The 72,089-nt window shown below is 38.5% G+C and overlaps 1 pseudogene; it reads left to right on the top strand.

Annotated features, from left to right (window-relative positions):
* The first annotated feature begins 40,668 nt into the window (after positions 1-40,668).
* Positions 40,669-46,310, top strand: LOC121242273 (annotated as a pseudogene).
* Positions 46,311-72,089: the final 25,779 nt, after the last annotated feature.

Here is a 72,089-nt window from a genome sequence, read left to right as displayed (position 1 = left end):
AAATGCTCCAATATTCCCAAAAAGTACAAATCTATTTATTCAAACCAAAAATATATGTTCCTCTACCATTTAGAAATATTTAAAAACTCCAATACCTCAATTAGATAATTTAAAAACTCCATAAACATTTAGAAATATCTAGGACTCCAAATATCAAATAACATAAAATCATAAGACCTACAATAAAACACTCTCTAATAACTTGCTAAAAACACTCCATCGCACCTTGCTAAAACTTCTTATTCTTGATCTCCAGCTGAAACATCAAAATTATCTGAAAAATAGTTGGAGGTAAGGGGTGAGTTATCAACAACTCAGTAAGAAGAGAACATATACTAGTATGTAAACATGAGCATTTTCAGAATTCAGAATGCAAAACAAAATGTTTACCTTCAGATTGAAAAAAAAAGAAAGATTTACTTTCAGAATGCAAATATCAAAACTTGTTACAAAAATATCAAAGCGAAATTTCAAGAAAAAGATTTTTATTCAAAAATCCTTTGGCATATCAAATTCTAAGACCTCATCTTCATCAATCAGAGCATCAAGTCGGGACAGATACCATATTTAACCCTCGTGGTAGGGTTATAAACCACCATTATAACCTGTGGAAGGATCGTATCCACTATTATAACCCGTGGTTGGGCCGTATACCATGTTTAACTCTCGTGGTAGGGTTATAGACCACCATTATAACCCATGGAAGGGCCGTATCCACTATTATTACTCGTGGTTGGACCGTATACCATGTTTAACCCCCCCGTGGTAGGGTTATAAACCACTATTATAACCCGTGGAAGGGCCGTATCTACTGTTATAACCCGTGGTTGGGCCGGATGCCAGTATTATTACCCATGGTTGGGCCGTATCCACTAGTATCACCCGTGATTGGGCCTTATCAGAACATAACAGAACAATTAGAATCATACTTTAATTAGAATATAGAATCAGAATCTCATGCCAAGGTTTTCAGATGCTACATCATATCAAAACCAAATACTGAATAGCTTCAGATAATTTCACATGTTCGAAGTAAACAGAATCAAAACATTTTCATTTATTCACAACAAAAACTTTTAAATTTTCATATTCCCTCTTTTTGCATGATCAGAAACATAATGTACAAATTAGCTCATGTCTACACCAGTTATAAAAAAAAATACTTTCTTTTATACAGCTTTCATGCATATGTAGAACACATATCTGAGGTTGTTTTCTAATTTCTTTTCAAAACAAACATGCATATTTTCAAAAGCAACCTCATTTTATTTTATTTTATGCAAAGTCTAGTATAGGAATCCCGCTTACCTAGACTTATTAGCTTTTCAGAATTTTCCTCAAAAAATATCGAGTCAACTATAAATCGTCATCTTTAAAATAATCATGTAATTCTGTAAATTTTCAATCAATCACAAATTTAAACCATTTAAGCCTAGGCTCTAAAATAACCTATTTTAATTCCTCAAAACCTAAAATTCTTATAATCTCAAAATATATCATCATTTTCTAAAATCATCAATATACACATAAAAATCACTAGAATGGTTTCTAAAACATGTAGCCCGGCCCAAACTAATTTTAATACCCAAGTCCCAAATAAACCTAATCTCAGCCCACAAAGGGAAAACAACCCATGAAAGTGATCAGTTTTAAAATATAAAGTCCGAAATATATATTTAAGGGTAAAAACATAAATACCCAAAAAGTTGAGAATTTACCAAAGCTTTCCAATGCAAGGCTTTAAGGACATTTGTGTAAACCAATAAAAAGGTATGCTTTTTGGGAAAGGCGAAAACAAAATAAATAAAAGGATGTTCTTGACTTTACCAACCATTAGGAAAGTGACAATAGTTTCAGACATGACAAAAGCTGCCTAAGGACAAGACCGTAAATTACGAGCACAACCTAAAACTACAAGCATCTCATCGCAGAACACCTAAATCTAAAATCACAGAGTTGTGTGGCTGCGCTTACAATGAGGAAAAAGAAGATGTGCGACAATTTACCCAACGAGCACAGAAGAAAATGCGTACACCGTGCGGGATGAAGGTCATCGTGAGCCTGCTGTGGTGGTGATAGTTTATGGTGGAGGGAGTCAAGGTGGATGAGCTTACTGTTGCTTGGGCAGTTCTGTAACAACTGCTGCTCGGTGATGCAGAAACAAAGGTGGTACCAAACAGCTGAGCAAGTTGGGGTCATGACTGACTAGGTGGTGGGTTTGTATTGCTTACGATGAGGGGTGGGTGCTCTGTTCTGGGAAACAAAAACAGGGGATTCACACGGCTTGAGTTGGGTGGTTTGGCTGGGTCACACGGTGCCTGAGCAGAGGGGCTACGGGTTGTGTGAGTGAGGCGTTGGGCTTGTGGAGTTGATCAGCATGGCTTGCATAGTTGCGGTAGACCAACCTTTGGGCAATGGGTAGCGGTGACTTCTTTGAGACAAAAATGTGTATTTATATATGTGATTGAGGACCAAACGAAAACAGAAAAGAGACGTGCACGTGCGTGGGAGTAGAGTCGGGCTGGGTGGAGAAAACTGATCATAAACTGATAATTAGTTTTCATGGTTTAAAACAAACGAATTTTGGCCTTGGATTTTTGTTCGTACGAGGTTTGGGTTTTTTTTTTTCTTTTTTTTTTTTTTCAGTGAAATATAGGCTTCAATTCAATCTCTAAAAAATAATATTTGAAAAATTAACTGGCTTTTTCTACGTATAAATCCAAAAACAAAGATTTTAGTAAAACGGCTCGTTATTAGACTTGGGTGTTACATCATTCCCCCCTTAAAAAACAATTCGTCCTAGAAATTTGCAAGTACAACGAGCGAGGCCTAAATATTTATCCGCTACAACCTTTCCATGTCTACCACAATCGTCAATCATATTGTCGAAGCTAATTATTACGAAAATTTGTCGAACCTAATATTCCAAATTCTAACCCACCAATATTGTTGATCGTATTCTCTTATATTTTCCCTAGCCATACATGTTTGTGCACAATGCCATTTCAAGTCTAAAATATAAACCTCAATAATGTAATTAAAGACCATTTAATAATTTCAAATTCTCCAACTAACATAATCCCTCGATAAATAACGAAATAAACTGTCAAACTATCATATCACCAAAACCATGCTTCCGCTGCATACTCTAACAACTTGTAGTCCTAAACACATTGTATCTCGATCAAGTATATCTAAAAATAACTAACCTTTGCATGTAACCAGTCCATACATTTTTTTTTAATCACCAGATTTATTTCGCAAAATCCCCCAACATGTATGTAGCCTCTAATACATCAATATCACAAGTCTAAACCTCCAATTCCTAATCAAAATTCATTCCCCGAAGTCAACCTAAAATCTAAATTTTAAACTCTGTCAGAATTATTTCCTACAGGCCACAGAATACGCCTACCAGAATTAAAATATGAAATGTCATAAAAATTTGATTCTTAAAAACACGCAAAATCTAAAACCTCAGATTTTGTGGAACACATTCCGTAGGTCTGCAAGTGCTAAAACCATACATATCATAAAAACTCATATCCTGAAACCCGCAGAATAATACGATCTCAAATCTCTTCAAAATCATTTTTAAAGTATGTACCATCTCTAAACCTCAAACCTCCAAATATTCAGTCCATAAAATTTGAAGAATCTCAAATTTCCAAAGTTTCGAACTCGACGACGAGCAACCATCCTGAGATCTTAAACTCAGTTAAACGTTCTAGAGAAAGAAAACAAAATATGCATAGACAAAATATAAATACCAACTAAAATATTTAAAAACAAGTTAATAAATAAATAAATAAATAAATAAATAAATCAATAAATCAATAAATCAATAAAATCTTGAACTTGTTTTAACCATTCCTAGCCATTTCTTTAATCAACACATATAGTCTTTCCTACCATATAGAAATACTCATTTCTCCCCATAAAAAGGGGTTACGTATTAGAATCCAAACCTCATCAATCCAAACCTTAAATTAATCTTATAAAGATTATCTCCTCTAGTCCCCCAAAGTAGCTTGTCGGATCTGAAATCCCTAAACCTCAAAATCCCAAAACTTTATCATAAACTCTGCAAAATCTAAAACCTTAAATATCCGCATAATCATCCTTATAGTCCTCAAGTTCCTGTACCGAAATGTTTACATCCTATGAACCCACAGATACCTAAACCTCCAAGGTTTATAGTATGCAGAATTCAAACCTGTCTTTGATACCAACTGTAACGCCTCGTTTCCAGAGGTCCGGAGAGTTAGCTCTTAATACTTAAAGCCAACTTCCATAATATATTTAAATACTCCGATATTCCCAAAAAGGACAAATCTATTTATTCAAACCAAAAATATATGTTCCTCTACCAGGACACCAAATAAATACCTCAATGAGAGAGTTTAAAAACTCCAATAAAACATTTAGAAATATCTAGGACTCCAAACATCAAATAACATAAAATCATAAAACCAACAAAAAAAACACTCTCCAATAAAATTGTACCTTCAAGCACTTATTCTACTACGATCATCAAACCTTGCTAAAACTTCCTACTCTAGTTCTCTAGCTGAAACATCAAATTATCTGAAAAATATTTCGAGATAAGGGGTGAGTTATCAACAACTCAGTAAGCAGAGAACATATACTAGTATGTAAACATGAGAATTTTCAGAATTCAGAATACAAAACAAAATGTTTACCTTCAGAATGCAAAAAAACAGAAACATTTACTTTCAGAATGCAAATATCAAAACATGTTACAAAAATATCAGAGCGGAATTTCCAGAAAAACATTCTTATTCAAAAATCCTTTGGCATATCAAAATCTGAGATCTCATCTTCATCAATCAGAGCATCACGTCGGGACAAATATCATTTTTAACCCCCGTGGTAGGGTTATAAACCATCATTATTACCTGTGGAAGGGCCGTATCCACCATTATAACCTGTGGTTAGGCCGTATACCATATTTAACTCCCGTGGTAAGGTTATAAACCACCATTATAACCCGTGGAATGGCCGTATCTACTATTATAACCCGTGGTTGGGCCGTATGCCACTATTATTACCCATGACTGGGCCGTATCCACTATTATCACCCATAGTTGGGCCTTATCAAAGCATAACAAAACATCAGAATCAGACTTTAATCAAAATACAGAATCAGAATCTCATGCCAAGGTTTTCAGATGCCACATCATTTTAAAACCAAATACTGAATAGCTTCAGATAATTTCACATGTTCGAAGTAAATAGAATCAAAACATTTTCATTTATTCACAACAAAAACTTTTAGATTTTCATATTCGCTCTTTTTGCATGATCAGAAATAGAATGCACAGATTAGCTCATGTCTACACCAGTCATGACAAAAAAAAAATACTCTCTTATACATCTATCATGCATATGCAGAACACATATATGAGGTTGTTTTCTGATTTCTTTTCAAAACAAACATGCATATTTTCAAAAGTAACCTCATTTTATTTTATTTTATGCAAAGTCTAGCATAGGAACCCCGCTTGCCTAGACTTCATAGCTTTTCTGAATTTTCCTAAAAAAATGTCGAGTCAAATATAAAATAATCACGTAATTCCGTAAATTTTCAATCAATCACAAATTTAAACCATTTAAGCCTAAGCTCTAAAATAACCTATTTTAATTCCTCAAAACCAAAAATTCTCATAATCTCAAAATATATCATCATTTTTTAAAATCATCAATATCCACATAAAAATCACTAGAATAGTTTCTAAAACATGTAGCCCAGCCTAAACTAATTTTAATACCCAAGTCCCAAATAAACCTAATCTCAGCCCACAAAGAAAAAACAACGCATGAAAGTGATCAGTTTTAAAATATAAAGTTTGAAATAGACATTTAAGGGTAAAAATATAAATACCCAAAAAGTTGAGAATTTACCAAAGCTTTCCAATGCAAGCCTTTAAGGACATTTGTGTAAACCAATAAAAATGTATGCTTTTTGGGAAAGGCGAAAGCAAAATAAATAAAAAGATGTTCTTGACTTTACCAACCATCAGGAAAGTGACAATAGTTTCAGACTTGACAAAAGCTGCCTAAGGACAAGACCGTAAATAATAAGCACAACCTAAAACTACAAGCATCTCATCGCAGAACACCTAAATCTAAAATCACAGAGTTGTGCGGCTGCGCTTACAGTGAGGAAAAAGAAGATGTGCAACAACTTACCCAACGAGCACAGAAGAAAATGCGTACACCGTGCGGGATGAAGGTCACCGTGAGCCTGTTGTGGTGGTGACAGTTTACGGTGGAGGGAGTCACGGTGGATGAGCTTACGGTGGCTTGGGCAGTTCTGTAACAACTACTGCTCAGTGATGTAGAAACATAGGTGGTACCAAACAGCTGAGTAGGTTGGGGCTGTGACTGACTAGGTGGTGGGTTTGTATTGCTTACGATGAGGGGTGGGTGCTCTGTTCTGGGAAACAAAAACAGGGCATTCACATGGCCTGAGTTGGGTGGTTTGGCTGGGTCACATGGTTGCTGAGCAGTGGGGCTACGGGTTGTGTGAGTGAGGCGTTGGGCTTGTGGAGGTGATCAGCATGGCTTGCATAGGTGCGGTGGACTAACCTTTGGGCAATGGCTAGCGGCGACTTCTTTGAGAGAAAAATGTGTATTTATATATGTGATTGAGGACCAAACGAAAACGGAAAAGAGACGTGCACGTGCATGGGAGTAGAGTCGTGCAGGGTGGAGAAAACTGAACATAAACTGATAATTAGTTTTCATGGTTTAAAACAAACAGGTGTGGGCTTGGGTTTTTGTTAGTACGAGGTTTGGATTTTCTTTTTTTTTTTTTTTTTTTCTTCAGTGAAATATAGGCTTCAATTCCATCTCTAAAAAATAATGTTTGAAGAATTCACGAGCTCTTTCTCCGTATAAATCCAAAAACAAAAATTTTAGTAAAACGACTTGTTACTGGACTCGGGTGTTACTGGTTTTATCACACATTCAACTTCCATCTCTGTCAAACTACGTCAATGTGCCTAAATTTTGTCAACCATTTCCTCTCTATGATATTGGTGTTCCTTCTAGCAATCAAGGAACCACATGCTCTAGAGTTGCAAGCACCGAAGAATCCAATCAAGTTCTAAAAAAGCTCAAGAGAGGCAAAACCTAATTTGACAATTTCATTCTTTTCCTTTTCATTAACTTGTAATTGCTGGTTCATAAACTATATAATTCAGACGAAGGTTGATTGTACATGTAGTGTCTTTGAGCTAGATTGTCGGGATCTACGGATTTCCCTACAAAATAATATGTATTATTTTATCATCTATTTGTTGTCATCACAGAGGCTTCTATATAAACATTAAGAATCTGCTTTTTCAATGAAGGCTTCTGTAATACCCCGTATTTTAGTATATTTTTAATGAAGGATTATTTTTATTAATTCAAAATTTATTCTCTTATTTTATTCACTTATTTTAAAATTGTTGGATTTTTAGTGGGTATATTTTCATGATTTTTAAATTGTGAAAATTAAATTTGATATGTTTCATTTATATTAATTATTGTTATGCATTTAAAGTGTTATTTATTATAAAATAATTTATTGTGGGATTTAATTAATTTATCTTCATTTTATCATTACGATTAAATTATTTTAATTGATTTGCTGTTTTGAAATCTTTTTCGTTGAATCATTTTTGTAACCCAAGATGTGAGGATTGAACCTCATTTCTTTCACTCCATTTTTCCTTTTCCTTCTTCTTTTCTCCTTCTCTTTTCTTTCTTCTTCATTTTTCTTTTTCTCCTCTCTCTCTCCCGCTCGCGAAGGCCTGTCCTCCCTCTCTCCCTCTCTCCCAGCCAGCCGCCGCGCACCGCCGTGTCTGACACCGCCCCTCTCCTTCCCTTCCCCACCGGCCGGCGACCACCCCCCTCCGTTCCCAGCCCTCTCATGCCACCATTCTCCTCCATGCACGGCTTCAAGCCAACGCACTCCTTGTGTTTGCGTGCCGCCGTCACGCCGCCATTGGCCGCCATTTCTTCATCACTTCATTTTCGACCTCATAGCAACCTAATGCACCTATCCTCAGCCCCGATCTGCCATCGGTGAATCACTTTCATCAACATCTCCGTTTTGACATTTTAGCCTTCAACCACACTTTACGCCGCCACCCTTGGTTTACGACCACCACCATTGGTTTCATCGACATCCCTAAGCCATTCCCTATCAATCTCGGGTCTTGGTTTGTCCCTGTTCAAAAGTGGGTTTTTGAGACCCACGGCCTTGTGCATTCTCTCACTGTTACAATACTGTGCCGCCACTTCTTGCACCTCCGTGATCCTTTGAAAATTATATTATAGCACTGTAAGTATTTTTTCAAAGAACTATCGTGATTTAAATATATTTTTGCACTGACTCATTTATTGTGATCTGGTTGGTTATGCCGGGCTGAGTCCGAGGAGTACGAGGGTCAGATGGATTGAAGACGGAGTTGTTTGTGCGCTTGGTTTGTGTTGTGAGTTGTTCGTTGTTGGTTAAGGCGTCGTTTCATGTACATGGCATATTTGCACGCATGATCATGATTGTAAATGAAACTGGGTTTCCGTGTAATTGCATTCATGTTCATGTGTTTATTGAAAACTGGGTTTTCACGTGTTAAAGAATTTTTGGGTGCGTGTGTATCACGACCCCAAGCCGAGATGGGGCATTATCTCGGTGGAGCTCCACTGGTCACTCGTGAGCGGAATATAGTGAGTGATGTCCCCTGGGTTGTCGCTGGGCAACAACGGGATCAGAAGAGATGGTCTCGTGTCGACTTCGTGGCCCCTCTGCTGGCGGGGGCTAGAGGATGCTTGGCCACAAACGCACTGGGCGTGGAACTAGGCATCGCTCGTTGCGTAGAGGATGCTTGGCCATGAACGAGCTGGGCGCGGAACTGGGCATCGCTACGAAGTTAGGACGTGCGGATGGTCCCTAAGGGAGATCATGATGCATATGGTAAAATGGATCATAGCGTGTGTTGAATAAATGAATTTTTTATGTGATTCATTTTCTGGGAAAATGATGTTTTATTGATTTGGGTCATTTTTTGGGAAAGTGACGGATTATTATTTTTGGGCCAAAATGGGATTTTTGCGTGTGTTGGAAAATATCAATTTTTGGGAAAAATGATATTTTGGGTCTGTTGCATATTTCTTCATATGCATGCATGTTGGTTGCATTAATATGTTTTTATCTGGTGGTTATTTGGTTTATACTTATCTGCGGTACCATTTTATGGTAACGTAGATTTTGATGCAGAGGAGGATGAGGGTGAGCCTGAGGATTCGGCTCCGCCCGAGGAGTGATTGAGATCACTCGTAATTGGTTTGGGACTTGTATTATATTTTATTTGGGATGACTGTATAACTCTTTTAATCATTTTACTTATGTTAGTTTGTATAAAAAAATTCGGGTACTTAGTTGACTTATTTATATTTATCGGCTGCATTGTTTATTGTACGTTGTTGCATGTTACACACACTTGATCACTTATCGTTGGGATGCATAACCGTGTTGTCATCATCCCGGCATCTCGATTACCGTGTTTCCTTACATGGGGGTTGGGGACGCCACAGGTGATATCAGAGTAACTCGGCTCTAGGTAAAACCACATATCCCTTAGGTGAGGTACTAGAAATTTGAAAAGTATAAATTGAAATTATTTAATTTAAAGTATGTTGTTTTTCTTGGTTTTATTTATTTTATTGTATACTACTTTGTTGTTGATTTATTATATTGTATGTTATTTGATTTTATTTGTTTTATTATATGGTAGGTTATTTTATTGTATGTTACTTCAATTGTTTTACTTATTTTGTCGTATGTTATTTATTTATAGAATTCAATTTTGTTTTGTTTGTTTTGTTCGGACTTAAAAAGTGGGTTAATGGTTGTGCTATGGCAGGAAGATGGTACGACTGTAAATGTCATTGTTAGGCTTGAACATTTAGTGTAGTAGGCTTGAACTCATGGCGATTGGTTTGTTTTTAATATTGAGGCTTGAAGGGAACGGCATGGTCTGGGTGATCTCTTTGGGGATTAAGATAATTGAAGTTTTAGATCTCGTGGAGATATGACAGGAGGCTTTAGAATAAGAGGTTGTAAGTTCAACAAATTTCAAGGTTAGATTTATGAGAAGTTCATCTAAACTTTGTGGCTCTATAGTTTTGAAGAAATAAGTTATTGGATTTAACGTGATAGGTTCAACAAGCATTTGAAGGATTACTTAGATTAGAAGTTTTCGATCTTGCCGACTTTGATAAGCAGTTTGATAACATTTGGGACTTTTGAATTTTCAAGCTTTATAAGGTGAATGTTTTAGATTTATGGTCATCGATCTTGAGGATCTCAGGAAATGATTCTTATTTTGTTTATGGTTTTAGAATTGCAGAGTTGAAGGGCCGAATTATAATAGGATTTGAGTTCTTAGTTTGTAGACTTGGTACGCTAGCTTGGTTTATTCTAGCAATTGATTAGTTGGTAACCATTAAAATAGGATTGATCAGAGTTGAGTTACTGATATGAGAATCTTTTAGGCGAGAATTTCTTTGGAGATGGAAGGTAATGATCTAGTTTGTATTTTTTGAGGATTGAAGATGTTGATCTAGTTCGAAAAATGATTGTTTTTAGTTAGGAGTTACAGTGACAGGTTAAGGATTTAATCCATATCAATTTTAAGGATAATAGATAGTGCGGATTTAGGAAATGATTCTTGTTGATTTTGAGGATATAGGTCCAATTGATGGAAATGGTAGTGTTGGACCACTTGCACGTTTGGAGGATTATTGGTTTTGGCTAAGGGTGCATGAGATCGATGCGAAGTAGTGGTGAGTGTGTATGCATTTTGAAGAATAGAGGTCCTAGTCTCATTTTTTACTTGGAAGAAGTGGCTTGGGTAGGTGCTGAAGAGGAGTAAATACAATAGTATTAAATTAAAGGGATTTTGGCTTGGAGTTTTTTTTGGTGAGTCGTTCGTTGTGTGTAGTCGAAACGGATTACTCAATGGAATGATGGTTGGCAATAATTGTTGTGATTATCTACAGGAATTAATTGTGACATGAGGTTACTTAGGAATTTAAATTTTGAGGTTATACTTTCTTTTGGAGATTGAGTATCTAGTTGGTTGAATTAAGGACATTGTTATTTAACCTGAACAGAGATTGATGGGTCGTCATATTTGGTGTATGATAAGATCTTGGAAGTTGAAGCTTAGGTATCAGCGGAGGATAATATGATCAAGTATGTGAGTTAATTAAGCATTAGGATCCTTGGATGATTTGCATTGGCTTTTGGTGGATTGATGATTTGAGCAGTATGGCTTGTCTTGAGATTTAGTAGTGATGTGCTATTGAAAGAACTAGTCGTACTAATACTAGCTTATAGGAGTAGAAGTAGGTGGGCGAGTTACCAAGAAGGTTTTGATAATGTTTTGGTGAAGTCAATGATGGTTTGTAGTGAGTTTAGTCACCGCTAGATTAGATGTTATTCAGAATGTAGGTGGCGAGCTTTTGGTTTAGGTTGTTGGGTAGAAGTTTATAGGCGCTCTTATTGGTTGGCCGAGTTGGAATTGAGCCTTTTAGGGTATGTTCCTTATCTTAGATGAGACCGATGTATTTTGGGGTGATGTTACTTGTTTTCAATTTGGGATGTTGAGGTTGATTGATATTGGGTTCTGTCGATGTTAATGGATGTATTTTGTAGAATATTGATTTTGATCAAGGCAACGGGAGTTAATTAAGGAATATGAGAGATAACTCATGGTTTTGGGAAAGAGAGTATTTTCTACCAAAACGTGGTAAGAGTTTTCTGGTTAGTAGGTATGGAGCCACCTTGTACTCAATGGTGTTTTTTTTTTATGAGGACAAAGTTTATGCATGTGGCGAATTATCAGAGTGCGCAACATGAGTGTGATATTCTGGTTGTAATTATGAGTTCAAATTTTGTGTTGATTTTGAGGAATTAGTGGTGACTTTAATTTTTTGAGACGATACTTGTAGTTGGAGATTAATTACTCAGTTGGACCAATTATGCTATTGATGGTTAACTTTGGAAGTGGCCATTAGGTTACCAAAGGTAGAATTCAATGGAGGTTTGGAACTTATAGCATAGAAGTCGACTGAGGTTAGCACAGATTATTGTATGGAGCTTTAATCATTGGAATTTGCTGGATGTTGTATTAAGGTTCTTGTGGAAAAAGAGATTTTGGATAACATAGTCACCATAGGAATATTGGGCGTGATTGTGCCACTGGGGGACTAATGCGAGTATGATGGATATCGCCATGTTTTTTGAGAGTTGTGACGCAGGCTGTCAAGTTAAGATTGAGCATCAAAGACCTGTTGGTAAACTTCAACCTCTCCCTATTCCTGAGTGGAAGTGTAACACCCCGACCCCGAGGGTCCGGAGAGTTAACTCATAAAACCTGATAATCAGCTCTAACAAGGCTAGAGTACTTCCAAATTCAAGAATATATCCATTTTTCAAACCTCAAATCGAACGTAAATACTTCAATTAAATAAATCAAATAAACTCATTTATCCAATATTCAATCCAATAACCCAAAAAAATCAACTCTTCTTCATGTCTCAATTAACAACTAGAAATAAAAAAAACATTAACATAGTTTCCATAAACCGTCTAAATCTATTGAAGAAAACTTAAGAAAGATAATCAACCTCCAACACCAACACTAATATTATGAGATACCCAACAACAAATCAATGCTAATCTTCTCCATAGACTCTAATACTGATCTTTAGCTGAGCCATTGATGTCATCTGAAATATTATGAAGATTAACGGGGTGAGTTATCAACAACTCAGCAAGCAGAGAGCATATACTAGCATGTAAACATGAGCATTTATAACATTTGATAAGCCGAACAAAACATTTACTTTTAGAATGCAGAAACAAAACTTGTACAAAAACATTAGAGCGAAATTTATCAAAAAAATATACTTATTCCAAAAAGAGAATCCGTTGGCATTTCTAAACTGAAACATTATAACCTTATCATCGTTTAATATCAGATCGGGACAATACCATGTTTAACACCCGTGGTAGGGTTATAAACCACCATTATACCCGTGGCTGGGCCATTTTCCATGTTTCACCCCCGTGGTAGGGTTATAAACCACCATTATACCCGTAGTTGGGCTGTATACCATGTTTCACCCCCGTGGTAGGGTTATAAACCACCATTATACCCGTGGCTGGGCCTTAATAGAAACAGAACGGATTTCATCGAAAATCCGATTACAATCATATACAGAATCAGAACTTCATGCCAATGTTTTCAGATGACACATCACATCAAAACAAAACACTGAAAAACTTCAGATCATTTCACATGTTCGAGATAAACATAAACAAAACATTCTCATTTGTTCATAACAAAACTTTTAGAATTCCTTATTCGTCCTTTTACATAGTTCAGAAATAAAGTGTACAAAACTAGCTCATGTCTACACCAGTCATGACAGAAAAACACTTTCTCTTATGTAGAATTTATGCATATGCAGAATAAACATCTGAGGTTGTCTTCAGATCATCTATTTTCAAAAAAAAAAAAAATAAACACATTTATTCTCAAAGTCAACCTCATTTTATTTGTTTTATGCGAAACTAGTATATGAACCCCGCTTACCTGAACTTCTTAGCTTTTCAGAAATTTCTTCAAAAATGTCGAGTCGACTATAAATCGTCACCTATAAAAAATAATCCCACAATTTCCGTAGGTTTTCAATCAATCACGGATTTCTATATTTAAGCCTAAGCTTCTAAAATAATCTATCTTAATTTCTCAAAACTTAAAACCCTCATAATCCCAAAATATATCACCACTTCCTAAAAAAATACCAATATCCACCATGGCCAACGTCAAACTCAAAACACCAATATTTAAATCCGAAACAGCCAACAAATTTCATAGCATAAACCAATCACACAAACAACTCCATCATCCAATCCAACCGACCCCTTTACTCCTCGGACTCAGTCCGGCACAAACAATAAATTCACAGTAAATATAAATTAGCGCAAAAATACATTTAAATCTCAAAAGTTCTTCGAGAAAAGTACTTACAATGCTATAATATAATTTTTGAAAGATCACGGAGGTGCTAGAAGCGGCAACGCAGCAACAAAACAGTGCCAAATGCACTGTGGCCGTGGGTCTCAAAAACCCACTTTTGAACGGGTGCAAACGAAGACCCGAGATTGATAGGATAGGTCTTAGGGATGTCGGTGAAGCTAATGGTGGGGGTGGTTGGCCGTGGGTGGCGGCGCAAAAGGCGGTAGAAGACCAAAATACCCAAATCGGAAATGTTGATGAATGTGCTTCACCGGTGACGGATCGGAGGTGGGGTTGGGTCTAATGGGTTGGCAAGAGGTCGAGGATGATGCGGTGAGAAGATGGTGGCCGGAGGTGGCGCGACGGCGGCACGAAGGCGGCGCAGCGGCGCAAGGAGTGCCGCCGCTAGGTGTGGTGCGTGGGGGCTAACGGTGGCGCGAGGAGGGCTGAAATTGAAGGGGTGAGGTCGCCGGCCGGTGGGGAGCACGATGGAGTGGCCGGAGGCGGCGCGACGGCGGCGGGCTGGGTGAGGAACGGTTGCACGGCGAGAGAGAGAGAGAGAGAGAGAGAGAGACGTCCGCGCGGGAAAGAAACCATTGGAAAGAGAAAGGAAAGAAAAGAAGAAAAGGAAAAAGGAAGAAAAGAAAAAGAGGAAAGAGAAAAATGTAGGGAAAGAAATGAGGTCCAATCCTCACATCTTGGGTCACAAAAATGATTCAACGGAAACGGTTTTAAAACAGCAAGTGAAATAAAATAATTCAAACGCAGTAATTAAATTGAAAATAAATAATTAAACCCAACAACAAGTTAATTTAATTCGAGAAGAAACTTAAACACATAACAATAATTAATTTGAAGTAAGCACTTCAAAAACAAATTTCACAAAATTAAAATCATAAAAATAAACCTACTAAAAATCCAACAATTTTAAAACAAGAGAATAAATTTTTAAATTAATAACAAATAATCTTTCAATTAAAAATACACTAAAATACGGGGTGTTACATCCTTCCGCCCTTAAAAAAAAAAATTCGTCCTCGAAATTTGAAAGGTCAAACATGACGTTAAAGCAGGATAGAAGATACAACCCAAAACACACTAAACCTTCCATAGGCAATTCCATCATACTCGTACTAGTCCCCTAGTGGCACAACACGTCCAGTATTCCTAGGGTGGCTATGATAACCAAAATCTCATTTTCCACAAGAGCCTTAATACAATATCCAATGAATCCCAATGATTAATAGCTCTATTCGATAATCTATATTAACCCCAATTGACTCCTACGGTATAACTTCCAAACCTTCATTGTATTCTACCTTTGGTAACCTAATGGTTACTTCCAAAGTTACTCGTCAATAACATAATTAGTACAACTTAGCGATTAGTCTCCAACTACAAGTATCGTCTTAAAATATTCAAGTCACAACTAATTTCTCAAAATCAACACAAAATTTGAATTCCTAATTACAACCAAAATTCCACGCTTCTGCTGCGCACTCTGATAATTCACCACATGCATAGAATTTATGTCCTCATAAAAAAAAACGACACCATCGAGTACAAGATAGCTCCATACCTAAAGACCAGAAAACTCTTATCACATTTTGATAGAAAAAAAAAAAACTTGATCTCCCAAAACCATGAATTATTACACTTTTTCCCTCAAAATCACTAAGAATGCCTTCTTGAATTTACACCAACTATCATCCTTAAATCTGATATGGATCTAATCCCAAAACCTGCCACTAAAACCTCGAACTAATAACAATTATTATCCAAACTGGACCAATACCTTCAATCCTCAAAGAAATAATCCCCTTGAAAATTCATATATCAATAACTCAACTTCGATCAACCCCATAATAATGGTCACATCCAAAATAAATCAAACTAGCACACCAAGCCTGTAGAATTAAAAAAATTTAAATCTTATTGCAATTCAGTCCTTCAAATCTGTAATTTTAAAACCTTAAATTATACCGAAATCATTTTCCGAAATCTGTAAGATGGATGAACTTATATCCAATAATAAAACAATCGACTCCCGAAGCTTTCAAAATCTAAAACATTAAATGATAACAAATCATTTCCTAAAGTCTGCAAAACCTTAAACTTTTGGTGAAATTTTCATAAATCTATCCTTAAAATTTGTTGAACTTACAATCTTCTATTCTAAAGCCTCGTGTCATACCTCCATAAAATCGAAAACCTCCAATATCTTACTCCCCGAATAGATCACCCAGACCATGCCGTTCCTTTCAAACCTTGAAATTATAAAAGCACACCAAGTCGATAAAAGTTCAAGCCTACTCTGCTAAATATAACAATAGCATTCTCAGTCGTACCATCTTCCTGCCATAACTTAATCCTTAACCCGTTTTTCAGCTTCGAACGAAACAAACAAAATAAAATAAACTTAATAAATAAAAATAACATAATTCCAATTCAAATAAAATAAAATCATACAAAACCAAATAAATTCAATTTAAATAAAAACAATAATTTACAATTAAACATTTAAACTTTTCTAGTAGTGCACACATGGTTTTACCCATTCTTAGCCATATCTTTAACTAGCACATATAGTCATTCCTATCATCTTATATTGTAAACCCAACATCGCTCTAAACTCTAGTACATCTTTAGAATCCAAACCACAAAAATCTAAACCTTAAATCTTATAAAGATTACTTCCAAGTCATGTCCTACATCCTACAGAATAAACTTACCAGATCTAAATCCTCAAATCCCATCAAAATCAATCATAAGGTTTTTAGAATCTCGAACTTAAATATCCACATGATCATTCTTAAATTCCTCAAGTTCCTACACTGAAATCTTCACATCCTATGATCCCACAGAAATCTAAACCTCCAAGGTTTATAGTATGCAGAATTCAAACCTGGCTCTGAAACCAACTGTAACGCCCCGACCCCGAGGGTCCAGAGAGTTAACTCATAAAACCTGATAATCAGCTCTAACAAGGCTAGAGTACTTCCAAATTCAAGAATATATCCATTTTTCAAACCTCAAATCGAGCGTAAATACTTCAATTAAATAAATCAAATAAACTCATTTATCCAATATTCAATCCAATAACCCAAAAAAATCAACTCTTCTTCATGTCTCAATTAACAACTAGAAATAAAAAAAACATTAACATAGTTTCCATAAACCGTCTAAATCCATTGAAGCAAACTTAAGAAAGATAATCAACCTCCAACACCAACACTAATATTATGAGATACCCAACAACAAATCAATGCTAATCTTCTCCATAGACTCTAATAGTGATCTTCAGCGGAGCCATCGATGTCATCTGAAATATTATGAAGATTAACGGGGTGAGTTATCAACAACTCAGCAAGCAGAGAGCATATACTAGCATGTAAACATGAGCATTTATAACATTTGATAAGCCAAATGAAACATTTACTTTTAGAATGCAGAAACAAAACTTGTACAAAAACATTAGAGCGAAATTTTTCAGAAAAATATACTTATTCCGAAAAAAGAATCCGTTGGCATTTCTAAACTGAAACATTATAATCTTATCATCGTTTAATATCACATCGGGACAATACCATGTTTAACCCCCGTGGTAGGGTTATAAACCACCATTATACCCGTGGCTGGGCCATTTTCCATGTTTCACCCCCGTGGTAGGGTTATAAACCACCATTATACCCGTGACTGGGCCATTTTCCATGTTTACTGTAACGCCCAGACCCCGAAGGTCCGAAGAGTTAACTCATAAAACCTGATAATCAGCTCTAACAAGGCTAGAGTACTTCCAAATTCAAGAATATATCCATTTTTCCAACCTCAAATCGAACGTAAATACTTCAATTAAATAAATCAAATAAACTCATTTATCCAATATTCAATCCAATAACCCAAAAAAATCAACTCTTCTTCATGTCTCAATTAACAACTAGAAATAAAAAAAAACATTAACATAGTTTCCATAAACCATCTAAATCCATTGAAATAAACTTAAGAAAGATAATCAACCTCCAACACCAACACTAATATTATGAGATACCCAACAACAAATCAATGCTAATCTTCTCCATAGACTCTAATACTGATCTTCAGCTGAGCCATCGATGTCATATGAAATATTATGAAGATTAACGGGGTGAGTTATCAACAACTCAGCAAGCAGAGAGCATATACTAGCATGTAAACATGAGCATTTATAACATTTGATAAGCCGAACAAAACATTTACTTTTAGAATGCAGAAACAAAACTTGTACAAAAACATTAGAGCGAAATTTTTCAAAAAAATATACTTATTCCAAAAAGAGAATCCGTTGGCATTTCTAAACTGAAACATTATAATCTTATCATCGTTTAATATCACATCGGGACAATACCATGTTTAACCCCCGTGGTAGGGTTATAAACCACCATTATACCCGTGGCTGGGCCATTTTCCATGTTTCACCCCCGTGGTAGGGTTATAAACCACCATTATACCCGTGGCTGGGCCGTATACCATGTTTCACCCCCGTGGTAGGGTTATAAACCACCATTATACCCGTGGCTGGGCCTTAACAGAAACAGAACGGATTTCATCGAAAATCCGATTACAATCATATACAGAATCAGAACTTCATGCCAATGTTTTCAGATGACACATCACATCAAAACAAAACACTGAAAAGCTTCAGATCATTTCACATGTTCGAGATAAACATAAACAAAACATTCTCATTTCTTCATAACAAAACTTTTAGAATTCCTTATTCGCTCTTTTACATAGTTCAGAAATAAAGTGCACAAAACTAGCTCATGTCTACACCAGTCATGACAGAAAAATACTTTCTCTTACGTAGAATTTATGCATATGCAGAATAAACATTGAGGTTGTTTTCAGATCATCTATTTTCAAAAAAAAAAAAAATAAACACATTTATTCTCAAAGTCAACCTCATTTTATTTGTTTTATGCGAAACTAGTATATGAACCCCGCTTACTTGGACTTCTTAGCTTTTCAGAAATTTCCTCAAAAATGTCGAGTCGACTATAAATCGTCACCTATAAAAAATAATCCCACAATTTCCGTAGGTTTTCAATCAATCACGGATTTCTATATTTAAGCCTAAGCTTCTAAAATAATCTATCTTAATTTCTCAAAACTTAAAACCCTCATAATCCCAAAATATATCACCACTTCCTAAAAAAATACCAATATCCACCATGACCAACGTCAAACTCAAAACACCAATATTTAAATCCGAAACAGCCAACAAATTTCATAGCATAAACCAATCACACAAACAACTCCATCATCCAATCCAACCGACCCCTTTACTCCTCGGACTCAGTCCGGCACAAACAACAAATTCACAGTAAATATAAATTAGCGCAAAAATACATTTAAATCTCAAAAGTTCTTCGAGAAAAGTACTTACAATGCTATAATATAATTTTTGAAAGATCACGGAGGTGCTAGAAGCGGCAACGCAGCAACAAAACAGTGCCAAATGCACTGTGGCCGTGGGTCTCAAAAACCCACTTTTGAACGGGTGCAAACGAAGACCTGAGATTGATAGGGTAGGGCTTAGGGATGTCGGTGAAGCTAATGGTGGTGTTGGTTGGCCGTGGGTGGCGGCGCAAAAGGCAGTAGAAGACCAAAATACCCAAATCGGAAATGTTGATGAATGTGCTTCACCGGTGACGGATCGGAGGTGGGGTTGGGTCCAATGGGTTGGCAAGAGGTCAAGGATGATGTGGTGAGAAGATGGTGGCCGGAGGTGGTGCGACGGCGGCGCAGCGGCGCAAGGAGTGCTGCGGCTTGGTGTGGTGCGTGGGGTCTAACGACGGCGCGAGGAGGGTTGAAATTGAAGGGGTGAGGTCGCCGACCGGTGGGGAGCACGATGGGGTGGGCGGTGTCGAGCACGGCGAGAGAGAGAGAGAGAGAGAGAGAGAGAGAGAGAGAGAGAGAGAGAGAGAGAGAGAGAGAGAGAGAGACGTCCGCGCGGGAAAGAAACCAGGGGAAAGAGAAAGGAAAGAAAAGAAGAAAAAGAAAAAGGAAGAAAAGAAAAAGCGGAAAAAGAAAAATGTAGGGAAAGAAATGAGGTCCAATCCTCACATCTTGGGTCACAAAAATGATTCAACGGAAACTGTTTTAAAACAGCAAGTGAAATAAAATAATTCAAACGCAGTAATTAAAATGAAAATAAATAATTAAACCCAACAACAAGTTAATTTAATTCGAAAAGAAATTTAAACACATAACAATAATTAATTTAAAGAAAGCACTTCAAAAACAAATTTCACAAAATTAAAATCATAAAAATAAACCCACTAAAAATCCAACAATTTTAAAACAAGAGAATAAATTTTTAAATTAATAACAAATAATCTTTCAATTAAAAATACACTAAAATACGGGGTGTTACAGGAAGTGGGATGATATTTCTATGGATTTTGTTGTGGGCTTGCCGAGAACCCCTAGTGGAAAGAACTCAGTTTGGGTGATTGTTGATCGGTTGACCAAGAGTGCCCATTTCTTGCCTATCAATAATACTGAGTCTTTGGGAAAGCTGACTCGATTGTATGTCAAAGAGATAGTGCGTTTGTATGGAGTACCCAAGAGTATTGTATCGGATAGGGACCTGCGGTTTACGTTCCATTTTTAGAAATGTTTGCAGGCAGATTTAGTCACTAAGTGAAGTTTAGTACTGCATATCACCCTCAAACTGACGGTCAATCGGAGTGCACTATTCAGACTCTTGAGAATATGTTGCGGGCTTGTATCGAGGAATTTTAGGAGAGTTGGTAGAATCATCTACCGTTAATAGAGTTTTCTTATAATAACAGTTTTCATGCCTCCATTCAGATGGCCCCGTATGAAGTTTTGTATGGAAGGAAGTGTAGATCATCTTTGTATTGGGATGAAATTGGCGAGAGTAAATTGATTGGGCCTGAGATAATTTAAGAAATGAAAGATCAAGTTCAGTTTTTAAGGACTAAAATGGCGGAAGGTCAAAGTCGCCAAAAGAGTTATGCAGATACAAGAAGAGACTTATCCTTTGAGGTAGGTGATTGGGTTTATCTCAAAGTCTCTCCTATGAAAGGCATTAAGCTCTTTGGTAAGATGGGAAAACTTAATCCGAGGTATGTTGTCCCTTTTCAGATTGTGGAGAAGGTTGGCTTGTTGCTTATAGAGTTGCATTGACGGACTATTTTGGAGAAGTTCATGATGTGTTCCATGTGTCGTCATTGAAAAAGAGTTTTGGACAGCAAGAGCTACGTTTTGTTGACCCTGAACGCATTCAACTTCAGCCTAACCTTACTTATGAAGTTGCCCCGACGCAGATTGTAGATTGGAAAGAGCAAAGGTTAAGGTCCAAGACAATACCTTTGGTGAAAGTGTCATGGGGTGATCCGTTGGCTCAATATTTCTCTTGGGAGAGAGAAGCCGACATGAGGGAGCAATATCCGTATTTATTTGAATGACTGGCGGTATGTTTCTTAAGTCTACTCTTAGTTGAATCTTATTCCTGTCTTAGCTTTAATGTTTGACCTTACTAATTTCAAAGATGAAATTTTATTTAAGGGGGAGGATGTAACACCCCGTATTTTAGTGTATTTTTATCGAATGATTATTTTTATTAATTCAAAATTTATTCTCTTATTTTATTATCTTATTTTAAAATTGTTGGATTTTTAGTGGGTTTATTTCATGATTTTTAAATTGTGAAAATTAAATTTGATATGTTTCCTTAATATTAATTATTGTTACGCATTTAAAGTGTTATTTATTTTAAATTAATTTATTGTGGGATTTAATTAATTTATCTTCATTTTATCATTACGATTAAATTATTTTAATTGACTTGTTGTTTTCAAATCTTTTTCGTTGAATCATTTTTGTGACCCAAGATGATTGGACCTCATTTCTTTCCCTCCCTTTTTCCTTTTCCTTTTTCTTTTCTCCTTCTCTTTTCTTTCTTCTTCATTTTTCTTTTTCTTCTCCCTCTCCCCCGTAGGCGAAGGCCTCTCCTCCCTCTCTCCCCATGCGTTTTCTTCTCCTCTCCCAGCCCGCTGCCGCGCACCGCCGTGTCTAACACCGCCCCTCTCATTCGTTTCCCCACCGGCCGGCGACCACCCCCCTCTGTTCCCAGCGCCTCCCGCGCCACCATTCTCCTCCATGCATGGCTTGAAGCCATGACACTCCTTGTGTTCGCGCGCCGCCATTGGCCGCCATTTCTTCACCACTTCATCTTCGACCTCATAGCAACCTAATGCACCCATCCTCAGACCCGATCTGCCACCTGTGAAGCACTTTCATCAACATCTCCATTTTGATATTTTACCCTTCAACTACCCTTTACGCAGCCATCCATGGCTAACGACCACAACCATTGGCTTCACCAACATCCCTAAGCCATTCCCTATCAATCTCGGGTCTTGGTTTGTCCCTGTTCAAAAGTGGGTTTTTGAGACCCACGGCCTTGTGCATTCTCTCATTGTTACATTGCTGTGCCGCCACTTCTTGCACCTCCGTGATCCTTCAAAAATTATATTATAGCATTGTAAGTATTTTTCCAAAGAACTAACGTGATTTAAATATATTTTTGCACTGACTCATTTATTGTGATCTGGTTGGTTATGCCGGACTGAGTCCGAGGAGTACAGGGGTCAGATGGATTGAGGATGGAGTTATTTGTGCGCTTGGTTTGTGTTGTGAGTTGTTGGTTGTTGGTTAAGGTGTCGTTTCATGTACATGACATATTTGTACGCATGATCATGTTTGTAAATGAAACTAGGTTTCCATGTAATTGCATTCATGTTCATGTGTTTATTGAAAACTGGGTTTTCATGTATTAAAGGATTTTTGGGTGCTTGTGTATCACGACCCCAAGCCGAGATGGGGCATTATCTCGGTGGAGCTCCTCTGGTCACTCAGGAGTGGAATATACTAAGTGACGTCCCTTGGGTTGTCGCTGGGCAACAACGGGATCAGACGGGATGGTCTCGTGCCGACTCCGTGGCCCCTCTGCCGGCGGGGGCTAGAGGATGCTTGGCCATGAACGCGCTGGGCGCGGAACTAGGCATCGCTACGAAGCTAGGACGTGCAGATGGTCCCTAGGGGAGATCATGGTGCATATGGTAAAATGGATTAATGGGCTATATTCCGGGAAAATAGCGTGTTGAATAAAATGATTTTTTATGTGATTCATTTTCTTTTATTGATTTGGGTCATTTTCTGGAAAAATGATGGATTATTATTTTTGGGCCAAAATAGGATTTGGCGTGTGTTGGAAAATATCTATTTTCAGAGAAAATGATGTTTTGGGTCTGTTGCATATTTCTTCATATGCATGCATGTTGGTTGCATTAATATGTTTTTATCTCGTGGTTATTTGGTTTATACTTACCTATTGTACCGTTTTATGGTAACGCTGATTTTGATGCAGAGGAGGATAAGGGTGAGCCTGAGGATTCGGCTCCGCCCGAGGCGTGATTGAGATCACTCGTAATTGGTTTGAGACTTGTATTATATTTTATTTGGGATGACTGTATAACTCTTTTAATCATTTTACTTATGTTAGCTTGTATTAAAAAATTCTGGTACTTAGTTGACTTATTTATATTTATCCGTTGCGTTGTTTATTGTACACTGTTGCATATTACACACACTTGATCACTTATCGTTGGGATGCATGACCGTGTTGTCATCATCTTGACATCTCGATTCCCGTATTTCCTTACATGGGGGTCTGGAGCGCCACAGCTTCCATTCATGTAAAGTTTATTTGAATATTACTTTTCTTGACTTGTGAAATGTAAGAATTTTTTTTTCCACTTCGATAAGGGTGTTGCCGCTCTCTCACGAGGGATGGCCTTAATGTAAAAGAAATTATTTGTTAAAGAGGGCATAGTTTTTATTTTTTTTTATTTTTTTAAGTTTCTCTAAATTTGTTAAAGAGAACTTACATTCATTGTGGCTGCTTGGGACAAAAAGTGTCTTTTAAAAATTTACTGAATTGAATACCTAGTAAGGGATATGATACTGGTACTACTGCTTTGCTACTAATTTACAACCATCTGACGTGTTAACACGTCATTTATAAAAAATAAAAATAAAGTGATCAGTTCAAAATTTTTTACTAGGGTATAATTTGGACAAAACGTGCATCCATCTCTCTTATCCAAATAGTGGACAAAATGTCTCCTGATATTACTAGGCCTATTTTACCCATTCTAAAGAAGCCAGTTGCGGCCGCCGGCCTATGCCTCCAACGTCATGCCCTCAGGTAAACAACCATCCATCTCTGTACCTCCCTCTCTCTAATTGACCACAAATATGCCCAAACCAATCTGTACCTAATAATTAGAGATCGTCGTCCAGCCCGCCCACATAGTCGACATTTTCCACCACAACTCGACCTACTATGTTGCTAGTAATCCAATGTTAAAGGCCCAACCAATGATCCAAAAACTCTAGAATTGATTTTAGTTTTGTTAAACCTTTCATCCTCGGAATCATAACATTCCACCACACTTCCAAATCCGTCGTCTACGATGGCCCACTATATCGACATTGACTCGGTAGTAGCTTTTTCCCTTTTGGTGGCTTCATTCATCTATCAATATTCAAAGACTTAACATCATGCCCAAACATAGTATCAACGCATTTGAGTCCAACCTATACGTTGCGCCCTTCGTGGTTGATACTCTTGACGTGTTTCCTTATCTGATACCAATTGTTAAAGACCCAATAATTGATTCAAAAGCCCTATGACTGTCGAATACTAATTTGGTTAAACTTTTAACCCTCAAGATTATAACACCCTCCCTGCTCAACATGCTCAGTTATCTAGACATGGAAGTCTGAAGATGACTCTCCATGAGGGTTGTTGTTGTTGCGTTTCTATAATTCTATGGTTAGAGGTGCTAGTTGCTGCATAACTGAGTCAGATTGTCGTTTGAGTGCTAACATTTCTGTTTTCAGGTTTTTGAGCCGAGAATCAGTAGATTTCTTGAGGGAGGTGAGGCCATCTTTTAGTTGGTTGAGTCCCATCTGCCATCACTGCTAGGGCTGAGCAAAATCGAAAAATCCGATCTGAATCTGACCTCGCTCCTGCTTTGAAAAAATGAAGTTGGATTTTTTTTTTTTTTTTTTTTTTTTTTTCAGTTGGAGTAGGAGGTGTTGTTGGGCCAACCGCGATTGCGGTTGCGACTTTATGCTCCAAATATGACTCCGACTTTGCCCTTCGACTCCGATATTATACATATATTATAAAATATATATTTATCTATATATTTATCATTTATACTCGTATAGTTATATAGCTATATAACTAGAACTTATGTAGTTAAATTCAATAATATACTAATATAAGCTAATTATTATAAAATAATATACTTTTTGTTTTTTTTTAACGAGGCCAGCGCCTCCAAACTTTATTGATGAAAACCTCACTTTTGGCAGAGGATAATCTTGTTTACAAAATAGCGACCAAAAGGACATAAACTATAAACTAATTACATAAACGTGTAAAGTGTGTAAACTAAATCAAATCACCCTTATTAAAACTAATTTCCTTAACACCTTAGAGCCGGCAAACCCACCTTGTCTATTTTCAGAATTCCTCTAAGCCTGTGTGGTAACTCCATATACTGATGCCACTTTTTATTAATCCGTTCTGCACCAAGACGAGCTAAAAAATCTGCCGCCGCATTACATTCTCTGAACACATGCCGAATATTAATAACCATTCCTGCCAAATATCTACTCATTCGAAAAAGCAGATAAACACACGTGAAACTGGTCAAAATTATATTGATAATGCATTAACAAGATCTGATTAATAAACCCATCAACCTTTTCTATAATTCTGTCAGGACACAACTCGATCTTAATATTTATACAAAAGAAGTATTATAGTTAAAAAAAAAATTAATCTACTTCATATGAACGTTAAAATTAACTTTACAATTTATCATATCACACTAAATTGTGTCAGTTTATACGTTTATTTTTATAAAATTTATTTACAATTAAAACAATTCTCAGAAATACTAGACCGAATAGATGAGAAAAAATATATAAAAATGCTAACATAAAAATTGTTAATATGATCACAAGTTTCAGAGAACATTTAACATAAAAATGTTAGCAGATTATAAGTAAAGTACCATGCTACAGTCACCGCTCCAAATCATCATGGGAGCTACCGTTAGTTATAGGATTTTATTTTATTTTATTTTTCTTTTTCATACATGTATTTTTTAATACTTTTAGATATTCTAAAAAAATAAAAAAAATCATAATATTATTAAAAATTAATTTCTTAATCACTAAATAAAAAAAATTTAAAAAACTTAAAAAATCAAAAGGATAGAGTAGAGCGATAAAATTGAGTGAGAAAAATAGTATTATCCAAATAGTGGGATATGACCATTTAGCAAGTTTAAGATTTGCAGCTTCCAATGTTACTCTTGCCTGACAGAAGGGGCTAATAAAAGAACAATATAAAACTGACCTGCTCCCGATGGTAGGAAATGTCAGACCAGCTGATTGGAGGCATGGAATAAACCCTCCCAAGCTCCACTCGCCTCTTGAGCCTAGGAGGCAATTCTTTCAATATTCTGACCTCATCTCTCAAGGTAGTAATGAAATGATCAACATTGAATATGTCACGGAATTCACTGCAAGGATAATTTATAAATATTTATTTGACATGCAAGAAATATAATTCCGTTTCATAAATAATGGGAAAAAGTTTAAATATCCTTTTAGAAACTGTGGACATTCACATGCTTCAAATACATAAGGAAATAAAAGTTGAAACACCTGGGATCAGCCCAAAGGACGTTTTATCCAGCTCAGGCACTATAAGTGTGACATTTAAATATCCTGCAATAGCAACCATGTCAGATATCTGAAAACATGGAAATATAAGACTCATCACCCTTTGTACACAATTCCAAATTTACCAATATTAGGTGTTATACCACCAAAAAGAACTTGCTGTTTTATGAACAGTAATTATACCCTAATTAATCTTTAGATCGGATATTTTGGATTTAATTCAGCATTATGAGTTTTCTCGTATTACCCGATGCACGGTTTTGGGTGTATTGGAGGTTTTTTCTTTAGGGATGCGTTAGCTGGATGGATAAGGTTCAACATTATTAATCAATACGAGTAATATATTAGGTACAAGCTCCAAATAACCAAGTATCGTGCATACCCTTTGTAAAAAAGTGGGTTACGCTAAAATAAATATGTTTTTATTTTTATTTTTATACTTTTGAGGTGAAGTCTACTTTTTTAGGACTTGTATAAATAATTTCTTTAGACAACATAGTGTCAAAAAAAAAAAAAAAACACCATTAAAGAACACTTTAAATGAATTTTAATTTGACACTGTAAATTGCTTATTTTTCTTAAATAGATAGAAGTAATTAAAAAGCACATGTAAGGGAATCGATCCGAACAATCCATGCATAGGATATATAGAACACCCATAGTGGAAACACCATAGAACACCCTTCACCAAGTCCATCAATTGGATAAGGTTGACAAATTTATCAGATCCGAATATTCCATGCATAGTATATATTTTGTCCAATATGTATAACACCCATATATGTGAATTGTGAAATTGAACAAAAATACTAACTAACGTTAGAAATATAATTTATAATTTTGTCAGCCACTGAGAAACTCGCGTGTTTTACATCACGCAACATATACGGTTTTTTCTTAATGCATGAACAGGAGGATACCTCAAAACTCATGATTTCCTACAACCTCTAGGGCGGATAGGAAATAGCAGTGCAAAGCAGGAAGAAAATGGAATTGAGCTATCGATTATGGAAAAGTAGGCACCTTCTTCTTCCGTTGAGCACATTCTTCCTGGAGGGATTGGAACTTCTAGTGTTAACGTCGTGTTTCGCATATCTTTGGATCAAGTTCCAACAACTCAGGTCTTCAAAAGCGAGTCTGCAAAAGATAGAAAAGATTGCAAGTTGAGAGGGTAGCCTAAGGGCTGGGAAACCTTCGATGCCAGAGTTAATTAATATCTTTGGAAGTTTGCAAATGAATGAAGGAGTCTAGGAATCAAAGAGATATTCTCGTACCTAGGATCTACTATTTATACCATATTTCCAAGGAGTAGATCGTGCCTGCTCCCATGAAGTCCGTGCTCCCCGTACTATTCCTTGTATCATAATCTTTTAATGCGGCATGACTTATACGACGGTGTCATTAATGTGGTGTGACTTCTGCGATAGTGTCATTAATGTGGCGTGGCTTCTGCGATGGTGCCATTAATGTGACGTGTTGCCCTGGTGGTGGAGTCATTAATGCGGCGTGGTTCCCCGACCTCCTTCTTTCAATCTGTCTCCCTTCTGGTCCATTCATGTTTTCTCTGTCAATAGACCAACGGCTCCCCATATATCAAGCCTGTTGGCGGGTACTTAAGGACTGGGCACTACTCGATTCCCTTAAATTGAGGAGTCTCATCCCTTGTAGAGCCATTCCTTCTGTACGTTTTGTTTAGAGGAACTTCCTTGTGGGCTAGGCTAGGGACCATTTACCCTGGGTTCGGCTTTCGGCCTTGCTTCATTTCCATCCGCAAGCTACTTGTGCTTAATAGGGGAAGATTCCCTTACAGTTACTACACTAATTCTCACTGGACGTGTACGGTGGGAATTTTTTGATTATCAGAACTTGCCTTACTACTAAGGCTGGGATCCTTATTATGCTGCTTTGAAGCCATGGGAGACTCCCACTGATAGGCATCTTTAACAACATTCCTATCTTCCTTGATGGACTTACCTTTTCATAACTTCTTTTCAAGTTCATTAATGAGGGGGTATCAGATGGCTTTTTGTGTTTGAGTCACTTCGTAGCCTACATTCCCAGGATCTGAAACGGCGTGTACTCCTGTTGCCATATTGTGCGAGAGTCGAACTGTCACTTTCTCTTTATATAGCATGGGAGGGGGGCGTGGTTCCCACCTACTGCATTGTGATTATCCCGCTATTTTAGTTTGCTTGATTTTTCTCAACCCCGACCAATCTTCTTTGGTACTTTGTACGCTGCGACGATGGCCTCTGAAAAATCCGTTCAACCCAACGTTTTTGGTGGGGGCTCTGCGGACATAGGGTCATTATTTGGGTGCAGCGCATGGCGCTCAACGACCACCCAATCAACTCTAGCCTCCTTGGCTCTTACTTACCAAGTACTAGAGTCCACCTCCTTCGAAGTTCCTGGCCCTAATGAGGGTGCCGTTGATGCAAAAGGTCATTCCACCAGGGTGGCTCTATATCCGTCCATGTTTGCGTGCGGCCTAAGGTTGTCATTCCCTCGCCCCGTTCGTGACCTTCTAGACCACCTATGTCACATTCTCGTCCTGGGAAGGGAGGGATCCCGACGTACATGCCTGTCCTTTTCTTTTCTTTTTCTTTTTCTAATAACACGCGATCGGCATGGACATGACGCACGTGTACTATAAATTTCTAATTTAATAAAGGGAACACCTGATAGACATTCTATTCAAACATTTATCAAACAAAGACTCTCAGAGTCCATAACCCATCATCCATAAACATAATTGTTCTAGTTAGGGAAGATCCTAAACTTCTGCCTCTCCCTCTGCAGTAATGCCTTACTCCCCAGCCTTTTCATCATTACCTGGACATTTAAAATGTTTAAAAAAAAGTGAGTCTAATACTCAGTAAGCAGTACACCATGTAGTTAACTTATTAATCACATAATTTTTTCTTTTGAAAACATCCATACATAAACATTTCCTAATCGTGACAATGCTTTCATGCATAAACAATTTAAGGAATAAACCATACTTTCATACATAAACATTTTAAAAATAACAATGCTTTCATGTATAAACATTTTAAGAAATAACTATACTTTCATGTTTCACTTTCTTTGGCCGATACACACTATTACGCCCCGTGTGTTAGGATTAGCGGTCTTCCTTTGGACCTAGATTCCGCCCGTGGCCACAAGTTGGGAATCCCTTTCAGTTAGGGGGCATCACTGGGTGCACTACCAGTACTACTTACCCGGCATTACAATCTGCCCATTCCTTTGGTACCCTTTTCATTCACATGGTTGTTACGTATTTTCATACATTAAAGCATTCTTTTATTCAGTCCTTTCTTTCATTCATTCATTTCAGTCTTTTCAGCCTTTTTCATTTAACAGTTCATTCATGGAAGAACGTCATTTAAAAGCATGACCTTAAACATAATCTTTAGTTCATTCATGGAAGAAAATCATTTAAAAGCATGAGTTTAAACATCATCTTTCATGGCATCCATATAATATCAGTTCATAGAGACATTTTAACATCAGTTTATAGGGACATTTTAAAACACTTTCTTTGCGTCATTTAAAGCATGAGTTCATAGGGGCATTTTAAAACACTTTACTCGCGTCATTTAAAGCATGAGTTCATAAGAGCATTTTAAAACACTTTCTTCGTGTCATTTAAAGCATCAGTTCATAGGGACATTTTAAAACTCATTTAAAGCATCACTTGAAGCATAAGGCATGAGCCATTCATTTCCTTTCCTTTGCAATCAAAACATTTTCATCATCTTTCTTAATCCAATGCACATGAATTTTTATGAACAAAATACATTTTCATACTATACTACATATAGGATAACCAATAAGTTTATTGAGAGAGCATGTAAGGAAATCTCATGACTTAAAACTTATGTGCATGCATTACCTTATACTCATACACATAATTATAATCGATAGGGTGCTTAACAAGGGCTATCAAAAAAGGGTTTGTACATACTATATACATTTACTCTTTCTTTAGAAGAACATTTGAAAGGAGAGAGAGAGAGAGAGACATTCTTTCATAAAGAGAACTGGTGTAAGAAGCATGGTCATAGCTTCTTGCCTCTATGCTCCTCGATACTTCCAACAAGTCCTATTCCAATAAATAGCATAAGCGTGTTAATACTGATACAATATTCTTTAGCCCTCCCTTTAGAGGAGAAGGCCATGATATTATAATCTAACATCCCTTCTATGCTTAACATCAATCCAAATGACTACTCCTTACCTCGACTTACAAGAGAATTAACTTAAATATTTAGACATGTTAGTTGTCCATGGAAAAACTATTTTAAAAGCTTACATGAAAAGTAATTAAGAATTCATAGGCTTCAAGCAAGGTCTCTTTGGTTCAAGTTCACTTTGGGTTATGGACATTAGGAGATAAATTTGGAAATTCTCAACAATGGGCTTTAAAATAAATTTAGGCATCTCAAGTAGGCTAAATAGCTTAGAAAACTTGCCCTTTAAATCAACTTGTAGTCCCTCGTTAAAAAGGTTAGCTTATCAATATTTTGAACTCTTAGGTTAGGTAGAATTTACCCAAACTAGGGACAACATAAGTGGGTTATTTTTGCATCAAGACGTGGCATGACGTGGGTGTAGGGGTACTAGGACATATCATAATACATCATGCACAATTAATCTCTTGTACCTAAACCAACTATGCTATAATCTAATCACACCAGCAATATTTTAAAAAGTTTAGATAAAACCTCCCATTAAAATTAAAGTAGCATAAAGTATAGCAAAGTTATCCATTAAGCAACTTTAAAACCTTTAAACACTCAAGCTTATACTTTATCCACTTAATACCTCTAACCAAACCTCAATAAAAGGCACATGATACCAACATATAAAATTTAAAATCACTATAATCATCACTTATGATTAAACCAAGTTTAATAACATCATAGCATTTTTGAAATATAGGAAAATACATAGCAAAATAACTATAATACCATTCGGTTTGGGCCAAAAATAGGGCATACATATTTATTTTCGACATAGGAAATTAAACACATCAAAACACAAGCTAAAACAACTTATTTGGCTTCCAAAATCAAATTAAAAACAAATGAGTCAAATTAGGACTTATACCTTAAGCTCTTAGCTCCTTTCAAGAGGCAATATAGGGGACCAATTAGTGGTATAGCCATGTGGATGAAGAGCCAAATGATAGAATTGTTTTAACCCCAAAACGGGAACATTTTGGGTAAGAAATTGGTGAAACTCAAAACCCACATGTAAATTACACTAGGGAATAAACCAAAAGTCTATTACATTCAATATTTCACCATTTGAAAGATGAAATCAAGTTGGAGTTCCAAGCTTTGAGGCAAAAACCAAAAATGAATATTGAGGGAGTATACTCATATGGCTTGGAGAGGATGAGAGAAAATATTTTTTCTTCTTCCCTTGCTATGGAGTCAGAAGCTTGAAGATGATGAGAGGAGCTTGGTTTCTTGAAGAACAAAAGAGAGGAGAAGAAGAGATGATCGACTTTAGCTTGGAGGAGAAGATGAAACTTTTTCTTTCTTTTCCTAAGTGTAGCCGACGGGTTAAGGGGATTAAAGGGAATTAATTTTAACTTTTCCCCTTTTTGTGTTGCTTTGACCGACGGGTGCAAGGAGAAAGAGAATTCAATAGCTTCCTTAGGAAGCTTATGGGTCAAAGGAAAGAAAAAGGATTTTGTGTTTTATCTTGGAAGCCTACGGGTGAAAAGGATTTAGTTGCTTTGGTCAAAACTTATCACATAAGCTTGGGTGATGGATGGTGGAGATCTATCCACTTCAAGGATGCTTTTCACCTACCAATCTAATGGTAGAGAATAATTGGGTCATTTCCTAAATGAATAAAATTAAAGGGCTTAAGGGAAAATATTTCAAAATCTTAAAAATAATACTCTTGATTTATTTTAATAAATCACATTTTAAAAATAAAGCATACTCATCTAAAGTAATGAAAATCTTTATCCCAAAATATTTAACTTACAGAATTAATAAAATGACGTAAGGACCTACGTAATAGGACTTGGGTATTACAATCTAGGTTTGGTCCCTTCGCAACTGCACCCGAACTCTTGGAGGTTGTTGATGTGCTACAACATTATCTGGCGATGTGCTTTGCCAGAATCCTTCTAGATTATGCAGACCTTACCTGTCGCAAATTTCTTCTTACCCATAAAGTGCTATGGCAAAAGGGGAATGTATGTAGTTTTAGAGTGATACACGCTCTGGTTACCCTGGCTGCGGATGGGAGTTCCCAATACAGACGAACTGCGGAATAATCCTGGAAGATAAAGTTGTGCACCCGTCAGCCACCTCTTACGAGGAACGGCGTATTGTGATTGTTCGAGAATGGGTGCAAAACAATCCTCACAACTTTTTTGCTAAAGCCTTCCTTTCCCATGAGACTTAAAAAAACTCTCTACCACCTCTAGGACACCTTCCTTCCAATGATAGGCCAGTTGCCACCGGACCTCAAATAGTTATGGCTCAGAAGTATTCTTCGGATCTCCCTCCATCAGAAAAGGGGAAGAAAACCCTGCTGGATAGTCCTTGGATCGAGGATAGGCCTTCCTTATCGTAGGGATCGGCTATCCCAGTGGCTGGCCATCCCACTACTATGGCAGTTCCAATGCCGGTGCCTTAACCCGCAGTCGCTTTTGAGGATTCCAGGCGTGAGGTTGAAATGGACACACTCCTCTAGAGCATCTTTGCGACCACTATTTCTGATGAGGGACGAAATTCTTTTTCATAGATATTACCTCCTTCTTCATCTCGTTCGGTCGCCGGTAGTCATTATTTCTAAGCTGCTGATGAGGGGGAAGCGGTGGCTACCTCCAACAACTACATGGAGATAGAGGATCGTACAGGGCTTAGGTCCCCTCAGGATGTGGTAATCTACTGGGGCTTGAAAAGTCCGGTTGTGAACCTTTTCGTTCAAGCCAAGCACCTAGAGAGGAGGATTCCTTTCCGAATATCTTAGCTGACGGAGGGCCGAGGAGTCCCGTCATCGATCCACTTGTCCAGGTTGAGTTTCTCGAGGGGAATAGTTATGCGGATGTTATAGCCAGCGAGGTTCAGCATGATGAACCATCCACCCAGGTCGAGTCCCCAGGTAGGGTGATTCCTTTCTAGACGTTGCGATTGGCCCTAGTCCGAGGAGTTTTAGTGGAGACCAACCTGTTCCCCCTGAAGTTCTGCTGCGTTGTCTAACCTCGAAGGCCCTACGGACGTTCTCCCTTCTTTATCCCTGCTGGCCATGGAGGGGAGTTGAGAGGAAGCCATCAGTTGGGTCGTCAAATGCTTGTTTGGCTTTTTCCACGAGGTTCGATCATTCTTTTCCTGCCTACTTTTTTTTAAGCCTTTTTCTTTTTGTCGCTAGGGCACCTCTCAGCTCACAGGCTTCATCGTGGATGATCAGGAGGCAGTTGTGTAGGAGCACTTGGACCTTCATTCACCAGTTAAAATCTTCCTTAATTGTGCTAGTGACAAAAGGGAGGGGAGGTAGCTGTTGATGCGCGAGGAAATATAAGCGAAGGTCATTCCACCTTGCGGACAAGAGCAAAAGGGTGAAGAAACTGGACCATCACCGGAGGAAATATAAGCAAAGGTCACGGGAAGAGAAAGCACAATTGGAGTAGCTTAAACAAAGGAAAAGTTTTATTTTGAGCAGCTGAACCAAAGTCTTGAGGACGTCACCCTCTCCCTACAAAGGTAGCTGAAGTGGTTCCTGAGACTTCGTGATGAAGCGTGGGGGTGTGGGGTTGTCGAGGATAGTAGTTGACACGGGCATTTCTTTTGGGGAGTCCAAAGTTGTGTTCCAGATCTTTTACTAAGTACCTGTAGAGACTAGTGCTTGTTGATATTGCCACCAGCGAGGCGGCTTTCCAAACCAATCAGAACTTAGGCAGGAAAGAGATGCCCGATACTTTTCCTGGTCCAATCGTTCCCGTGCCACCCGTTGAGGAGTCAGACAGTCCTGCTCTTGCTACTACTGAGGTCGGTGTTCCCAGCACCGAGATTTAAAGGCTTCATTGTTTTGCTTTGCTCTCCTTTTTTTTCTGCTCACATGGACCTGCACTTTGTCACCCAACCGCTTGTATATATATATATATATATATATTGACTGTTATACATACCTTGTTCTTTATGTCTTCCTTTGTCTCTTCTCTCTACTTTGGTGGCCGATCTAGGGAGTTGTGGTGAAGACCCTTATAGGGCTCCTACTCGCCCCGCCGGTCGGCTGTGTTGTGCTTGGCTTTAACCGAGTTGTACTTTACTATTGTGAACTACCGTGCTCGGCTAGGCTTTCTTCATTATATTCTGTTATTATTGCTATTTAGGCAGTCGCGGCCCGTGGCTAGGTTTAAAGATGCTCGGCCCACCCTGTTCGCATCTGGTTCAGCCCTTCCGACCTTGCTAGTCGTTAGCCGTTTGTTCGTGTCCTTAACCCTTCACTTTTTTAGATCTCCCGGCCTTCTTTGCTATGTGCTAAGCAACTGTCCGTTTTACACCCACAAGGCAACGTGGCATTAATTACGTTTTTGCTGTGAATGGTGCCCCTTTGATTTTTGCATCATGGCTTCATGTGGTGTAGTCATTAATACCACACATCACATCATTAGATACACTCTGTAGCAGTTGCGATAATTAAGGGATTTTGGTTATCAGTAGATATACTTTGTAGAGGTTGCGATAATTGTAGGACTCTGGTACTTTGGGAGGACACGTGGTGATATGTGGAGTTATGGCACCTCGGGAGGTCAAACGTCAACCCCGCCTATATAGGGACCCTCCTTCACGTTGGGAAATCCAGTATACTCCCTTTGTCTTCTCTCCTTCATCTTGCGACTCTTGTTCTGCCGCTTGAGCTCTCAATTCCTTTGTCTTTCTTGTATCTTTCATGGTTCCAGAGAAACCTCCACACCCTAGTGGGCAAGTGGGACCTTCTAGCAGTGCTCAGGCTACTATTGGTCGTGGCAGTTCCACCCTGGATGATTTCGCAGGGTGGAACCCCCAATCCTCAGTCTTTGGGATTCTGAAACCCTTGTTCTCGTTCTTTCCCTTTTGTTTATCTTGCTTCACTCATTCTCACTCGTTCACTTATGGGGCTCGACTTCGAGGCCACCCTCCAACAGTTTTTTCTCCCTTTCCTTAGTTCGGTAAGTGGTTCTCAATGTAGAGATCATATCTGAGATGTTCTAATTCTTGGCGGTATCTTTGTCGTCGTCGAGAATTTTCAGCTTATACTGCTTGAGATGGGTCCATGAAAAGTGCGGTCTTCAGATCCCTTCAGATCGTCCCTGATCGTTTTATGGTCTAGGTCTATGGTTGGGCCATGGAACTTGCTTTTTGAAGAAATTAGGCCTCACGTTGTAACTTGTTCCTTGTAGCTATGCTGCTTTATGATGTAATTTATTCCTTGTAGCTCTGTGACTTTATGATGTAATTTGTTCGTTGTTGCTCTTCCTTGTAGCTCTGCGACATTATGATGTAATTTGTTCCTTGTAGCTCTCAATAATCAATAAAATTATTTTTCCTTGGTTGTACCTGGCTACATGGTTTCCGCATGCATTGATGGTGATTGCTCAGATTGTTTGGATCCGTTGTTGCCCTTCTTTGTTCGTATCTTTATGTTTCTTCTGGGTTCTTTTGCTCTCATTGTTTCATGCTTATAGCCTTCCCCGTGTGCCGTTGTTGCCCCTATCGCTAATGTTTACATCTTCGGCCTCGGTATTTGGGGAGTTTACAACATCGGCCCACTTCTTGCTTGTGCAGCTTTAGTCGCCCTTTCCTTCCATTTCCTATTTCCTTTAGTTGCCTTTTTATTCCGCTCCTCTTTCTTCTTGTTCTTCCTTTTTCTTTTTTTTTTTTTTGGAAATTCCTGTCGCTTTACCTTCCATTTCCTATTTCCTTTGGCACTTATGAGGAAGGTATAGTTTCTAACTTCGAGTAGTTGACGACTAACCCGCACTCCACCACAAGAGGGATATGGCAACCTTAGGGCCTACCTTTTCTTATGGTATCCCATGGGGAGGTAAATTCAGACAGCGATGTAGCTAGCTGCTCTTCACCGTGATTTGAGTTGGGGTAAGCTATTCGGGTCTCTATCGTGGGAGGGGTGGAAAAGCCTTCAGCCTAGTTCTCCCCCTTTATCCCACGAGAGGTATGTTGTTCAGGTAGTTTGAGACTAGACCCGCTCCCACTCGTTGATATCATAGAAAAGGTTAAGTGTTTGGGTCTGGCTGATGCTGATCCCGCTATTCTTGCAGCGGAGGTCAGGGTAATTTATTTGGGGAGCCGTGAGGCCGATTCCACTCTCCTCTGGGGGAGGGATAAGGCCACCCTTGGGCCGACTTTCCCTATAGTGTCCTGCAAGGAGGTACATTCTTTGGGCAGTTTGTGACTGGTCCTGCACCTGCCTATTGACGTCCACAAGGAAGGTAAACCTTTATTTTCGGGCCACCAACGGTTGACCCGCACTCTGCAACTAGAGGGATAAGGCAACCCTTAGGCTACCTTTCCCTATGGTGTCTCGCTGGGAGGTAATCCGTTGATGACCTTATTTCGGTAGTTGCGTACCTTTATTTTTTTGCTAGCACTTTACTGGTAATATAAAAGTGTGGAGTAGATGTTTTGCATTGTACTAAAGTCGCATTTTCATTAAATATAAAGAAAGTACATGCTGAACGAAGAGGTATTGCAAAATTAAGGAATCTCAGGCCGGGGAGGTTGTCGTCCCTTTTTCATCCTAAAGTCTTGCACCACCCTTTCCCTCCTTGAGGCCAGCATGGCGAGTCTTAGATGGAGGTCTGCCGTGACTCCTTTGGTGGTGCCCGACTTACTTTGTCTTGGTAATGTTGTCCGAGGCCGGCCTTCCTTCCTTTTGTTTTAGCTACTGGACGTAGCATTCTATTGCCAAGACCTGCTCTTCTCAAACTTCTCCCACTCCCTGGGGAGTTGGAAACTTCATCTTGAGGTGGTAGATCGATGTGATGGCCTTAAGCTGTTGAGGATGGGTTTCCCCATAATGGCTTTGTATGACGACAGAGTCTTTACTACCAGGAAGTCGACCATGATAAAGGTTGTGTAGGGGCTACTTCCCATGAGGATGGAAAGTGTGATAGTCCACACCGACTAGACAACTTTTCCGGAGAGGCCCTTTAAGGGCATAAGGGCGGGCTGCAATCGGGAGGCCTCTATGCTCATTTTGGCAAAGGCTCCCAGAATAGGATATCCTCGGAACTCCTGTTACCGATGAGGATTTTGTGGGTGGTGAAATTGGCGACAAGCATAGCAACTAACGCATCGTCATGGGGGTACAGGACCCCTTCTTCATCGGCTTTTGAGAATGAGATCGTTGGGTAGGGTCATCCCTCCTCTGTTTGGTGGGATGATACTCAGCTGAGTACACCTCACGGTACCAGGCACATCTGGTGTGTGCCTTCCTTCCTAGAGAAGTGGCTCCCCACCTGTGAATCCTCTAACTGGGGCAACCTGGTGGTGACCCTCTTATCGCCGGTCATCGTTGAGGGATGTCTGCTCGCCTGTGCCAGTCACCTCGGTCCTAACTCTTTTCCCTTGACATTCCCCTTCTTTCATGCTTCCTGTCTCTGGGCCGGGGAGTGGTGTCGCTTTTGTTGTTCGGCATATTCCCTCCTCCCTTGTGGGGAGAAGCAGTCTTCGGTATTGTGTGAGGTGGACGAATTGTATGTGCAGTAGTGGCGCGTTGTCTCCCGGCCATCCTCCAGCCACTTTTATTGGGAGCCCTTCTCCCCATTTTTGTGGGGCTTGGCCTTGGTTGGGGTCGTCACCCTCTTCTCTGCACGCTTCACTTCCTTTCTTCGTAGCTTCATTAATGCTCAGACATTGTCCTCCATGTTGATGAAGTTGTCGGCCTACTCCATGAACTCTCACAATATTGCGGGAGTTCTCCTGGCCAGCTCCACCATAAACAAGGATTGTGGCCAGACCCCTCCCAAGAGCACCGCCAATGTTATCTTCTTGTCTTGGTCGTCGCTAGTCATGCGCTCTTTGTTGACCCGAGATAGGTATGACTTTAGGCTTTCATCCTCCATTGGTTTGATGGTGAGGAGATACATGGCCGGACACTGCCTCCTTCGTCTGGACATAAACTAGGTTAGGAATAGTCTAACTAGTTCCCCAAAACTGTCCACCAATCCAAGTGCTAGTGACCTGAACCATGCACGTGTGGACCCCTTCAGGGTCAGTGGAAATGCTCTACAGGCTACCTCCCTAGGGAAGCCATGCAGTGTCATGTGAGCTCTAAAAGTTTCCACATGCTCAAGTGGGTCCCCTCCTCCATCATACATTTCCATAGTGGGGACTGGAAACTTTGGGGTAAAGTCCCCACCATCACTTCTTCAGTATAGGATAGACCCGTGTTTGTGAGCAACTGGTCTACCATCAATGACGTACCTACCTTCTTTGCTATCTTCTCGTAATTTCCTTTGAGGCTGTGGAGCTCGTCCTGCATATTCTTATGCTCCTCTTCCTTATTAAGGCCTCGTTTGCATTCAAAACCCACTTCAACTCATCTCAACTCATTTCATCTCATCATTACAACTTTCTTAAATTTCTACCAAAATATAATAAATAATTCAACTTTTATTCTACTATTCACAAACCATCTCAACCACCTCAACTCATCTCTGAATCCAAATGACTCCTAAGTCTCACTTGCATGTTTCGAGATCCCATGTGTTCAGTGTCACTTGATCTTGCCCCACCATCCTACTCCTGCTAGGGTTTTCTGAGCTCCTTGCGGAGTGTTTGTACTTTGCCAGTTAGCTTTTGTTACCCATTCCTCCACAGTCTTCAGCCTTACTTCCATAGCGTCTTCCATGTCTCTCCTGAGTTGTGCAGAACCGGTTGTCGCAAACATGAGAAGGACACACAAGATCTATTACGATCCTACAGACAGCGCCACTGTTAACATCTTGTTTTGCACACCTTTGGGCCAACCTCCGATAAAACTCATGCCTTCGAAAGCGAGCCTGCAAAAGAAATAAACGATTGCGGGTTGAGAGGGTGGCCTAGGGCCAGGTAGCATCTGATGCAAAAGTTAGCTAATATCTTTGGAAGTTTGCGAATCAATGGAGTCTAGGAATCAAGAGATATTCTCATACCTAGGATCTGCTATTTATACCATATGTCCAAGGAGCAGATCGTGCATGTTCTCATGAAGTATGTGCTCCCTGTACTGTTCCTTGTATCAGAATCTTTTAATTCGGCATGGCTTCTGCAACGACGTCATTAATGTGGTATGGCTTCTGCGACGGTGTCATTGATGTGGTGTGGCTTTTATGACTGTGTCATTAATGTGGCGTGTTGCCCGGGTGGTGGAGCCATTAATGCGGCACGGTTCCCCGACCTCCTTCTTTCAGTATGTTTCCCTTCTAGTCCGTTCATACTTTCTCTATCAGTAGATCAATGGCTCCCTGCATATCACGCTTGTTGTGCGTGCGGGTACTTGAGGACTGGGCACTACTCCAGGAGTCCTGAAATCGACAAGTCTTATCCCCTATAGCGTCATTCCTTGTGGATCGGGCTATGGACCATTTACCCTGGTCTGGGCTTTCGGCCTTACATACAGTATAAGCCACATTTCATATTTTAATCAAAAGGTTCCGAAGCCAGAGGGTTCAATGTTTACAATAGCACAAACAAGTACTACGGATATGAATGATGAGAATTCCAACTGCAGTTCTTATACAGGAGGTGGTTTCACCATGTGGGAAGAATCTGCTTTGAAAAAGGGAAAAACAGGGAAGGAGAATATGGGAGAAAACCCTGTTGTAAGTGGTAAAGTCGTGCTATATTTTTGTCTTTCCATTGTTTGGTTTCATATCCAACATATTCATGCATGCAATTTCAGACACATGTAGCTAATAATTATGTGCTAAATGTGCTTAAAAAATTGTCTAAACTTTTGTCACTAGTTCTAATTTTCTTTATTCTTTTTCAAATTGGGCTATTACTAAAAAGAGAGAAAAAAAAATGATCCAAAGATTTAGGCCTGGTTTGGATAACAAGATACTCTCATATTATCTCCATATCTAAATACTACAAATACAAATATTTTTCAATTTTAAATTTTCAATTTTTTCATATAATCATTATCTAATCATTACAAATTTTCCAAACTTCCAAACAAAACACAAAAAACAATTCAAAATTTTCAAATATCAAAACAAAAATTATATTCTAACATTACTTTAATTTTATAATATTTTTATTCAACTTATTCTCTCTCATTTTTAAAACTCCATAAAGATCTTAACTCAAATCACATTGCTATCATTCACAAATTATTTTACTACTATTCATAGATTAATATCTCATCTCATCCTATTATCCAAACTAGACTTAGTAAGCAGATAGTTCAAGAAAGAAAAAAATTGTTCATCATATTTTTAACCGTCATTGAAAAAATATTTTATCATTCCTTTGATTGACAAATGAGTAAAAATAGGATAGTAAAATAATAGCATTAAAAAATAAAATTATTCTTTTTGAAATAGCTCCATAGATTTAAATGAATACGTACTAATAGTCTGATTTATTACTATTCATCTTGTATTTGACATCTGCTATCATATAAACTAATATAATGCATTTGAAATTTTGAAGTGATTTTCAAATTAATTCAAACTTGAAAACGGATGATGTGACTCAATTGGAGCAATGCTCCTGCTTCAACAATTATATCTCATAGATTTCAACTCTAAAAGATTAATATCAAATTGTCACAATAATTAATACCTGTCACTTTAGTAAACCATGTAACATTTTTCCATTTTTCCATATTACTGAAGTGTGATATGTTATGTTGATGTCGTGTTTCACGGCATGGGCAATTCCACGCTGTTGGGTTTGATCTGGACTTGCAAAGATAAAGAATGGAGGAGCTCGGGGGCCGTGATACCTCTGACGCTCAAGTCAACTCAAGGTTAATGATGTTGAGAAAATAGAATGCTCTAGGAGAGTGAAGGTAGAAGTATTATGGAGATTGTGTAATCTCCCTTCTCGACTGATGGGACTTTCGCTTCTTCATGGTTGTGCGCAGTCGTGGTGTCGTTAACTGCGCCTCTCGTCACCCCGCTAGTCTATCAAGGCTTCCATTTCCTGATGAAGCAATCTTTTGTCCGATGGTTGTTACTTTTGTCATAGGTGCAGTACTTGGGGTGAACCAAGTTTCGCCGCCACTCTTCTTGCTGGCTCAGATCTCTTTCGCCTCCTCCTCTAGCTCGCCATGAACTGCTTCAAGAAGTGCTGAGCCAGCTCGGCGAAGCTAGTGATGGTCCCAGGCAACAAGGACCCGAACCAGGTTCTCTTCGGCCTTTTCAATATGAGAGGGAACACCCTGCATGCTACCTCACTCGGGAATCCATGCAGGGTCATATGGGCCTTGAAGGTCTCCAGATGCTCCAAGGGGTCCTTCGACCTGTCGTACGTGTCTATCTATAGAACTTTGATCTCAGGGGGAGGGGGACGACCATAACTTCGACGTTGTATGGTAGTTCTATGCTAGTGAGCAGCTAATCCAGCTTGGACAACGAGCCCACCCGTTTGACCATCTCTTCATACTTGTCCTCGAGTTTTCGGAACTCCAGGTTCACCCTCCGTCATTCTTCTTCTACCGCTGCTACCTCATGGTGGCAGCCGGACTACGAGTTGTGGCTCTATTGATCTCCTTCCAGTTCTTCATTGGCTTTTCGCAAGGAGATATTTTCTTGACGAAGGCTCGCTACTTCCTCCATGAGTTTCTATATCACCTCGGTTTGGTCATTAGCTCTTCCTTCCATTACTTTTAGTAGTTCTTTTTCACATCATGAAGCTTGAGAGCACGTTGTTGCCAGCATACGAAGGACATGCTACCACAGGAAAAGAGATCCCACAGACGGGGCTAATGTTGATGTCATATTTCATGGCCTAGGCAACTCCATGCTGTTGGGCTTGACCTAGATCCTGCGAAGATGAAGAATGAGGGAGCTCGGGGGCCGTGATACCTCTAACGCTCATGTTAGCTCGAGGTTAAGGATGGTGAGGAAATAAAATGCTCTAGGAGAGTGAAGGTAGAAGTATTCCAGAGAGAGTGTGTAACCCCACTTCTTGACTGAGAGAGGGGTATTTATACCTGGTCAAGTTGGGCCCCGAGGTGATGGTGACCGGAATGCAGCTCTGTATTGGGGTTGGTGTTCCTAATAGCCTTCTGCCTCCTTGCAGACCTACTAGACCTGACCATGATAGTGTTGACACTTGGGGTTGTGCCGTAGCGTGCCAACTCTTGGGGCGCATTGAATTTGGCGTGGCCACTACCATGGCATGCTCCCTCCATTCCATTAAATGCAATGTGGCCCTAGCCAGGCTCATTCGTCCTCCTACGCCTTCCAAACAACAGCGTTAGGGACAGGGGATGTCCCTGGTGACCGGTTAGTCATGTGTCAGACTGTCACACCCTCTCCTTGCCTTTTGTTACCCTACCTTGCCCAATTCCCTTATTGGGCCACCTGGGCAGACCCGGTCCTGACCAGGCCTTATCCTTATCCAGGCAGATCCCAGGTACAAGAATATCTCTCTGATTCTTAGACTTTCTTACTTATTTACTATCCTCTAAAAATATTACTGACTTAAGCATCGGAAGTTACCCAACCCCAAGGCCACCACCTCAATGCTGTAGTATTTTCTACCTCATGCAGGGCCCATCTTTGAAGGCCTGAGTTGTCAGGTTTGGTCCAAATGTGTACGAAACATGACTCTTAAAGGGTAACAGGATTTTGGCGGGGATGTAAACAGGACAACTTGGCAGAGGAACAAGAGCTTCATAGAAATGGTAAAATCCACCAAGGTTGGTATTACCCAAGAAGACGATATAGATGACGAGGAAGATTTTGTCCTTAAGAAGGAACCTCCACTACTATCACCACTACCCAAAAAGGTATTGTGAAATACGCCTGCCTGGTATTGTTGCTCTATTTGTTTATAAAGAACGTGCACTGTGGCTAATTTCTTATGTTAAATGCAATAAAAAATTACTTTCTCATCCTTTTCATTTGATTTATAAAAGTGCGAGGTTATATAGGGGAATTGACGGTAAAAGTGGACACGAAGACCTCTGATCAGAAGGCTAACACACCACGTTCAAAGCATTCTGCCTCAGAGCAGCGTAAAAGGAGCAAAATCAAAGACAGGCATGTCTTCTTAGATTGTAGGCCTGTTTCTCGTTTCTCGCTTTATATCTGTATTTAATGTGTATAGACTATAGTGATTATGACCTTCCTGAAACAGATGGAGATGATGAACAAATGGCAAGAGCGGAATGCAAAAATGATGGAGGAAGCCAATTCCTCGTGGTACAAGGACAATTCGAAGCAGAGGCCAAGTGAGGAGGATGACGAAGATGATGATGCTGCCCAAGATAAGGCAAGAGCTTGGGATGACTGGAAAGACGATAATCCTCGTGGTGCTGGCAATAAGAAGCTAACCCCTTGTGGGTAAATGTAGCCGGTTGTCACTTGTAATGTAATTTTGGTCTTCTTAATAATCCTTCCCTTTTTTCCATCACTTATTAGCCACTTGAGTGTGACTGCAAAAGTGAATGATAGAACTTCAAAGGTCTCAGGAGCATGAAGAAAATCCCTATGCCCCTTTATAGTTTCCGGCATTCTGTTCATTGTTAAACGCATCATGTGTTTCTTTCCCTAATATTGATTCCCCTTTCTTTGTTGAAACGGTCGAATTGCTTGAGCTGTCTGCTTTATTAGCTATATTTTGTTTCGTTGTAGTTTCATACTATGTGTGCTTGGGGAATTGATGGTGGAATTTACACCAAGTCATAAATTCATGTACTGCTGTAACGTAATAATTGACATTATCTCCCTTATTTGTAACAGAGGTACAATCACAGACCTGTGGACTCTTATGCTAATCAATCTCAAGGCATAAATAGTGGGTCTGCTTCTGCATTAGTGTTTGCTGGGAAGTGTGATGAGAAAACTATATGCATCTCTCCAACCGTTGCTGGGAGTGTACAGAACCCTTTGGAATCTAACACTAGTATTTCCACTACCTCTAAATAGAAAGATCATCATCCTGGAATCACCAATACAACAATGCCCTTTCCTATGTCACTACAGCCAAACTTCTTCACACCTATTAGGACTAGTGGTTCAGTACCTGAAACTCCTCCTAAATTGGCTTCTGTTGTTGAAAACATTCCCTCTCAGCCTCAACCATAGTTATGTCAGATGAGATCATGCCCTACTGATGGCATTGCTGAAAGTGACAAGCTGAAAGAACGGGAGTTGACTATTGAAGGTGGTACCATTAGCATCTCAAGTGTGTACTCTCAAGGGTTAGTATAGTTGTAATTTACATAATCATTAGGTTGTGCAGTTTTTGAAATGTAAGTTTCTACCCAACTTGAGGTCACAGAGTGAGAGAGAGATAGATACACAAGTAGGTCCCACAACATTTATTGAGCATTTAATACTGCCCAAAAATTCACTCGAGCAGTCATAAATGCTGTGAGATCTACTTTGTGTGACTATCTCTCTCCCACTCTAGGTCCTAGAGTTCGATGAACTCTAGGGGATTCCAATCCCTGTGTGTGCAATGTATTACCACTAAACAAAAGTTGACCAAAAAACCCACTCTTTCAGCTTGTGGACTATTACCATCTGGCCAATTTCTGTGATCTAAGTTGTCTATACATTCTCCATTAGTCGGTGAAAGGAGATTGTCAAGTAGTCATTTAATAGTGCTAAAAACTGTTATATTTTAACATCATTTTGAGAGCCCTATTTTGTAACAACGTGTTGATTACGAGTCGAGAACATAAAGAGATATTTGGTATTGAACAGGTTGTTGAGTGCTCTGACACAAGCATTGTAGAGTTCTGGTGTGGATCTATCACAGGCCAGCATCTTAGTGAAAATTGAGCTTGGGAAGCAATCTAGCAGAAGAGCGACTAGACCTCCATCTGCTGTTAAGGTATATTGGATCTGTAGTTTCAGAACTCCAAGTCTCTTATCAATTAAAATCTTATACTGATTTTATTACACATTCAACTTCCATCTTTGTGAAACTGCGTCAATATGCCTAAATTTTGTCAACCATTTCCTCCCCAAGATATTGGTGTTCCCTCTAGCAATCAAGGAACCACACGCTCTAGAGTTGCAAGCACCGAAGAATCCGATCAAGTTCTAAAAAAGCTCAAGATAGGCAAAGCCTAATTTGACAATTTCATTCTTTTCCTTTTTATTATTTATATAAAATGATTTTTTGGGGGTAGCCTATATTATCTTAGAGGGGTTTATTCATATCTTCTGCGGGTTTATAAACTATTTAATTGAGACCAATGTTGATTGTACATGTAGCGTATATGAGTTAGATTGCTGGGATCTATAGATTTCCCGCAAAATAATATGTATTATTTTGTCATCTATTTGTTGTTATCACAGAGGCATCCATATTAACATTGAGAAGCTGATTTCTAGATGAAGGCTTCCATTAATGTAAAGTTTCTTTGAATATTACTTTTCTTGACTTGTGAAATTTAAGAGAATTTTTTTTTTCCATTTCGATAAAGGTGTTCGCGCTCTCTCACGAGGGATGGCCTTAATGTAAAAGAAATTATTTGTTATAGACGGCAAAGTTTTTATTTTTATTTTTATTTTTTTAAGTTTCTCTAAATTTGTTAAAGAGAACTTACATTCATTGTGGCTGCTTGGGAAAAAAACGTCCTTTAAAGAATTACTGATATTACTAGGCCTATTTTACCCATTCTGAAGAAGCTAGTTGCGGCCGCCGGCCTTTGCCTCCCACATCACACCTTTAGGTAAACAACCGTCCATCTCCGTTCCTCCCTCTCTCTAATTGACCATAAATATGCCCAAACCAATCTGTACCTAATAATTAGAGGTCGTCGTCAAATCTACCCACATAGTCGACATTTTCCACCGCAACTCAACCTACTATGCTGCTAGTAATCCCCTGTTAAAGGCCCAACAAATGATCCAAAAACTCTAGAATTGTTAGATTTTATTTTTGTTAAACCTTTAATCCTCATAATCATAACATTCCACCACACTTCCGAATCTGTTGTCTACGGTGGCCCATTATATCGACATTGGCCCGGTAGTAGCTCTTTCCCTTTTAGTGGCTTTATTCATCTATCAATATTTAATAACTTAACACTATGCCAATACATACTATCAAGGCATTTGAATGCAACCTATACGTTGCGCCCTTCGTGGTTGATACTCTTGACATGGTTCTTTATCTGATATCAATTGTTAAAGACCTAATAATTGATCCAAAAGCCCTAGGACCGTCAAATACTAATTTGGTTAAACTTATAACCCTCAGGATGATAACACCCTCCCTACTCAAAATGCTTAGTTATCTAAACATGGAAGTTTGAAGATGACTCTCCATGAGAGCTGTTGTTGTTGCGCTTCTATAATTCCATGGTTAGAGATGCTAGTTGCTGTATAACTGAGTCAAACTGCCTTTCGAGTGCTAACATTTCTGTTTTCAGGTTTTTGAGCTGAGAATCAGTAGATTTCTTGAGGGAGGTGAGGCCATCGTTTAGCTGGTTGAGTTCCATTTTCCATCGCTGCTAGGGCCGAGCAAAAATCTGAAAATCCAACTCTGAATCTGACTTCGCTCCTGCTTCTAAAAAAATGAAGTCGGATTTTTTTTTAATTCTCTCAATCGGAGGAGGAGGTGTTGTCGAGTCGACTGCGACTGCGACTGTGACTTTATGCTCCAAATTTGAATCTGACTTTGCCATTTGACTCCGACATTGTACATATGTTATAAAATATATATTTATCTATATATTTATCACATATACTCGTATAGTTATATAGCTATATAACGAGAACTTATGTAGTTAAATTCAATAATATACTAATATAAGTTAATTATTATAAAATAATATACTTATACTATAAGATAAATAGAATAATAATAGTTTAGTATATATAAATATCATAGTATTACTTCTATTCATAATCAAGTATAGAAATAGGTAGGCACTAGTATTGAAATAAGTCTAATATAATAAGTTAGTAACACAATACTAATTTACTAGAGTATAATAACATGTAATTAGACACTAGAAAATCTAGTATATAATTAAGTTAGAAATCAGTTTTTTATTTTTTTATAAAAGACTGAACTCATTACTGTCAAAGTAACAAAGAGAGAATACATGGAGGAACAACCTCCAATTGAATGATCTCCTCAGTGAGGAGTATGGGTGGGTTCGGTCCGGTTTGTAACCGGTCCAGTGTAGTACCAGTTCTTAAAAGCGAAAACCGATGCGATACCAGACCAATATATATTTTTAGTTTTAATATTATATATAATTTTATATTATTATATATATTATAAACTACATTTATAATTAATATAACATGAAATTCTAATATTATTATTCAATTCTATTAATCTTATAACATAAAATTAATATACTAGTATATTTAGACACTAATTATACTATTTTAATCTTATTAGTCAAGTTTATTAATCTCATTAATAAGTTAGACACTATTTATATTATACTACTATAATTGAACATTAAAGACTTACTAATTGTTAATAATAAATACTAAATTCTCACAATTAAGTTAAGTAATATTAAACATATATAGTGTCATATGTGTAAATGGTAAACCAAAAAACCAAATTGGACCAGACCAAAACTAAAAAAACTAAAAGTTCTAGTTTTTGTGATAAATCGGCCTGTATTGATTCTTAAATCTCCAAAACCAATATATACCGGTTCGGTTCTAAAATTTCTCCAAAACTGGACCAAATCGGATTAGTTACACCCCTAGTGAGGAGTAGGGCATTTTTAGCAAATGCATGAGCTACATTGTTTGAACTCCTAGGAACATGTATAATTGACGAGTGAGGCACCTTTCCTAGTAGTTGTTTTACATCTCTAATCAGCAACCCAGCTGAAGTCCACTTCTCTTGATTGCTTTTAACTGCATTGACCACTGATAAAGCATCCCTTCAATTTGCACTTTTTCCAGCCCCAGTTTGATACACAACATTGTGGCTTTAAGGATAGCGAGTGTTTCACCCAACTGAGGATCTGGAAGAAACTCATGAGCTGATCTTAGTGTAGCAATTACCGTGCCTTTCCAGTTTCTGACTATAACTCCTATTCCAACCTTGCAATGGATTTTATCGATGGCAGCATCCCAATTAATCTTGTATGTATCTTGTGGAGGGGTTGTCCACTGGTGAGCAATGCTAAGATCATTCCTTGGCAAACCTTTGACCAGTTGATGAGAGGATTTGAATTATGCAAGTGCTTGATGAGCTTGTGAGGCCAGAGTGAGGGGAGGTATAAAAACCTCTTCAATTACATAGATATTCCTTCTCTTCCACAGATGGTGGGCTATAATTGTAATTTCTTCTAAATCCTCAATTTGCAAGGATGAAGATAGTTTCCTCAAGAGTTCCAAGAAGAATATTTCCTCAACAGAGCATTTTTGTTGTAAGGCCCAGTTTTTTTTTCCTGGTGAAGAACGGATCGCGCGCGGGGGCCCAGCGCTTTTGCTTGGAGGTGTGCGAACGATGCCGTTTCAGGGGTAAGTTTCCCCCTTCCTCAGCTTCTCGAATCCTTCTCCCCCCTTTCTATTTTCGGTTTCTTCTGGTTTCCTCTGTGTCCTTCTCTTTCACGTAACCCACTCCCCCTTCCCGAGTCCCTCTCTTTGCATCGTGCAGTCTATTGGTGAGTCCGAAGTCATGCCCTAGCATTTTCTCCATTTTCTCTTTCCTCACTTTCGTTTTTTTTTTCCCTCAAAATCAGTTTCTCACTCTGTCGGATCCCTCCATTGCAGCAGATCTGTGCCTCTCTCTTGCGTCCCGCTATTTCTGCAGTTGGTGTTCTCCCTTCAGACTCGGCTCTTCTCTCCCTCTTGCGCAGTGTTTCGTCTTTAGGTATATCCCTCTCTCTCTCTCTCTCTCTCTCTCTCTCTCATTTTACACCTTGTTTCCAAAACTCAGGGCCCTCATTGTCGGCATTCTCTCTTTCTCTCCAGTGCAGTTTTTCTTTTGTTTGTTGTGTAACTGTTGTGCAGCTTGTTCATTAATCCCTGAAGCCTTGTAACCATCGAAGCCACCTCTAGAGACACGTTTATTCACCGGTAACCCATTCTTTTTCTCTGTTTCTCTTGCCCCCACACACACATTCACCTCAATTAATTTATTTCACTCCAATGCAATTTCTGGGTCATGTTTTCATTTAGTGTAGTTCGTGGCTTTTCGTTGGGCATTTTTTTTGTATAAGCGAGCACCATGTGTTGGAATGTTCTGAGTTTTGAAGTATTTGGGTTGGATGTGCAGTAAACCAAATGGATACTCGGAGTTGAGTAGGTGTTGTTTTTGTGCTGTACGGGTTTTTATACGACCGTTGGAGTGGAGGTTAAATTATTTGGAACAATATTATGTGTAAACTGAAAAACAAAAGCCAAAACATCTTTCTAAATAAATGCACAGTTTTTCAGATTCTCAATGTCGCTCCTTTTTCAGATTTCAAAAACCATATGACAGAAATTAGCTCATGTCTACACAATGCATGTCAGAACATATTTTTCCTTTTCCACACAGATTTCATGAATAATGCAAATAAGCGACAGAGGTTGATCTTTGTTCTTCCCAAGTTTCCATTACATCACAAAATATGCAGGTTTTCATAAAATCAACCTCAATCTTATTAACCTGTATAAAACCTAGCATAGGAACCCTACTTATCTGACTCCTGCAGGGAATTAGCTAAGCCTTGAAAATGACCTCTATCAATCTCGTCACCAATTCATAAAAATAATATAAATACACTGAGTATTAAACGACCATTGGCATAACTTCCATCTAATAATTAAAACATATAATCCCAAACCATATTATAGCAAAAACAACTGACTAAGACCACCATATAGTAAATTGGACAGCCCGCATTTCAACCCAAAGTACCATATACTAATCTTTGATATTATCCTAAACACCCACCAAAGTCAACGTCAACACAAATAATAAAATATCAATCCCGCTTCAATGGCCCCTGTCTCTGCTTTGCTCTGCTCCGCTCTGCTCTGTTATGCTCTGCTCTGTTTGGGTTGGTACCAACTTCTCTGTCTCTTAGTGCACCCACTTTGGAAACAAAGTGATTTTATTGTGGTATTTCCTGTGTGCACACTCGGGGCTCCGAGAAGAATAAAAGAAAGATTCACCTCTGTCTCTGCCTGGTTTGGCCACCGGGGTTAGCACAACCCTACCACGGGGGTGAAACATGGTCTTTGCTCTGTGTGATGCTCTATTTTGATGTGATAATGATACTTAGTTTATGTTATGCCGAAGTATTACGGGTTTTACTTGTCTTAAAACCATCGCTCTGTTATATTTGAAAAATATGTTTTTGTTCTGCAAGATAACTCTGTAAAATATTTTGTTCTGTATATTGCACTTTGTAAATGCTCATGTTTGCACACTAGCATATGTCTCTTGCTTACTGAGTTGTTGATAACTCACCCCCTATCTTCTTAATATTTTCAGATGATGTGGATAGTCCAACTGAGAATCGGGTTTAGTTTGGTGAGCATGATTAAGCCGAGGAGGGGATGTTAAGAGAAAGAATTCTGATGTCCTTCAGATTTAATTTCTCTTAGGTTTAATTTATCTTGGGTTAGTAAGACTCGTTAAGTTATCAGTTTAATTTGTTATGACTATCGGGAGATTGTGGACTCTTTAGTTTATTTTTTTGTTCTATTACAATATTGGTTTTATGGAGTTTTCAAGGTGTTTATTTGGAAGACTTGAGTTTGAGTTTTGATAATAAAGTTTTGATGGAAATTTATTTTAGTTGTGTCAGAATATGTGTTTATAAGTCACATGTAGTAATTCTCGAAGCCACCCGGGTTTGGGGCATTACATTTGGTATTAGAGACAGGTTTGAGATTCTGCAGACTATAGTATGTAAGATTTCAGAGTGTAGATAGTGTTTAAGAAATCATTTTTTTTAGATTTATTATGATAGTGAAGCGAACTATAGGGTTGATTATTGTAGATGTGGGAAGTCTTAGAATTCGCAGGCTTTAGGAATAGTTTTGAGGTGTAGTATTTCACAGGTCTATGAACTAAGTTCATGTGATTAAGGTATTAGATTTTGGGAGATTGACTATTACTACCGTTGTGCGTACTTCTTTTCTCTTTTTATAGGTATTCCTACATTTTTTTTAAGTATAATATATATGTTTTGTTTTACGAATTCCACTAAATATATATGTTCAAATAAACTCTAATTTTTTTCTTTTTGAAATGATTATTAAAGATCCTAGTTATTTTGTCAAGATGCCACCCCGTCGTCTTGAACGAAGCATGTCGAACCTGAATGCAAACGAGAACGAAAGGGAAGCAAACCCGAGTGCTTCCGAAGTACTGCGAGCAGCTGCACATCAATTAATTGATGACCTCGTGCAGAATCCCCCGGGTCGCCAGTGTAACTATAATGAAGGGGGTTGTACTGTAGAGCAATTCAATCGAATGCACCCCCTTTACTTGATGGGAGAGGCGATCCAACTTTGGCAGAGGATTGGATTCAAGACATTGAGGAGATTTTGCGAGTCCTAACCTGTACAGACGAACAGAAGGTGGCGTTTGCCACTTTCAAGCTAACTGGGGAGGCAAAGAGGTGGTGGATCTCTGAAAGAACTATCAGAGAAGCAGAGGTGACAGAGATTGTTAGTTGGCTGCACTTCAAACAGATCTTTCTTGAGCGCTTCTTCCCTAGCTCGTTTCGTGAGGACAAGGCTATGGAATTTGCCACCTTGGTATGGGGAACAATGACGGTACATCAGTATGCAACTAAGTTTACTGAGTTGTCCCGCTTTGCTACTTATCTGATTCCCGATGAGGAAAAGAAGGTGCACAAATTTGAGCAAGGACTGAATGAGAAACTCTATGAGCGTGTGGTGGGTTTTCAGACTCGGAACTTCTTAGAAATGGTGAATAAAGCCACAGTTTTTGAAAGAACCTTCCAAAGAAGCGCTACATTGCATGAACAAAGGAAAAGGACTACTCCTACTAAGTACCATTCTGGCATGGACTAGGGACCGTGGAAAAAGAGGAATGAGGGTGGTAGCTCGGGAAAATGGCCGGTTCAAGATACTCAACAACCCTATCAGTGTAGGACATGTAATCAAGTGCACTCTGGAGAGTGCAGAAAAGGGGCAGGATTGTGTTTTCATTGCGGTAAATCAAGATACTACATCAGGGAATGCCCAATGCAATTGGGTAGCAACAAGGCGACCTTACCGCCACCTCCGAGATATGAAGTTCCAACACGGGGCAGCAACCAACGTCCTACTGCACCTGCACAAGTTTTTGCACTGACACCTGGAGAGGTTGAGGGTAGGAATGACGTGATCACTGGTATGACTCATTTGTTTTGCTTTAAAGATCTTATTTTTATTATTACCTCCATTGATTGCTTAGGTTAAGGCTTGGTATATTTGTGGTTCATGGATAAGGTTGATTGTGATCACAGGTACTTTTTCTTTGTTTTCTAATAACGCTATTGTGTTATTTGACTCGGGAGCGATACATTCTTTTGTTTCCACGGCTTATTCTAGATTTTGCACTTTAGAAACTGAAAGGTTGAAGCACAAGTTAGTGATTGCAACCCCAACAGGAAATTCGGTAGTTTGTAGTGAGATTCTCCCGGGTTGCCCTCTATCTATAGAGGGAAGACTGATGCCAGCAGATTTAATTGTGTTCCACATGATTGGGTTTGATGTGATTTTGGATATGGATTGGTTGGCTTCCTACCATGCCAGTATTGATTGTTCTAAAAAGGAGGTGGTTTTCAGACCTCCACAAGAAAGCGAATTTCGGTTCACAGGGTCGAAAGTGAGGTTGGTTCCACCCATCATTTCTGCCATTCAGGTTGGAAAATTGTTGCGTGATGGTTGTCAGGGATTCTTAGCTTGTGTGGTAGAAGCACCAAAAGAGGAGTTGATGTTGGAACAGATACCAGTTGTGAGAGATTATCCAGAGGTCTTTCCGGAAGATTTATCTGGACTTCCACCCGAGTGGGAGGTAGAGTTTGCTATTGAACTGGTCCCAGGCACGACACCTCTTTCGAAAGCACCTTACCGAATGGCGTCGTCTGAATTAGTGGAACTCAAGGAACAACTACAAGATTTGTTGGATAAGGGTTTCATCAGGCCCAGTGTATCACCTTGGGGAGCTCCAGTTCTCTTTGTGAAGAATAAGGATGGATCGATGAGAATGTGTATTGATTACAGGGAACTTAATCGCGTGACCATAAAGAATAAGTACCCACTACCACCCACTACCCCGTATAGAAGATTCGTTTGATCAGCTTCAGGGTGCTCAGGTATTTTCAAAGATTGATCTTCGATTGGGTTACCATCAATTGAAGATCAGGGCAGAAGACATGGCTAAGACGATGTTCAGGACCCGATATGGCCATTATGAGTTTTTGATCATGCCTTTTGGTTTGACTAACGCCCCAGCAGTATTCATGGACTTGATGAACAGGGTATTCCATGAGTTTTTGGATAAGTTTGTGGTTATCTTTATTGATGACATAATAATATATTCCAAAAGCGAAACCGAGCATGAGAACATTTGAAGTTGGTACTTGGTATTCTTAGAGACAGACAGTTGTTTGCTAAGTTGAAGAAGTGTGAATTTTGGCTTGATTCAATCACGTTTCTGGGTCATGTAGTTTCGAAAGATGGCATTTCAGTGGACCCAAGAAAGGTAGAAGCAGTGGTTAATTGGTCGGCATCAAAGAATGTTCATGAGGTTAGAAGCTTCTTGGGATCGGCGGGTTATTACCGTCGATTCATCGATGGTTTTTCCAGGATTGCAGTTCCTCTCACTGCACTCACCAGGAAAAATAATAAGTTTGAACGGACAACAAAGTGTGAAGAAAGCTTCCAGGAGTTGAAACAGAGATTAGTGACAGCTCCGGTATTAACAGTTCCCACAGCTAGAGGTGGTTTTGTTGTTATAGCGATGCATCGTGGCTTGGATTGGGGTGTGTACTGATGCAACATGGGAAGGTTATAGCTTATGCCTCACGCCAGCTGAAAATGTATGAGCAGAATTATCCCACACATGATCTGGAACTCGCAGCAGTCATTTTTGCACTTAAGTTTTGGAGACACTATCTGTATGGGGAAAAGTGCGAAATTATATGGATCACAAGAGTTTGAAATATTTTTTTACCTAAAAGGAATTAAATATAAGGCAGAGGAGATGGCTTGAGTTGATCAAGGATTATGATTGCACCATTAATTATCACCCAGGCAAAGCTAATATTGTAGCAGACGCCCTAAGTAGGAAGTCAATGGGATCGACAGTGGCAGCCATTACCACTCAGCATAGGTTGTTAATGGACTTAGAAAGAGCCGGTATTGAAGTCATTGCTAGTGATACAAATGCTTTCATGGCCAGTTTAGTAGTTCAACCTGTCTTGATGGATACAATCAAAGCTGCTCAGAAAGTGTACTCAGGGTTAGTGAAGCTAGTGGAAGAAGTCAGGAACGGGGACAAACCTGATTTTAGCGTTTCTGCGGATGGAGTTTTGAGGTTTAGAGGTAGAGTATGTATACCTACTGATGATGAACTAAAAAGGGTAATTTTTGAAGAGGCACAGCGTTCTTTGTATACAGTTCACCTAGGGAGTACCAAGATGTATCGGGACTTCAGAGAGTCTTTTTGGTGGAATGGTATGAAAAGAGAAATTGCTAAATTTGTGAAACAATGCCTAACTTGCCAACAGGTGAAGGCGGAGTATCAGAGACCTGCAGGATTACTACAGCCACTCCAGATTCCAAAGTGAAAGTGGGAGCATATCTCTATGGACTTCGTGACAGGTCTACCAAGGACTTTAAGCGGACAAGATGCTATATGGGTGATCGTGGATCACTTAACGAAGACCGCTCGTTTTGTGCCCATTAAAGTTTCTTATAAACTGGAGAAACTAGCTGAGCTGTATGTGCGGGAGATAGTGAGGTTGCATGGAGTACCGTTATCCATTGTGTCGGATAGAGATCCTCGTTTTACTTTTAAGTTATGGCAAAGCTTACAGGAGGCAATGGGTACTAAGTTAAGTTTCAGTATTGCTTTTCACCCTCAGACAGATGGGCAGTCAGAAAGAACTATTTAGATTTTAGAAGACATGTTGAGGGCGTGTGTGATGGTTTTAAGGGAACTTGGATGCTACATTTACCTTTGGTTGAGTTCGCTTATAATAATAGTTTCCAGGCTAGCATTGGGATGGCACCTTATGAGGTTTTGTATGGCAGAAGGTGTAGATCTCCATTGTATTGGGATGAAGTGGGCGAAAGGAAACTTATAGGGCTAGAGTTATTCAGCAGACCACGGAGAAGATAGATACCATCCGGGCTAGAATGAAAGCAGCGCAAAGCCGACAAAAGAGTTATGCAGATAAACGTCGTCGCCAGTTAGAATTTGAGGTTGGAGATAAGGTATTTTTGAGGATTGCACCGATGAAATGAGTTATGACATTTGGAAAAAAGGGTAAGTTGAGCCCAAGATATATTGGACCGTTTGAGATTCTGGATCAGATTGGACCAGTGGCATACAGGGTGGCTCTACCACCGGCATTCTCGTGAGTACATAACGTGTTTCATGTGTCTATGTTGAGGAAGTACATCCATGACCCCACCCACATTATAGATCATGAACCCCTTCAAATTCAAGAGGATATGACCTACACCGAATAACCAGTGCGTATTTTGGACAGGAAGGAGCAAGTATTACGGACTCGAACCATCCCCTTGGTTAAAGTTTTGTGGAATAATCATGCTATCAGCGAAGCATCTTGGGAATTCGAGGAAGATATGCAAGTTAAATATCCTCACTTGTTTGAAGAGACTTTTTATAGCTTGTAACAAATTCCGAGGACGGAATTTTTGTAAGGGGGTAGGATGGAAGGCCCAGTTTTTTTTTTCTTGGTGAAGCCTGGATCGCGCGCGGGGGCCCAGCCCTTTTGCTTGGAGGTGTGCGAACGACACCGTTTTGGGGGTAAGTTTCCCCCTTCCTCAACTTCCCGAATCCTTCTCCCCCCTCTTTCTATTTTTGGTTTCTTCTGGTTTCCTCCGTGTCCTTCTCTTTCACGTAACCCACTCCCCCTTCCTGAGTCCCTCTCTTTGCTTTGTGTAGTCAGTTGGTGAGTCTGAAGTCATGCCCTAGCATTTTCTTCATTTTCTTTTTCCTCACTTACAGTTTTTTCTTTTCCCTCAAAATCAGTTTCTCACTCTGTCGCATCCCTCCATTGCAGCAGATCTATGCCTCTCTCTCTCGTGTCTCGCTATTTCTGCAGTTGGTGTTCTCTCTTCGGACTCGGCTCTTCTCTCCCTCTTGTGCAGTGTTTCGTCTTTAGGTATATCCCTCTCTCTCTCTCTCTCTCTCATTTTACACCTTGTTTCCGAAACTCAGGGCCCTCATTGTCGGCATTCTCTCTTTCTCTCCAGTGCAGTTTTTCTTTTGTTTGCTGTGTAACTGTTGTGCTGCTTGTTCGTTAATCCTTGAAGCCTTGCAACCATCGAAGCCACCTCTGGAGACACGTTTATTCGCCAATAACCCATTCTTTTTCTCTGTTTCTCTCACCCGCACACACACATTCACCGCAATTAATTTATTTCACTCCAATGGAATTTCTGGGTCATGTTTTCATTTAGTGTAGTTAGTGGGTTTTTCGTTAGGCATTCTTTTTGTATAAGCGAGCACCATGTGTTGGAATGTTCTGAGTTTTTAAGTATTTGGATTGGATGTGCAGTAAACCAAATGGATACTCGGAGTTGAGTAGGTGCTGTTTTTGTGCTGTTCGGGTTTTTATACGACCGTTGGAGTGGAGGTTAAATTATTTGGAGCAATATTATGGTTGTTTTGGTTGAGTTGTAGGTGATTGCTTGGAGTTAGAGGCCATTGAAGTGGGATTGATATTTTATTATTTGTGTTGACGTTGACTTTAGTGGGTGTTTAGGATAATATCAAAGATTAGTATATGGTACTTTGGGTTGAAATGCGGGCTGTCCAATTTACAATATGGTGGTCTTAGTCAATTGTTTTTGCTATAATATGGTTTGGGATTATATGTTTTAATTATTAGATGGAAGTTATGCCAATGGTCATTTAATACTCAGTGTATTTATATTATTTTTATGAATAGGTGACAAGATTGATAGAGATCGTTTTCAAGGCTTAGACAATTCGCTGTAGCAGTCAGGTAAGCGGGGTTCTTATGCTAGGTTTTATACAGGTTAATAAGATTGAGGTTGATTTTATGAAAACCTGTATATTTTGTGATGTAATGGAAACTTGGGAAAAACAAAGATCAACCTTTGTCGCTTATTTGCATTATTCATGAAATCTGTGTGGAAAAGGAAAAATATATTCTGACATGCATTGTGTAGACATGAGCTAATTTCTGTCATATGGTTTCTGAAATCTGAAAAAGGAGCGATATTGAGAATCTGAAAAACTGTGCATTTATTTAGAAAGATGTTCTGGCTTCTGTTTTTTAGTGTGTAAACTGTCTGATTCTGTTTTGATACTCTGTAGTATTTTGATATAACATCTGAAAACCTTTGGCATGGTGTATTGGTTTTTGTATCTGACTCTGTCTCTGCTTTGCTCTGCTCCGTTCTGCTCTGTTATGCTCTGCTCTGTTTGGGTTGGTACCAACTTCTCTGTCCCTGAGTGCACCCACTTTGGAAACAAAGTAGTTTTATTGTGGTCTTTCCTGTGTGCACACTCGGGGCTCCGAGAAGAATAAAGGAAAGATTCACCTCTGTCTCTGCCTGGTTTGGCCACCGGGGTTAGCACAACCCTACCACGGGGGTGAAACATGGTCTTTGCTCTATGTGATGCTCTGTTTTGATGTGATAATGATACTCAGTTTATGTTATGCCAAAGTATTACTGGTTTTACTTGTCTGAAAACTATCGCTCTGTTACATTTGGAAAATATGTTTTTGTTCTGCAAGATAACTCTGTAAAATATTTTGTTCTGCATATTGCACTTTGTAAATGCTCATGTTTGCACGCTAGCATATGTCTCTTGCTTACTGAGTTGTTGATAACTCATTCCCCTATCTTCTTAATATTTTCAGATGATGTGGATAGTCCAATTGAGAATCGGGTTTAGTTTGGTGAGCATGATTAAGCCGAGGAGGGGATGTTAAGAGAAGGAATTCTGATGTTCTTCAGATTTAATGTCTCTTAGGTTTAATTTATCTTGGGTTAGTAAGACTCGTTAAGTTATCAGTTTGGTTTGTTATGACTACCGGGAGATTGTGGACTCTTTAGTTTATTTTTTTGTTCTATTGCAATATTGGTTTTATGGAGTTTTCAATGTGTTTATTTGGAAGACTTGAGTTTGAGTTTTGGTAATAAAGTTTTGATGGAAATTTATTTTAGTTGTGTCAGAATATGTGTTTATAAGTCACAGGTAGTAATTCTCCAAGCTCCCCGGGTTTGGGGCGTTACATTTGTTGTCTTCCCGAGCATAAGCCCCATACATCTTGAGCTGACCTGCAATTCCATGACTAGCTCGAGGAAACTCCACTACTTTTCGTTTAAATAAGTTCAGTTTGGTGGGAAGTGCCTCATGACTATCTATCCAGAGGAATACTTTAACAACATTGGGGGACCTTAAGCTTCCACACTTTTGACCAAATGTCATCTGGGGTAGTATTGCTCAAGGATTGGCCCTTAGTGCTTTCCATAAGTTCCACTTAAAGATGATAGGTTCTTCTAACTGAAAATTTTCCATCTACAGTGCATCTCCATGCCATCTTATTTGAATTATTGATTAGACTAAGAGGCAATCTACTAATGAGCTCACAGTCAGACTTAGAGAAAAATTCCTTTAATAAAGGGATGTTCCAATGCTGTGAATCACTGTCAATTAGTTCTCTAACAAGAGCATCTTCTCCTAATATCCTTACTGGAGTTTGGATTCTGAATGAGGATGGCTTGGGAATCCATTTGTGTTTCTAGATCTTGACTATTTCACCATTGACTATATGCCAGAGAAAGCCTTCCTTTAGTAGTTGCTTTGCTGCCAAGATACTTTTCCACAGAAAGGATCCATTATAACCAACTTTAGCAATGAGATAATCAGAGTGTGAGAAATATTTGGCCTTCAGAACCCTTGTTGCCAAGGACTGTGGGTGCTGAATTAATCTCCATCCCTGCTTAGCTAGTAAAGCGAGGTTGAAGTTTTTAAAATCCCTAAAGCCTAGCCCACCTGCATTCTTAGCTTTCCCCCGTTGCTACCACTTAAGCCAATGAATCTTTGATCTGACATCTCTAAGTCCCCACCAGAATTTCTGCATTACCTTGTTGAACTCCTTCACTAATGCCTTTGGAACTTTAAACAATCCCATGCTATAATTGGGAATTGCTTGGATGATAGGCTTGAGTAGGATTTCTTTTCCCGCTTGTGACAAGAATTTCATTTTCCAATTGCTCACCTTGCCCCTAATCTTATCTAGAATGGAATTAAAAGCTTTTGACTTATGTCTGCCCATATAAGAGGGTAACCCCAAGTAGTTCTCATACGACTTTGAAGCCTTCAGACCTGTAGTAGCCAAGATTATGTCCTTCACTTCGGCTCTGGTGTTGTTGCTGAAGAAAACAGAGGTTTTATCCTAATTCAATCTCTGACCTGAAGCCTGTTCATAAATACTAATGTATAATAACATGCAATTAGACATTATAGTATAAGCATTGTATAAAAATAAATTAGATACTAGTATATAAATAATTAATAAGTCTAGTACAATAGGTTTAATAACACATAATATTAATTTACTGTAGTATAATAACATGTAATTAGACACTGTAAATAATATGTAATGCTGTAGTATAATAACATATACTTAGACATTATAGTATAAGTCTAGTATAAAAATAATTTAGATATTAGTATAGAAATAAATAAGCAATGAATGATCTAGTTTTAATTTTTATTTTTTGAAAAAACTGAAATTTGAAAGCCCACAATTTTTTTTTCAAAAAATGTCCTAAATACGAAGCTCAAAAAAAGCCAAAATCCGACTCCACTTTGACAAGTCGGAGTCGGAGTTGGATTTAGAGAAATCTAACTCTGACTATGTCAGTGCTCACCCCTAATTGCTGCTCTGTGGATCACTCTTTGATACTAGATTGTTACAATACTTCCAACAAACTAACAATGTAATTGCAAAATTGCAAAAGAAAAGGGATACGCTCACTTCGAGGGTTAGCGCCTCCAGGGATTGCAAGAGAAAAGAGAGAGAGAATAATGGAATTGTATTTTGAGCAAATTGCTATCTGACAAATCTGTACTCTATGATGGAATGAATGAAAATGCTTGGGCCACCAGGAGGGGGTCCCGAGACATTTTTTCGTTTTTTTTGTTCTTTTTATTTAGTGATTAAAAAAGTGTTCTTAGTAATGTTGTGATTTTGTTTTAAATATTTAAGGATATAAAAAAAATGTATGAAAAAAAAGAGGCCAAATGGCCTTATCGGGACACTCTCTTGGGCTACGGTGGGTGTAGCCACCGTCCATGGAATGAAATAGGTGCTGGCAAGGGAATCTACCTCCTCCGACCACAACCTCGTAACAGAAAAAATCCATTGATATATCTCTATTTCATAGTATCATCCGTAATCCAACAGAAGGAAATTTAATATGCTTGTAGAGTACAGTGCTGAATTGAATAAACTATATTTGCTAGATAGGTTGATTGGCACTGAATGTATTGGATTTTCTCTATATGGCTTTTTGTGTGCATCGTTTCTGGTGTTATTCCTTCCAGTACTGAGCTTTGATTGGGCTAGTCTTTTCTTTTTTAATTATTTTTGTAGCTGATTTAGATTGAGTATTCATTTTATTGAATCTTTGTTCAGCAATTTATATATTTTGCTCTTGTGACTTTCTGATCATGTTAATTAACGTTGGACTAACTGTGGTGTAAGATTTTAACATCAGTTTTTGTTCATTCTTAGTTGCTACATTATTTTAGGTTATGCATGGTAAAGATGCAATTCTTTCGATCAATTGACAATATCTTGGTTTCTCACTAAGAGAACTAAGGATCGAATCCTCCACGTATAAAAAAAAAAAACAGATTCAATTCTTAAGGGTGTAAGGATGGAGAAGAATATTAGAGGCTTAATTGGAGAATTAGGTTGATGGAAATATGAACAACGAAGAGCCCTAGCCAGCTAGGACTACTGGAATGACACTTCTCTACGAAGACAAAGCAAGAGCTAGCCAAACCTAATTATGTGAATAGCTAGCAAGGCTATAAGTTTAATATATAGGCTAATTATGTCTAAAAGCTGGTAGGCCAAGTCGATCCATTGCTAGGATTTCGATAAGCTTTTTTGGAAACTGCGTAGAGGCTTCATTTCCAGCCACCCCAATAATAGCTAGCCAAACCTTGAGCTGGCAAAGGAGTTACCTTCCTATATATATGGGTGATTTCAAAAGAGAAAAAAACTATAAAAGATTCAAAATCTCATTTCAAAATTTAAAATGCTACCCGGGTGGTTGAGAGTTAGATTCTACATCAAATTTACTATGCTCGGCTGGAAGCATAAAAGCAAACCATCTAACTAAGAAGACAAACAGAGAGAGATCCAATAGAAGTTTTGAGGATACTAGCACATCCAGCAGAAGCTGCTGAACCAAGATTATCTTTGGAACCTCCATCTATATTAAGTTCTAGTCTGCCCAAAGGAAGGGGGAACCATCTAACTGAGGTGGGCATTAAGATGATCATAACCTACAAGATCAGAGGTATACGTAGCTGGGACAAGCTAAAAAAAATGTCTAGAAGTGGGTCTCAAAGGTTTTAACAAATAACTCAAGTCTTGCTACAATTTGATGACCCTAGCAACAATGAAGTCTGCAGACCTGATTATTCCTTCAAATCTGAAATATTTGCATGCTAGCCAGAGCTCCTATAGAATAAGAGAGGGGACTAGCTAGCATTATTAGATGGAACTAACTGGATCCAAAGAAACATTGACATCAAGTAGTTGCTTTGTCTCTACAACAAGATGTCACAGCTGAAAAACCAAGAATTCTTGAGAAGGATCCCCATACACCAGACGCCAAGACACGATGGAAAAAATGTGTTCTACAAAATTACTGCACTTAGATGCCAAGGAGATACCGCATTTCATAATATCAAGGGGAATTGACCTATTATGTTACAGTTCCCATATGAAGACATTGATTTTGAGAGGAATAGTAGGATTCCATAAAATCTTTACCATGGGGAAGATAGGATGATGGGATCTAAGGAGTTGATCCCATGCTGATTTGGTGGAAACGTTGCCATCATAAGTATGATTGCACACTCCTGATTTACCATCCTTCAGTATAATATTCTGTTTTGTAACATCATGCATTAGGTTTTGATTCCAATAGCTGCAAGCTTAGGTAGCAATCAACCTGTTAAGGAACACGCTTCTTGTAAAAATAGCATGTCCATAACTAGGGAGAGAGCCCTCATCTGAGTGAGAAAGGATCATCAACTCTATCAAAAGCTTTGGCTATATCCACCTTCAAACTTACTTCCCTTGCCCTAGTTTTGGGGTTCATATAATCTACCAATTCTTCAACCAAAGTAATACTGTTGGAGATAAGTATGGAATTTACAAAAGCTAGATCCCTATTATAGGGATATAATGTTTTTGCATTATTGTGAATAATCTACTAGCCAACATTTTTTAAAAGATTTTATAAGACACTGGATAAAGGTTGATTGGCATAAGGTCAGAGAGTATACTTGGAGGATCCGACTTTGGAACCAAAGTAATAACTGAATGAGAGTAAGAATGAGCCAAGCAATTACATATGAAGAAATCAAGAGCAACATTATAAAGATCAGAATGAGCAATATCCCAACAGTGCAGAAAAAAGAAAAGGAGAGTTCATCAGGTCCTGAAGCCGAGTCCATATATAGGAATATAGGATAACTCTACTTTTAACTCTTTCAATGTATCTAAAAAAGCACATTAGATGCCACAAGAAGTTGGATGACATGTCGAAGAAAAAGTTGCAGAAGGTTACAAGAATCTCATGCTTGGAAAAGAGATGCCAATTACAATTACATATGTGAAGCAAAACAACTTTGGCTTGGGCTAAGAGGTGTTGAAACTCTACAAATTACTACTCATGAAAATTTAAGAGCAAAATGATGACTTCTATTATGTGATGGATGTTGATGATGAATCTTGATTGCAGCATTTTGGGTAAGTGCACGTAGTAGGGCTAGTATGAATCTTTCAAGGAGGTCATAACTTTCGTAACAACATGTTCAATTAATGCTTAGAAAATGCCATTTGCTCATTTTGTGGGAGTCAGTTATCATGCCCAAAAAATTCTTTCTTCATGTAACTTGATATCGAGTGAGGATATAGACACATTCATATGGTTGTTTAAATCGTGGCTAAAGCGCATGAATGGTTGAGCTCAAGCTCCATAAGTCATAATCATAAATCTAGATAAAGCAATAGAAAATGCAACCGCAAAGGTATTTCCACCATCTCGACACCAATTTTACTAGTAGCATTTATGAAATAATTGTTAGAGAAACGTGGAGCATATGCCCAATATGAGGCCATTACGAGTGGCTTGCACCCATGTGTTTAGCACACTTTGAACAACAACAACTTTGACAAATATGGGCTATAACTTCTTGCTACTTGTTATCTGAGGGTGTGATTGACTATCTTCTGAGAGACATCTATGGGTACTAGCATATGTGAAACATACCGTTTGTGCATGCATATTAACTAAACAAAGCAGTAAAAGTAAACATAAGTGAAACATACCATTTGTGCATGCTTATCAACTACACAAAGCAGTAAAAGTATGAATGCATTCTTCAATGATCATGTCCATTAGAAGACGACATTAAAACATTTCGTAGATCAATAGGACAACGCCTTGAAACACAAGGTTGAGAATGAGAGTGCAACTATTTTTAGTTCCTTTCACATAGATTATGTCATGTACATCCTAAACTTTTATATAACATTACTCGAGAGACAATCCCAAGGAATTTATGCAAATGCAAAATTTAGAGAAGTTTAAGAGGGATTTAGAGGTTTCTTATACTATTGTAAACTCATGGGACGTGAAGGCACAAGAATGAGTGACCTTCAAAATATAACTTTAATAGGTAGAGGAAATATTTGAAACAAAATTATACACGCCTGGAGTAGATATGATCTTTAGGTGGCAGCCCTAAAACACATCAATTGAATAAATTGATGAAGGTTTTTTTCGGAACAAATTTAATTGCACTAAATAGTAATGAAAATTGCTTGAAGTTAATGAGTCAGCTAGACGACTTGACCATTTGGTCAATGTATAGTAATAGTATTGTTAACGTCGTGTTTCGTATGTCTTGGGCCTGAGCCTTTGTACCTGCACTCAAGAGAAGGCAATGGTGGCTTGGTGGTGTCCTGGGAGCATCCGATGCCTAAGTTAGTTAATCTTATTAGTAAATCGTGTTGGAGTGTGAGTGCTTCTCAACTGGTAAATCGTTTTGAGCAGTATTTGCCACCAACTATTCATTTTCTGCTTGGAGATGTTCTATTATAGCCCTACCATATACAGGAATTTCAAGATCTCCCCAAGTGAAAAACTTACATGACCGGCCATACTTCCAAACGAAATAGCAAACATGTTGGTTAGGTTTGCTTTCCAACCACAACGGCATGGTTGAAATATGGCTGCTTACCTGCCAATTCTTATAAGTAAAAAATCATTTGCCACCTTTACGACAAGTGTTTAGGCTTGCTTTCACACCACACTGACATTTTGGATCATCAGATGTAGATCTAGAAGTTGAGCTTGAAACGAAATTTGTGGACATTTCACATTAAGAAAGCTGTCACACAACAAACCATGCACAAGCCAAAATAAACTAAAATGAAGAGAAGACTAAATGCTTAGCGTAGATGCAGTGGTGTAAATAAACGAAATCATGCTGGTAAAAAAACTAAGAAACTGTGACTTTTGGGCAAGATTGTGAACTACTCCTGGTTCTGTCTATTTGTTTGCCCATGTACTGTAGTTGGTTCCTCTAGTACAATTGCAAGTTGCCTTAAGTATGAACAAAACAAAACCTCCACCAGGTTTTGATGAATCATGTCATTAATAGACTATGCTAATTAGCTCTATACCAAGTACATAGGGAATGAATCATGTCATTTACATTCTGGGTTAATTTGTACATTATCAAGGGCATGTCATGTTTTGTAAAAGAATGGATAGAATTTTAAATACTAGTTTTTGAAAATATGTTTTGTAATGAAGTTTGTGAAAGTGAAAACCAAGCATGCCTCCAAAAGAATCGTTATCATTTAAATTTTTCATTAAGTTACTAGTACTGGATTAGGTAAACTAAGTTAATTTGAAAACTGGCTTAAGAGGATGGAGTCCAAAAGCTTATATACACCTGCTTAAACTTACACTCAAACAATGTAAAACACTTTAAATTGTAAACATAGTGTAAAGAGATTTTCTCCACTTCACAAAGCCCACTTGGCCTCGGCCCAATACCCGACCTCAGGGTCACTAGGACCATGCTTGAAGCAAGGTGTCAACCAGGGAAAGAGGTCAAGTGATTGAAAGGACAGATCAGCCAGACATCACTCAACCACGTTTTGAACCTAGGAACTTGTATGGAACATAGCGGGAAATGCAGGGAACCCTCAATCCACTGACATGGGAACATCTTTGGCTCATAAAGGATAAAATCAAGGCCTAGAAACCACACTGCATTAATGATGCCACCATCGAGCTACATGCCACATTAATGGTGTCGTTGCAGAATTACGCTGCATTAAAAGACTCTGATAGCAGGAATAGTAGGAAGGGCACAAACTCTGTAGAGACAAACACGGTCTGCTCCTCCCTAGACCAATGGTATAAATAGCAAGCCTCAAGTACGAGAAAGTCTCTCTGATCCCTAAACTCTCATATTTAGGCTTCGTTTGGAAGTCAAAAGCAGCTCAGCTCAGTTCCAATTTGAGCTGAGCTTGCCATCCAAACATATTTGAACCGAGTTTTCTCATTTAACTCAGTTTAAACTGTAGATGGACGTAACATGTCCTTCTTTGTAGAGATTCCTGACTCTGCATTTAACCCAGCTTTTAATTTTTTTTTACCTTCCGTTGGACCATTATATCTCCTCCCTCTCTCTCTCTCTCTCCGCGTCTCTCTTTCCCTATCCTTCTTCTTCCCCAACCCATCGCAGAAGAAAATAAACCCATTTCCATAAAATCAATATCCCTCTCTGTAGCAACTGCACTGCACCAAAAATTGTTTAAAATATTTCCCAATTGCAACCTTGAGCTTCAAATTTATAGATGCTATCGAACCCACAGTCATCCCCCATAGTCGACGGGTTGGAGAAGGAGATGTTTTGTTTCAACGGAAAAGCTTCCACCGTCAACTCCTCCAACATCTGCAGCCCTCATGCTCTAACAGTGATTGAAGTTTGAAAATGGGTTGTCCTTCCCTACTGTAAACCCACTGCAGTTCTCTGGCTCACATCCTTTCGGCGTGATAAATAAACAATGCCGATCAGAGTAAGCTTGTTCCTCTTTACAAACTGAACTTTGCATCTGCTAAAAACTTTATTTCCAATCTCTCAACTCATAGGTGCTACTGTAAACCCGTGTGAGCATCTCCTCTGGTCACCTATTTGTTTCTTTGCGTATTGAGATTCCTATATAATTCCCATGCCGATATCAGCCCAAACCACCACCAATTTACTACGGAAGCAAAGTCCTCCAAGGGCAAGCGGATCAACCGAAGGGTTACCTTGAAGAGATCAGCAATCACGGGTCCTAGGACGCGCTCGTATCGGGTAAGCAACGAACTCAACTTCTTGGAAAGCATTTGACTACATGCTTTTCAGAATAATTTACTCAAACACATGGAGTGCAATTTTCCCTAGTCTTATGCAAGATTGGTATCACCGAATCTATGAACAAGTAAACACTTACATATGTTAATCTGAATGGAAGATTTTGTTTTTATAATATTTGGATTTTTGTTTAGGAACAAGAATTGAACATTTGGCTGGATATTGAATAATTGTGGAAAATATATGTTGTATTTTTCTGTTCTTTTTTTTCAGCTGGGTAGTGAGTTTTCTTGGCTAAAAGAGAGAGTTTTGCAACTGTTTTTTTTTTTTTTTCTCTTTTTTAGTTTCAGATTAGTACTTTGGTTTTAATGTAGATTGAGAGTGGAATTTACTAATAGATATATTTTAGTTTTATTGGTTTGTTGGAGTCAACAGAAAGTTATTATTATTGTTTTTTTTACATTTTTTGTAATGAAATCATAGGAAAATTATTAGATTAACAAGTTTAGAATGGAGTTGAAAATTCATTTAAATTTTGAAACGAAAAGTGAAACCAAACATGTGTTCTGGAATCTGGAGGTGGAGGGTGATAAGAGGTTGATACCCTCTGGCTGGCGATAAAGACTTCGATGATATGAACTTCCAGTCAATAAACCAGCCCTGTGTGGCCACGGAAACTAGGCTTGAAAAACTTGCACGAAAGATTCAATAGCAATAGAATCTATTCATGACTGATAAATTACTATGAGGTCCAAGAAAATTCTCTTCTCAACAAAAAAAAAAAAAAAAAACAAAACATAAAAGAAAAAAGAAAAAAGAGAGATTGTTTTTTGATAATTTAAATCACTTTATCATCATGAAAATTAGAAGAAAGTTGTGGTGGGGAAGTTTTGGGCTCCTCGAGTCATTGAAAGGCTGGAGTTATCGTTCACATCAAGTGGGTTACATTACCATATGTGAAGTACTTGTCTTCACCCAAAAAAAGATATGTTCAAGGAAAGCAGAAAGGTCTTGAATATACCTAATATAGCGATGATATAAGAGTGGTCCAATGAAATAGACATCTTAATAATATTTGTTTTATTATTTTCTTAGTTTTATATCTTTTTTATAATTTTACTGCACTATAACATTTCTATCCAGCATTTCATCCATGAGTTCTGCAACTTACATGTTGTTTTTTAAGGCTGAGTTCATCCCAACATGTGAAGTGCAGAAGTCAGAAGTCCATAAAAGAGGCTAGGCTAGATATGGAAGGTGTAGCTTTTGATGTCCAGAACTCAGCCTAGGCTAAACATGTTGCTCTAGCAATCTTGAGATATCATTTCCCAATGCTAGTAGCTTTTAGACTTCGTTGTTCGTTTTATATCTTCTTGTAATATACTCTCTGTTTGGTATGTGGGGAAAATAGAGGAAAAGGGAAAAATTGAGAGTTTCGACTTTAGAACTGTCGATGGTTAATTTTGAATTAGAAGTTAACTGGGATAAGCCATAGACTCGTATTAACACAAAGCTGAATAGAGATCTTTGTATATACATGCTTGGCCCAACGTGAAAATGCCATTTAGAATGATGACATTCATTTGGTGCCAACTCTGGCTGGCTATGATTGGTGTGGGATATATAGGGTTGGGCAGGGTTTCCACATGGAATTAAGGTGAGAGCTGGGAGTGAGAGATTCGGGCCAAGAAATTGATGATACAGGACAAAAGTAATATAATTTATAAACTTCTTCATAAGAGTTTTCATTTCCAACTCTTTTTTATTTTCTTGTCTACTTTTTAGTTTTATATTTTCTAGTTACAATTTGTTTGTTGGTACTCTGATTAATTTTCACACAGTGAAAGCTGGTGGGAGTGTGGCCTTTGATCCCACTGCTAGTCAAAGCTCCCAACAACCTCAATTCATATCCACTTTTTCTGCATCATTTTTTTTTTAAACTAATTATGAACAATCATGGCTTCATTTAAAAGTGAGATTAGGAAGGAAATTTGTTTCTATGTGTTAATACTATATTGTTAGAGCTTAGAACAATGGTTGACTAGTCCATAACTATCGACTAGATTTGTTGCATAAGACAAAGGTTTTGTTAAATGAACATCATTTGCTTTTAATTGGCCAAAAAACAGAACCAGTAACAGTTTAAAGTTTGAACCATCCAAAGCATTCTTATTTCGGACTTACTTTTCTCACTCTCTGTGCATGAATAGTACATAATAATATGCATTACACTCGTGTTCATACCTGTAAGAGGAGTTGGTGCTAAGCTTCTCATCATCTTCCTTCCTCCTCCTCTCTCTTTTCTTTCTTTCTTTCTTTTAAATTTGGAGCTATTTTTTCCTTTTATTCCTCTTCATTATTGTGTTCATACCTCAAAGCCTTTTTCTTTCTCATTCAACAGCACCATTGAAGTATGCTTTGATGGCTTCTGGCTTGCTTCCTTTGTTACATTATCATTTGGACTTACTTGGGCATCTTTCATATTTATGAGTTGATCTTTTCATCTTATCTCTTGAAATTTTTTATCCTAAATTTAGAATAGATTTTTATTCTGAAAAAGTACACCTTGCAATCTATTAGCACTTTTGTACTTTGCATTCCAAAATATCAAAACCGACACATTATACCCTCAAATTATTAAAAATAAATAGTTTTACACCTTCATTTTATATATATAATATATATATATATATATTTTAGGCTGGGTAGTATTTGTTTCATTTGTGGGTTTTACACCTTCATTCTAATTGCTATGTATGACTTCCAGCCCTACTTTCTACGCTCATCCAGCAAGTCCTCGTACAAGGTATTAAAACATTTTCAGTACAAATACATTCTAAATTTATCTTACTCGTATATAGGCCTCAATTCCTTGTATGATATATTACATGCATTTGACTTATAAAACAATACGTAATAATATGGATTTAAGTGCATTGTCTATTGTTTGCATTATCTATTTTTTGTATTGTCATTATTCGTCGTTAGCATCATACCATGGATGACGTAGAGGTTGTACGTAATCGTGAACTGTGGTTTGGTGGGTTGGAGGAGATGTTGGTTGATATTTTGTACCAAGAAACATTGGAGGGTAAATTGGTGGGGTCCAGAATTACAAACTGTGACACAGTCCGACTTACCACGCACCTCAATCAACTTGGTATTAGGCTAGTTGATGCATTACAAGTGAAGGGGAAAATTGCCCGTCTTAAGAAGACACAACGCGAGTTTACAGATTTAATGGGCCAAACGGGCATGGGTTGGAACCCCATCACAAAAACTGTTATTGCTACGGAAGAACATTAGGCAAACGCGATCCGAGTAAACACCATCTTCATTTGGCTTAACCTTCATGTATTTGAAATTTATTGCATTTTCTTTATATAATTTATGGACAATTATATGATTAAATGCTTTTATCAATTTATATTATTTATGGACAATTATATGATTAAATGCTTTTATCAACTTATATAATTTATGGCAAATTATATGATTAAATGCTTTTATCAATTTATGTCAACTTGTGTAATTATTTTTACCATTTCTTAGGTCCGATCCCAGTGGAAAAAGTACAAGACCAACCGTTGTGCCAACTACAACATCCTCTGCACGATTTTTGGTCAGGCCGTCGCAACAGGGGTCTTGCATTATGCTTCAACGCAGGAACCCCTTTCTAGAGAGGAGGAGCAGCAACTGGAGGAGGAATTGAGGGCCCGAGGTCCCGTGTTGGGTAGTGGCGTTGGATTAGACTCGACCATTGATTTGGATGACATTTCCATGACTCCATCGACGCAAGGAGGGGTCTCACAGCGAAGGGCTCCTCGTAGGCGACGTAGGGATGCAGCCGGACCATCATTCTTACCAGATCTTAGTGCTGCCATACAGACTAAACAATGAGTTGATTTGGATGCAAAGATGTTTGAACTTTGCAGCTCCAAGCGGAGTAGAGGTGAGGGTTTGAATAGTGGGTCGGATGCAGGCTTTAGCAGTGTAGCACAGTTTATGAAGTTTTTGCAGGATATCACCCCTCCCCTATCACCGGGCGTTTATTTTCGTGCAGTAAAAGCGTTTATGGATCCTAATGTCTTAACTGTCTTCCAGAAAATGACTCCATCGATGAGAATAGATT

The sequence above is a fragment of the Juglans microcarpa x Juglans regia genome, chromosome 8D (genome assembly GCF_004785595.1).
Source record: "Juglans microcarpa x Juglans regia isolate MS1-56 chromosome 8D, Jm3101_v1.0, whole genome shotgun sequence".
Lineage (NCBI taxonomy): Eukaryota > Viridiplantae > Streptophyta > Magnoliopsida > Fagales > Juglandaceae > Juglans > Juglans microcarpa x Juglans regia.
The sequence above is the reverse complement of the archived record's forward strand: the minus strand, read 5'-3'. Positions and strand labels throughout refer to the sequence as shown.